General features: G+C 37.4%; 7 protein-coding genes and 1 pseudogene across 9 annotated transcripts in view; 6 read left to right on the top strand and 2 right to left on the bottom strand.

The window, feature by feature from the left end:
* LOC145640233 (cysteine synthase 1-like) overlaps positions 1-502 on the top strand; it is an 11547-nt gene extending 11045 nt beyond the window's left edge. For both annotated transcript variants that reach the window (XM_081691540.1, XM_081691536.1), the window contains one exon: positions 267-502. In XM_081691540.1, the coding sequence (XP_081547666.1) occupies positions 267-356 (90 nt within the window). In that variant the 3' untranslated portion in view covers positions 357-502. The remainder of the gene's footprint in view (positions 1-266) is intronic.
* A 17200-nt stretch (positions 503-17702) lies between these two features.
* On the bottom strand, positions 17703-17888 carry LOC145566729 (small nucleolar RNA U3; annotated as a pseudogene).
* Positions 17889-21345: 3457 nt separating this feature from the next.
* Positions 21346-23981, top strand: LOC145640181 (flavonoid 3',5'-methyltransferase-like). The gene is made up of 5 exons (XM_081691484.1): positions 21346-21531; positions 21668-21753; positions 22340-22484; positions 22779-22910; positions 23528-23981. Exons 1-5 carry the CDS (start codon positions 21475-21477, stop codon positions 23837-23839), a joined length of 732 nt encoding a protein of 243 aa, XP_081547610.1. The 5' UTR covers positions 21346-21474; the 3' UTR covers positions 23840-23981.
* An 807-nt stretch (positions 23982-24788) lies between these two features.
* Positions 24789-27974, top strand: LOC145632794 (flavonoid 3',5'-methyltransferase-like). The gene is made up of 6 exons (XM_081685146.1): positions 24789-24921; positions 25008-25093; positions 26327-26471; positions 26554-26685; positions 26777-27105; positions 27462-27974. Exons 1-5 carry the CDS (start codon positions 24859-24861, stop codon positions 27089-27091), a joined length of 741 nt encoding a protein of 246 aa, XP_081541272.1. The 5' UTR covers positions 24789-24858; the 3' UTR covers positions 27092-27105; positions 27462-27974.
* A 979-nt stretch (positions 27975-28953) lies between these two features.
* On the top strand, positions 28954-33249 carry LOC145632742 (uncharacterized). Its single transcript, XM_081685098.1, has 9 exons — positions 28954-29095; positions 30737-30846; positions 31287-31355; positions 31520-31635; positions 31728-31782; positions 32012-32132; positions 32293-32340; positions 32689-32783; positions 32871-33249. The coding sequence occupies exons 1-9, from the start codon at positions 29047-29049 to the stop codon at positions 32967-32969; spliced, it is 762 nt and encodes a 253-aa protein (XP_081541224.1). The 5' UTR covers positions 28954-29046; the 3' UTR covers positions 32970-33249.
* Positions 33250-34359: 1110 nt separating this feature from the next.
* LOC145632647 (uncharacterized) lies at positions 34360-40643 on the top strand. Of its 2 annotated transcripts, none has more exons than XM_081685048.1 (4): positions 34360-34542; positions 35433-35586; positions 38725-38960; positions 40091-40643. In XM_081685048.1, the coding sequence occupies exons 2-4, from the start codon at positions 35436-35438 to the stop codon at positions 40460-40462; spliced, it is 759 nt and encodes a 252-aa protein (XP_081541174.1). In that variant the 5' UTR covers positions 34360-34542; positions 35433-35435; the 3' UTR covers positions 40463-40643. The 2 variants fall into 2 exon arrangements, with proteins under 2 accessions (XP_081541174.1, XP_081541138.1); XM_081685012.1 differs by having other exon boundaries at positions 34361-34547.
* Positions 40644-44217: 3574 nt separating this feature from the next.
* Positions 44218-48915, top strand: LOC145640174 (65-kDa microtubule-associated protein 8-like). The gene is made up of 11 exons (XM_081691479.1): positions 44218-44920; positions 45053-45256; positions 45788-46045; positions 46301-46513; positions 46622-46777; positions 46875-47034; positions 47149-47300; positions 47399-47486; positions 47765-47838; positions 47993-48067; positions 48362-48915. The coding sequence occupies exons 1-11, from the start codon at positions 44837-44839 to the stop codon at positions 48710-48712; spliced, it is 1815 nt and encodes a 604-aa protein (XP_081547605.1). The 5' UTR covers positions 44218-44836; the 3' UTR covers positions 48713-48915.
* Positions 48916-49634: 719 nt separating this feature from the next.
* LOC145632587 (DNA polymerase II subunit B3-1-like) lies at positions 49635-50331 on the bottom strand. Its single transcript, XM_081684964.1, has one exon. It carries the CDS (start codon positions 50220-50222, stop codon positions 49764-49766), a length of 459 nt encoding a protein of 152 aa, XP_081541090.1. The 5' UTR covers positions 50223-50331; the 3' UTR covers positions 49635-49763.
* Between the last annotated feature and the right edge of the window lie 254 nt (positions 50332-50585).

Raw genomic sequence — 50585 nt, 5'->3', positions numbered from 1 at the left:
TAAAACATACGAGTAATAAATTACAACTCCGAGAAGGTTCCGCTTCAAAATCAAAAGACAATTAAACTATTAATTTCTTAGTCTTATAAAGTGGAAAAGTATATTATTTTGCTCAATGTGTGATTTACACCACAATACTTCCCCTTAAATATTTTTTCAATGTGGGATAATACTTACATTCACATGTGGGTTGTTTATGAGTTCAATAATACTATATATCAGCCTATCAAGCCACTTAACTTATATACGAAGTATTTATTTTGCAGGTACTTCTCCCTAGCTTCGGCGAACGTTATTTATCTACTGAATTATTTGATATGGAAAGACGTGAAGTGGAGGCTATGACTTATGAATAAGCAGCGGATGTTGAAATTATTTGATGATTAATCTACGTAGTACTTGTATTATTCTACTATATGACATTAATCTTGACAATAAATCTTTTTGTTAAATGATTCTTCTATAGGTGATAATAACGTTGGCATGATCCCATTTTTGACAACTTTTGTGAGTTTTGAATCTTGAATATGAACCACAAAAATAAAGAAATTCCTTTTTTTTTTTTTGAATTGATTCTTCAATATAATGCATTATTGCATTTTTATATGGAAAAATTGTCAAAAATAAAAGGTAAATTTGTAAAAAAAAAAAAAAAAAAAAAAAAAAAACCCTTTTAAAAACACCAAAAAAAACCTTTTAAAAGCTTTTTGGTTAAAAAAAAAAAATCCCTAATTACCCTTTAGTTAACTTAATTAAACTCTAAATTCTTCTAATTAACCTCTAACCCACCTTGCCTCAAAAAAAAAAAAAAAAAAAAACTCTCTAACCCACCAAATTACTCCTCCTATATATATATATATATATCAACCACCATCCCCTCCTTCCTTAGCTTCTCCCTTCCTCCCTCCCCTTACTCCTCCTTCCTCCTCCCATAGAATCAACCCCTCCTCCACCAGACCCGCTATCCAGATTCCCCCACCTCCGGCGACCTCCTCCACTGCCAGACAACCCTCCCTTTCCCTCTAATCACATCCCAACAACCATCTCCTTGATTGTGAAAAACCCTAGAAAATTGATTTGGCGTTTTTTTATTTTGTGGATCTTTCTTGCAATTGATGCTTGTTTTGGCTTTGATTATGTATGTATGTGATGTTAGAGTGATTTAGAAACAAATTGAAATTGATTTGGACTTGATTTAATTAAGCACGTTTGAGTACATAAGATCCAAAATTTCAAAGGGAAGTGGTGGTCGCCAACGAGGATAAGAGGGAAAGGGATCGATGGTCCACCTGCGGTGGAGGTAGGTCGCCGGAGGTGGGGGGATCTGGGGGGGCGAGTCCGGTGGGTGAGGGGGTTGCTTCAAAGGGAAGGGGAAAGGTGGTTGGTTGGTGGATTTTTTTTTTCTCATGTATAAATTAAATATAATTATTAAGTAATTGGGTGGGTTAGTGGTTAATTAGAAGAAAATGGAAGGAAATTAGAGTCTAATTATGTTAATTAGAGGATAATTAAAGAAATAGGTTTCCTCTGGCAAAAAACATAAACGTAGTAGTTTTTTTTAACCAAAAAGCTTTTAAAAGGTTTTTTTTCGCAAAATGATGCTTTCAAAAGGTTTTTTTTTTTGTACAAATTTGCCGAAATAAAACGACCTTTCAGCTGTATTCTAAAAATCAAACGACCTTTTGATTATTTTGGGATAAAACGACCTTTGGCATAAGTCTGCTCAAAATAGGACGTAACCGATTGGTAACTTGTTTGGTAGGTATATTGACACACGTGTTGTCATGTGATTGGTCAATTTTTTTTATATTATATTTTTTTATAAAAAATCATTTTATAAAAAAAAATAAAAAAAAAAAAATCATCACCTCCACCTATCACTACCCCTCAGCCACCACTAACTGTCACCTCTACCCTTCACCCACAAGCCCGACCTGCCAAAACTCCAGCCCTCAACTACCAGTCTACCACCCAATCACTGAATCACCCCCACCGGCACCAAAATCTACCAGCAACATCCACACCCCACACCCCTGACAGCCCTAACGAATCCTACCCTACCATCCTAGTCGAAACCCTCACCTCAACCTTCCACCACGAGCTCTAAGCCTCTAACTTCCCAGAACACCGCCCTACATCTCCATCCTTTCATGACCAACAACACAAAACCATTCAATGTTGCGGGGAAACGTGAGGGCTAGGGGCATTGCGGGAAGGGGAGGAGGATGCGTGGCGTTGCGGAAAGGGAGGAAGGGAATCAGTGCCGGTGTTGGTGGCATTGCACCTTGCACGAAGGAGCAAGAGATGTGGTTAATATGAGGAAGGGGTTGAGCGAGGAATTGACGAAAGGGATGGTTTTTTTTTTTCAGTTCGTTTTTGGTGCGGCCGCACCATGCGGCAGGGTGCCAAATCAGCAAATGACAAAGTAACCCCCAGACAAAGTAACCCCAAGACAAAAGTAACCCCTGACTGACTTAGTAACCCTGACCAAGTAACCCCTGACCTAGTAATCCCTAGTACCTCCAAGTAACCCCTAACCGACCTAGTAACCCCTAACCGACCTAGTAACCCCTGACTAGACAATCTAGTAACCCCTGACCGAATCTAATAAACCCTTACCCACGCACCACCAACAAAAAAACTACCACCAACAACCACCACCAACGAACCACTACCAACCTAAACCACCAACGAAACTATATCTAGAACCCAGAAACACCAAACCACCACTACCCATCCACGAAACCACCACTACCCACCCACGAAACCACTACTATCCACGAAAACAATTTGCTCTTCGTTCGTCAATTAAACAAAAAATTAAGTAATAAAATTGAACAACTTACAAGTTATATAATCAAAATCTTCAGCAAATAAGCTTGAATTTAACATAAATTTCGTAGAACATAAATTTCTGATAAGTGACTTTTATGTCACTTTTAGGGTGTTTATTGAGTCGCTTTCCGGCTTATTTTCCAATAATTTAACTCTTTTTATCCTTTATTTCTATTATTTTCTTATTCTTATCTTTTGTCTTTTATTTGAGTGTTTTGGTAATTTTTAGTGTTTTTGTGTTTAGTATCTTTATTTGATTAGTTTTAGTTTATTTTCTTATTTTTATTTTATTTGATTTTATTGTTTATCTTTATTTTTTTTTAGTCTTTAGTTTTATTCTTTTGTCGTAATTTTATTTTAGTTTATTTAGTTTCTTTTTATTATTTTTTTTTTTATTTGTCTCGGTTTCATCCTCGGGTTTGTTTATGTGTAGGTTCGAGTTCGAGGTCCAAGCCAATTTCCCAAGCCTTTTTCATCCTCCTAGCTGCTCCCTCAATTCACCAAAACACCACGCACACCAGCCAAGAACCACCTCCAGCCACCAATCCGCCAGCAACAACAACCAGCAACCCCTGCTCACCTCACACCAAGAACCACCTCCAGCCGCAAAAACCGCCAGCAATCACCACCACACTCCCCTGATTTCCCTCTCCTCTTCTCACTGACCCGCAACTCCAATCAACCACCACGCAGCCACAACATCCACCCAAACCACCTGAACCACCAATCACCCTCGTAACAACCACCAGCTCCACCTACAACCTCCACCATCAACCACGCAATTCCCCTGTTCCATTCGAACAGCAGCAACCTCACCATTTCCCCTGCTCCATCTCCACCACAATCAACCACGCACGTCAACAACAACCAGCCACACCGTCCACCTGCAACAATCAGTCATGAAACCACCAATTCGCATAAGTAACGGCAAAAATCAGAGCAATCGCAAATTAATTGGGTTCGGGCAAACCAATAAGAGTTCGGTCGAGGTACGAGTCAGAAACTTTCAAAGTTCTGTAAATTGAAAAGGTGTGGTCGAACACACCCATGTTTCGACCGAACCAACCCCTTAGTTCGGCTGCACCAACCCATGGTTCGACCGAACCATTTCACGAGCTTCGCGCGTGACTCTTAATGAAAATCGGACGGCCACGATTCCTTCAATTAATCCAAAGGCCGAGAATTTGGTGATGCTAGATGATAATAATGTTGATGAACGGTGATGATGGTTGTTTGGATGATGGTTGATGATAGAAGGAGAGCAGCCATTTTCGAGGAAGGAGGAAAGTGGGGGAATTCGTGGGTCTGACGGGTTTAGGGGGTTTCTTTTTCCATTTCATTTTCTTTTATTTTATTTTATTTTAGTTTTTTTTTTTAATTTAGTTTTAATTAGTTTTATTTATTTTTATTTTTATTTTGTTTAACTTGTATTATAAATACCCCCTTTGGGGTTATTTTCTCTTAACTTTTAATCAACATTTTATTTTAGATAGATTAGATTAGTTTAGCCTCTTTTATTTTCTCTCTTAGGGTTAGATTAGGATTTTCTCTCTCTAGTTTAGGAGTAGTGTAGAGAGAGAAAGCTTGGATTTCCATGGAGTTTTTGAGAGGTTGAAGAAGCAACTTTGTGGAACTTCTTCTCATTTATTCAATGAGCATTTTATAACTTTCTCTCATCTTTATTTCTTTGCTTAATTCTTAGTTTTTTTGCTTTTTGTTTGTTGATTTGAGTAGATTAATTAGTTTGTTTGTTTAATCTTGTTTTTATTCTTATTTTACCTTGTTTTCCATGTACGTCTTTCTTCATTTTGTTAGCTTAGGTTTTGTTCTAGGGAATTGGATGAAGGTTATATTAATGAATTGAATGATTGATTGTGATTAGTATGAAATTGTTTCTTGATTATTGTGTATGGGTGATGCTTCTATGGATTAGAATCTTTCTAGCTAATCGATTCTATGCTCTTAATTGTGCTTTCAATCAATTGTGCGAGAGTGAGTTGGTTGAGAGCCCTAAATTCTTCCATACCTTTGCTAGGCTAGTTGCACAAGAGTGAATTAGTTTAGTAGGATAATTAACATGCTTAATTGTGCGAGAGTGAGTTAAATGTGTTGATGTTCCTAATCGAGGTCATTTTCATCTATTTGTATGATGTTGTTTAATACATTGATGTGATTGGATTCCACTTTCCCTAGTTTTAGTTGTTTGTTCTTAGTCGTGTTTAGTTTAACCTCTCTCGGTCTCACGACCTTTCCTAGTAGTCTAGTTGGCACAAATTAATACACTTAGTCCTTTTGGGTTCGACCCTTTACTTGCCACTAACTAGTTTAGTGTAAGTTTAGGTATTATAAATTTCTAATTTGGTTAGGGTTAGTAGTCCCAACGACCTACTTTCACCCGCGATCAATTTCCAATAGTAAACCATTGATGAAGTTTGAAGAAATTTGGGCTAAGAAGACGACACCATTAATGAAGTTTGAAGAAAAAAGAGAGAGAAATAAAATTGGGGGAAAAAGGAAAATGTCGTAGAACTTAAATTTCCAATAGTAAACCAGATTTAGAAATTGGGGTACGAAAACGACAACGGAAGTCGGTCTACAAAGACGACGGCGAAAGTTTGTGTAGGCGACAAGGTTTGAGTAGATCGAGATGTTGCTACCGGAGTCTGGAGAGTTGCGACGAAGAGGTTGAGACTCCTTGAGAATCGCCGGAAAGTATGAACGTCGGCAAGGTATTGCTGTAGAAAATGGTGATGGAAGAAGAAAAGAGGAGAGAGAAGAAGAATTTTTTTAAAAAAAATATGGTTGGCCGCACCGTACGGCCAACCGTATATGAAACTTTGTGGTTTTTTTTTTCAAAAAAAAAGTTTTAATTAAAATTAAGATCACTATGCTCAATACGGAGTATGATTTTAAGAAAAACTTTTGTATACACTCGGTTTACACTAATATTAGTGTACATCTAATCACTAATAATTGAATTTTAGTCATTTAAAATTTGATTTTTTTACTAATAAATTGTAGATAATTTTTATTTGTATTGGGTTATTTTTATGCGTATTGGGATAACTTTTAATCACTATCTTTATAATGGATGTACAATAATTATTATATACCCGATTTTTTAAAAATTTGTGTAATGTTAATAGCATGCGTAATAAGACTGAGGACCACTTGTTTAGGGTAATTTTACCCCGCCACGTGGTCCAATCAGAGGATGACACGTGTCAGCCTCAGGATGGCCCAAAGTGGACCAATCCCTGCTTGACACGTGTCACACCAGAAATTAAGGGAAAAAGGCGGCCTTCAGGCCCAAATCCCGAGAAAGCCGCAAAGCGGCGCGGCCCACCAATGATTAGGGTTCAGTGACCTAATCAGGGGCACAATCCCCAAAGACCCTATAAATAGGGAGATGTCCCTCTTTTTGAGGGCACGTTTTACCATTTATTACATTTTTACTCTTCGATAGAGACATCCTGAGCTTGGAATCCGAGCAGATACCTACCTAAATTTCCGCACCTTTTTTCTCCCTTCAAGTTTCTAACTTGTGCGTCGGAGGCGGAGCACCACCCAACTGGTGTCTCCGTTTGTTTTGCAGGTACAGCTCACCCCGGATCAGTCTTCGTGTTGTAACTCTCCTGAGGGACAAAAACACCCAAAACATTTGGCGCCGTCTGTGGGGAGAGTACCTCGAAGATGGTTCAAGAGTCTGTACCACCCCCTAACCGTCTGGGCGAAGACCTAGAAGTTTTTACAGACCATGAGGATGAAGATCCTCAAGTCGAAAACTTTACAGCCGAAGACGGCTCTCTCAGAATCAAGCGCATCAGGCCCAGAGAGACTCTGAAGCGGGGTGCCTCCCAGGCAGGTGCAAGTAGACCCCCTGGGCAGCCGAAAGGGGAAACCCATGCGGCAGCTGGATCAGCGCCTGTCACCCGAGACGAGCTCATGAGATTCATGACAAGTTTCAAGGGTGAAATTAAAGAGCTGATCACCCAGAGCCGGGCTGGCCTAAGTAGAGGTCAGTCGGCCAAGAAGACTCCTTTGGAAAAGGGGAAGTCAGTCAAAGATCGGCAGCCCACTCCTCATCCAAAGGAGAAGGCAGCCGGGACCATTGATTGGTCCAAAATTCTTCTTCCCAAGGGGAATAACAATAACTCCCGCCGGACTCAACATCCGGTGAGAAGTAAGAAGTCATCTCTTGATGCCCGGGAGATCATCAACCGGAAGAGAAATCAGCAGCTGTCTGAGTCGGCTTCCACGTCGAACTTTCCTGACAGCTTTAACAATACCTCTACCGGGAATGTATCTTCCTTGCATGAGAGTCAGACAGGCGGTAATACCGTCCATTCTGGCCCTCATATGATTGAAACTGTACCGTATGTGCCTACTCAGGTCTACGGCCAGTATCCTCCTCATTTCATGAAGCCAACCCTCTTTGGAGGTCAGGCGACATATCCAAATGTCCAGCCATTGGACTGGCAGCTTCGTCTGCTGCGCCTGGGTGAACAACCTTCTGTGTTTACCCGGGAGATAACCGAGGCGGCCCAGCCGGCCAAGGTTAAGAATGTGTTGGTTGGTACCTATGATGGTACCACCAATCCGGAAGACCACCTCATGGCTTACACCAACCTCATGTATCTGCAGGGGTTGGATGATGCCACTTAGTGTTGGTGCTTCCCGGCTACATTGAAGGGCATTGCCCAACAATGGTTTGGCAACTTGCCGGCCGGGTCCATCGATAGTTTCAGGAAGCTCGCCTTCCTGTTTGCTTCCAACTTCTCAATGAACATCCCTGCTAAGAAAACAAGCCTTGATTTGAGCACTGTTAAGCAGGGAAAGAGAGAAGGGCTGCGCTCTTATGTCAGGCGGTTCAATCTGATCAGAATTCAGATTCAAGGACTGTCTGACGAGGTAGCTTCTACAGACTTCTTCAAGGGTCTGAGAGACAGGTCGACCTTTAAGTTCGACCTAGTCAGAAAAGAGGCTTTCACCTTACAGGCGGCCCTGAGGGAGGCGGAAAGTTATATTCAAGCTACCGACCTCTGCTCGCCTGGTAACCAGTCGGACTCCAAGAAGTCCGACAAACCGAAAGACAGCCGGTCTGCTCAACCGGCCAAAAATAAAGAAGAGAGCAAGAAAAGAAAAGAAATCTGGGCGGTTAATGATTCTAAACAGCCGTCTCAGAAGAAAAAGAAAGAGTTTAAACCGTACGTCCCCAAGTACGAGTTTAATAAAGACTGCAAATCCATCCTCATGGAGGTAAAGGACTGGCTGTCCATTGAGAAGCCGAATCCTATGAAGAGTTCTGTCCAGTCACGGAACAAAAATAAATTCTGTCAGTTCCATGAGGAGGTCGGCCGTGATACCAACGACTGCTTCAGTCTTCAGCGAGCGTTGGACCGTCTAGCTGACAAAGGGCTGTTGAAATCCTACATTTCTAAGTCCCCAGCCGGGGCAAAAAAGAAAAACAAGGGTCAGTCCTCCAAGACTACCCCCCAGTCTGCTAGTAGCTCAGATACCGACAAGGAGCCGGTCTACACAATAGCAGGCGGGTTCTCCTGTGGTGGCCCTACCATCCGGGGCACCAAAAGCCATCTTCGAAAGATGGACAAGGATGATGATGAGCAGGCGTCTGCAAGCACCTCCTTCCCAGACGTCTTGATCACTGAGAAGGACAGGGGCAGCGTCCGCCGTCCGCATGATGACCCGGTTGTCATTGAATGTAAGGTTGCCAACCAACTGGTTGGAATAATCCTTATTGACACCGGCAGCTCATCAGACATCATCAGCCTCCGGTGCCTGCAAAAACTGAAATACAATGTCAGCAGCATGCATCCGGTCACCCACCCCTTGGTTGGTTTTGGGGGTGGGATGGTCTACCCCGCCGGAAGAATTGACTTACCCATCCGGCTGGGGGAGAAAGGCCAGGGACGACATATAGTCGTCAGATTCTTGGTCGTTGAGGAGTTGACCGCCTATAACATTATCCTTGGCCGGCCAACCCTCAACGTAGCCAAGGCAGTAATCATCCCGTCTTTGATGCTTATCAAATATGAGAGGGATGACGGCTCTGTTGGTTCCTTGAATGGGGATCAGAAGACGGCCTGGGAGTGCTATCTCTCAGCCGTCAGAGACACTGTGGCCCCAGGCGGTCAGGAACCAATTGACCTTGACAATGTCAAGGATGTCGATCCAGCACCTGCCCCACCAGCAGCCGGAAAGAAAAGAAAGGCACCTCTGCTGGTGGAGGTGAAGAAAGAGAAAAAATAGCAATCACTGACCGGTGAACGGTCAGATGAGCTCCGTCCCCAACCGGCTGGTGAAAGCATTGATCTCGTTCTGGATGACAGCCGTCCGGAACGTACTGTAAAGGTTGGGACGGTTGCTCATGCTACTTTGGGTGCAGACTTGCACCTTCTGCTGAAGGAATTCAAAGACATTTTTGTCTTTGAAGTGAAAGAGATGCCAGGCGTCAGCCCGGATCTTGCTGTCCACAAGCTCGCCGTGGATCCTAAAAAGAAGCTCATTCGGCAAAAGAATAAGGTTATGTTAAATCCTAAGAAATGCGTCTTTGGTGTTGAGTCTGGGAAGTTTCTCGGATTCTTGATTGATCAAAGGGGGATAGAGGCTAACCCTGAAAAGATACTGGCGGTGATAGACATGAAGTCACCCCGTTCTGTCAAGGAAGTGCAGAGACTCACCGGCTGTCTGCCCGCCTTGGGGAGGTTCCTCTGCCGGTCAGGAGACAAGTGCCTCTACTTCTTCCAAGCAATCAAGAAGAAGACCAGATTTGAATGGGGGGATGATGCCGAGGCGACATTCCAGAGGTTGAAAGAGCATTTACATTCTCTACCTAGGTTGGTCAGTCCTTTACCTAGGGAGACGTTGTACATGTACTTAGCCGTCTCAGATCATGCCCTCAGTGTCGTTCTCCTTGCTGAGCGAGACGGCGTGCAGCTCCCGGTTTACTTCATTAGCCATGTTCTTAAAAATGCTGAACTCCGGTATCCCATGGTTGAAAATTTTGGCCTTGCTCTGTATATGGATTTCAAAAAATTGAAGCCCTACTTTCTGGCACATCCGGTAGTGATTTACACCGACCAGCCACTCAAGCGGCCAATGTCTACCTTGGACTCATCTGGGAGAATGTTGAAATGGGTTATTGAAATGCAAAGTCTTGAAATCACTTACGAACCAAGAAAGGCGGTGAAAGGTCAGGCGTTTGCCGACTTCATTGTTGAAATGACCCGTCCGGTGGCTCCGGATAATCTCGATCAGGTTTGGAAAGTGTATGTAGACGGGAGCTCTACAAAAAACGGCTGTGGTGCAGGCGTAATTTACGAGTCTCCTGAAGGGGACAGATTTGAGTATGCACTACGCTTCAAATTTCAAGCCTCTAACAATGAGGCGGAATATGAAGCCCTGCTAGCCGGCATTCTCATGTGTAAGGCGGCAGGGGCCATGAAAATTGACGCCTACTCTGATTCTCAATTGGTTGTTAGCCAGTATGAGGGAAGCTACGAGGCTACTCATCCGGCTATGATTAAATATCTTCAGGCAGTCAAAGAGGAGACCAATGCACTTGAGGAATTCCGGCTGAGTCAAGTGCCTAGGTCGGAAAACAACCAGGCGGATGCATTGTCAAAGCTGGCGTCTTCCGCCTGCCATGATACGCCTCGGTCAGTCTTTTGGAAAGTTCTTGAAAAGAGAAGCATCTATGAGGATCCCATTGGAATTCTGGACCGAAGCTCTACCTGGATGGATGGCATCCGGGCCTACCTCTCAGACGGTACACTTCCCGATTCGCCACAGGAAGCAGCCGTCCTGAAAAAGCGAGCTGCAAGATTCGAGTTGAAAAATGGAGAACTCTTCAAGGCGGGTTTTCTTAAACCTCTGTTGAAGTGTGTCACCCCTGAAAAGGGGAAGGAAGTTCTCGAAGACCTGCACTCGGGATTCTGCGCCTCCCACATAGGCGGCAAGTCCCTAGCTGTCAGAGCCAGACGACATTATTTTTGGCCCACTCTTGAGGCAGACGCCAAGGAGTTGGTTAAGAAATGTGACAAGTGCCAAAAATTTGGCAAACTCATTCACCGTCCGGCTACTGATCTGACGGCCATCCACAGCCCAATCCCGTTTGCAAAATGGGGCATGGACATTCTAGGTCCTTACACGCCTGCTCCAGGCGGAAAGCGCTACATCTTGGTGGCTGTGGATTATTTCACCAAGTGGGTAGAAGCTGAGGCGGTTAAAAACATCAAAACCTCAGACGTGATTTCCTTCATCTGGAAAAACATTATCACCCGGTATGGGGTACCTATGTCTATGGTATTTGATAATGGTCCTCAGTTTGAGACGCCTCAGCTAAAAACTTGGTTGGGAGATCAGGGGATCTCAAGCTATTTTGCATCTGTTGGCCGGCCCCAAGCAAACGGCCAAGTTGAAGCCTTCAATAAACTCATCTCAGACGGCATTAAGAAGAAAATAGAAAGAGCCGGTGGCTTATGGGCAGAAGAGTTAATCCATGTCCTATGGGCCATCCGGACAACAGCAAAGGGGGCAACCGGTGAAACCCCATTTCTCATGGTTTACGGTGCTGAAGCCGTCTTGCCCATCGAACATTACGAGCCGACTCTCAGAGTCATGCTATATGATGAAGAGGCAAACTGGGAAGCAATGCGACTGGCATTAGACTCACTCCCGGAGCGCAGGGGCAATGCCGCCTTGCGTCATGAGATTTACCGTCTGAGAATGACGAGAGCCTACAACAAAAAAAGTACACAAGCGTCCTTTGAAAGTTGACGACTTAGTGTTACGAAAAATGGAGGCAACCGGTAGGGCCAATGAGCTGGGGAAGCTAACCCCAAATTGGGAAGGCCCCTACCGGATCTATGAAGAAGTAAGAGATGGCACCTACCGCCTGGAAACTCCAGACGGCAGGCGTCTGCCTAGAACTTGGAATGTAGACAATCTAAAAAAGTACTACTTCTGAGAATGTAAACTTTTTGTAAACAGTGACTCAATTAATGAAGATTCAGACTTTGTTTGCAAAATTGAGTTATTGTTTGATTATCCATCCGGGTAATATCCAGACGGATTCTTCATTTACCTACCTAAGTTCGATACTTAGTAAAGGTTACATTTGTTTGACCGCCTGGGTAATACTCGAATACTCGGATCTCTTGTTTATTTAAGTTTGATACTTTGTTCATTTAACTAAGTTTGATTATCCGCCTGGGTAATACTCAGACGGATTTTTCATTTACCTAACTAAGTTTGATACCTGGTAAGATTAAATAATTGCCTGTCCGTCTGGGTAATACCCAGACAGACTCGTTTGTTTAAACAACTAAGTTCGATACTTAGTGTAAATTCAATACTCCGACTAAAAACTAAGCACAAAAACGTTTAGTGGCTATACGACCGGTCTCAAACAAGACCAGAGGCTAAAATGGCCGGATGGTTGCTCATTTTATAAAATCGCCTGTCCCAACATGGACAAAGGCGTCCGGCGACACCCCTCCGGGTGCAATCGTCGGAGAGAACAGACTATTTGTCGGTTCTATGTACCCATGCAGACGGCAAAAATTGAACGACCAAATTGGTCAACTCATAGCCGTCTGACCAAAATGACCTGTGAAGAATGATCAAGTTGCCGAATACCGGATGCCCTGGGGCATCAGTCGGTAACCGGCTGAAGGTCTCACTTGGTTATTTATTCCAAAATTGCAATTCCTACCTCAATTGGGGCAAAGGAGTCGTTCAATGGCTATGAAATCTCTACCAAGACGGATAAACACCGTCTGGGTAGTGACTGGAACGCCTGTTGGTGTACGGCTGTGCACTTGGTTTGGGGCAATCACTACTGTGATTGATTGACTTGCAAACATATCATGCTCTTTACAGCATCAGACGTTTTCAAGTCAATCAACCAACTCCATTTGAAACCAATCACACTGCCGTCTAGGGCAAGGACAGCCCGACTATTGATTAGTTAGGCAAAAATCGCCGCATGCTTTTGATAAGTTAGGCAAAAATGAAAAATTAAAATTTACGAAATTAAAATTCAAATGCAAAATGATCAAAACCGACTCAGTCGGTGCATTTCATAAAGTCCAGCCAACCAAACGGTTGAAGTGGATTAAAAGTGTTAACCGGACCCCGTCCGGGAGAAAGAGAAATTGTTAATTAACCCGGCTCCTCAGCCGGTAAATACAAATATACTCGGCACGCAGGCCGGAAAAACAAGTTTTGGCATACTGCCGCTGAATAAAAGAAAAAGACAAAAAACAGAGATTGGCATACTGCCGCTGAAAAGTCACTTCTGGCCTGCAGGCGGCTCCTCCTGGTCCTCTTCCTCACCGTCTGAGGGAATCTCTTGCGCTTCACCCGGACCAGGTAGCTTAGGCACGAGGGGCACATTGTTGGCATTAACCCAGGTGTCGAAGGACTCAGGCTCTGGATCACCCTTCTCTCTCGGGTACACCACGTCCTCGGCGTACCTGTGAGCCAGTGCCCAGATGCCATAATCCGCGTCCGGGTACAAGGCAGCCCAGGCGATCTTCATCCGGGCGTCATTATCAGCGTCACTCTCAGCAACAAGGCAGTTTTGCTCCGCCTGCAGGGTTGCTGCAAATTTCTTCTGAGCCTGAGCAGCCTCCTTCTCCAGTTTTTGAACCTTGGTCTTCAGGTTGGTGTTCTCTTCAGAAACACCCTGAAGATTGCCAAGGTCCGTCTGGGCCTTCTTGAGCGCCTCATCAGCCTTTTGGCACTCTCAGCATACTTCTTTTGGGCCTCCTCCGCCTCCTTCCGGGCCGTCTCAACATCAGTCGCCCGCTGTTTGGCCGTCTCCAGATCCGCCTCCAGCTGCTGGATTCTAGACGCCTGTGTCATTATGATTGCTTTAGTTTCAAGTTCATTTACGATAGTGGAGTGTAAAGCAATATTGTCAGCATCTAGGGCTGATTTCTTGGCCCTTTTTACCTCTTCCCGTTTGCGGGAATAAGGACGTTTGAGCCCGTCCACCCGCAGCATGGCCAGCAAAAAAGTAGGCGGTATAAGTATTGCAGGCGGGATAAAACACTTGGAAAAAATAAAATTGAATTGGCAAGTTTCTTACCTCGGCCAGAAGGGATAGAATGCGTTCAAGATTGAACGTCTCTATCCCAGGGATACTGTCTTTATCCCTCTTCCGGACGGCTTCCAGCATGGCCTTGGCATGCTTCTGGACGTCTGGCCAGCGGGGAGATTGATCTGCACCACAATCAATACGTGATGAGTGCGAAACAAAGGCAACACCTATTTGTTGCCGGCCGTCTGAAGATGACGTCTGTTGAGAGTGGGATTTCACCCGCAAAGGCCACCCCAGCTCAAGCGGGGATTCAAAAGGGTTCTTACCTTCAGAGCCGGCCAAGCGGGAACCGCTTGCAGGCGTGGTGAATCCCGCGGCTGCTGATAAGGGGTTGACGAGATCAAGGCACACGCTGCCGCCTATCTTCTCGATTCGCCCCGCTATCCGCATCTGCTGATGCCCGGCTGAGGCGCCAGGAGTAGACGCAGAGGTGGATTTTTTTATTTTGTTGAGAACGGCGGGGGTCTCCTCCCTAGCCCGTTTGAGTTGTTTCTCAAACGACTTTCCAACCTCTCCTCCCTGCAAAAATAACCAAAGTTAAGGTTAGCATCCGGGAAAAACAATTTTAAAAGATCAACTTATGAACGGGTCAGGCGTTTGCTACCTTGGCTTTGACCTCAGCCGCAGCCTTTTCCGCAAGCGCCTTGCGGATGGCTGCAGAGGACCGCTTGGGGGTTTTCTCCGTCTGCAACATGTTTAATGCTTCTTCTGCAAAAAGAAGGAAATTGGTCAATATAATAAATCAATTCTAGTAAAAAGCTACTACAGACGGATATAAACTCAGGCGCATACGTTTGGTAAACATGTGTCCTAGCCCGCAGGCGGCTAGGAAACACTCGTCCCTGAACCAGGCGCTCTTGGGGATCCAGTTCTTGGGGACTTTTATTGTTTCCCCGGTTGACAAGGTCGCGTCTGTGAGGCCAAAAAAGTCTGCCTTAATGATCTTGTCAAAGTCTTCTTCTGGGATCCGGGGAAGAGCACACTTCCGGCCCAACAAGTCGGGCTTCTTATTGTACAGACGGAATTCATAATTCTCCCGTCTGATTGGAGCTGACATCAGGTAGAACCTGTGCTTCCAGCCGTCGAATTTCGAGATCTTGTCCAAGGTCATCATATATTGGGGCTGCGTGGTTAGAGTGTACCACGCCCTCCAGCCGCCTGGGCTTCTGCTAAGATAATGCATACTAGCAAAAGCCTCCCAGCCGGGGTTAAGCCCCTGGAACTCGCAGGCGGCAACATACCCCAGAATGTTTGTTCAAGAATTGGGGGTAAGTTGCCAGACTCCGAGACCGTAGCCTCTCAAAATTGCCTTCACCGCCTGGTGAAAGGGAAAGCGGAGACCAGCCTTGAACGCCGCCTCATAACAGCCAAAATAGTTGTTGGCGTTCTCTTGATCGTCCTCCCAGGCGACGGTGCCATTCTCAGGCGGCACCCGGATCCTATACCCGTCTCCTAGCGGGTGCATTTTAGTGAAATTCTTCAAGTTTTCCTCCATTTGGATCCGGTCCTTGGAGGAGACGTGGATGTTGAAGGGATCATCCTTCTCGTTCCACTTTTTCCTTTCTTCCTCCTCGCTATCCGGAAGCGGGGGTAAATCGTCACTGTTCTCAGAGGTAGAGGCGGAGCTGTCGCTCTCCGTCTCCCCCTCACTTTGACTCAAGGGGGCAGAGGCGGCCTCGTCGCCGCCTTGGTCGCATTCCTCCAAGAAGGAATCAGCAGGAGTTGAAGGGGCACGCGGAGGGGATCTCTCCAGAGCCGTCTGGTCTCCCTGACCAGACGTTTCTCCCTCAGGCGTTTGGTCGCCTGAGCCTTCGCTCTTGTAATTTGGATCAGTTGCCGTCTACATTGTCCGAGCCATGGTGTCCTGCACAGACACATAACTGGTCGGAATCCAAGGCAAAGGGTGGTCCCAACACCCCCAGACGACACTCCCAGTCCTAGACTCAGCCGTCCCTGGTGACCGGCTGGACTCTAACCTAGGCTGTGCCGTGTGTGTTGGTGATGCATCCATTTATTGCAAGAAATATGTACAAGCGGTGAAAAAAGAAAAAGAGCTGAGAGAGGCAGAGACGGTACCTTTTGAAGAGATATCTGAAACTAGGCGGGTCCGGCTGGGTCTCTGGAAGACGAGCTTTCTTGCTTGCGCCTGACTCAAACGGATGAATTCTGCTCTCTCAAAGTTTTCTCTCTAGAAGATTTTTGTAAACGTACAAAATTATGAGGGTAAAACGGCTATATATAGAGGGTAAATACGGGGGCATTTCCGTAATTTACTCGGAAGGTGAACGGTTACTCTTTAATGGTAAAATTACCACCAACCGGAGCGTGACATGTGTCACAGATGCCACGTGGCGTGCCACGTCAAATCTTTGAGGGGCAAATGTTTAGGGTAATTTTACCCCGCCACGTGGTCCAATCAGAGGATGACACGTGTCAGCCTCAGGATGGCCCAAAGTGGACCAATCCCTGCTTGACACGTGTCACACCAGAAATTAAGGGAAAAAGGCGGCCTTCAGGCCCAAATCCCGAGAAAGCCGCAAAGCGGCGCGGCCCACCAATGATTAGGGTTCAGTGACCTAATCAGGGGCACAATTCCCAAAGACCCTATAAATAGGGAGATGTCCCTCTTTTTGAGGGCACGTTTTACCATTTATTACATTTTTACTCTTCGATAGAGACATCCTGAGCTTGGAATCCGAGCAGATACCTACCTAAATTTCCGCACCTTTTTTCTCCCTTCAAGTTTCTAACTTGTGCGTCGGAGGCGGAGCACCACCCAACTGGTGTCTCCGTTTGTTTTGCAAGTACAGCTCACCCCGGATCAGTCTTCGTGTTGTAACTCTCCCGAGGGACAAAAACACCGAAAACACTACTCTTTTTCATACTATTCCTAGTAGGGGTATGTGTGAAGTACTATTATCCCACATCGAAAAAGTGGTAGAAAGATGACAAGTTTATTAAATTATTGGTTACTTTCTACCAAAGTTTTTTGTTAAAAATATGATTTTAAGATGGAACATCATTTGACTTATCCAGGTTCTTTCCTTTTTTTTTTTGCAACTCAATGCACATAGTGTCATATTACGGGTTAGAAATAACTTAGCAATGCTTTTGTTCTCTGCTTTCCAGGAGCATATTGAATACAAAATTAAGCTGATGAAGCACAATTCATTTCAATGCTATTAAAACTAATGAATGCCAAAAACACCATAGAAATTGGAACTTTCACTGGCTATTCACTTCTTACTACTGCCTTGAATTTGCCCGTTGATGGCAAGGTAATAAACTTTCCATACATTCTCTCTGTTAATGCAAGCTAAGTTTAAATGTAGAAGTAATAATGTTGTAACATATGATTGTAGATTCTAGCTATCGACTTCGATAGAGAAGCATATGAGATCGGACTACCATTGATTAAAAAAGCAGGAGTTGAGCATAAAATCGACTTTATTCATGGAACTGCCCTGCCAGTATTACATGACCTAATAACCAAGGTAACTTTTGTTTATAAGATCAATTTGTTTAATTTTTTTTCAGAAACATATACTTCTTTTACAATGGTACGTATCAGAGTCTAGGTAATGTATATGCCTTTTAATTCCGAACAAAGGTAGTACTCATGTTTAACCCGAGATGTAACAATGTGAATAGCGCAAAGAAGGGAGCTTTGATTTTGCCTACGTTGATGCGGGCAAAGAAAACTACATCAACTACCATGAGCACAATCAAAAAAGGTTTGAGCCTGTCAGAACACCGTGTTACATAGCGAACGATCCTCAACGGCACACCAAGATCAATGGTAGGCCATTACTCACGCTCTGGTACACGGTCATAGTTCATCCACCAAGCTTTGATTTTTGTATAATTTGTACTCAAGGATACAAAGGTACGAGCCTATAGAAGAGATCCTATCTAGTAAGGTCGTGCCTCAAACATTGAATAATAGAGTTAATAAAGATGTATTTCGTTATGTGCGTTATCAATATGGGAATGGACAATATGAGAATGGACAATATGGGAATGTATTACATGACCTAAAAAATGTTTAATTGTTAATATCTTCTTGTTATCAATATGACAATATGAGAATGAATAATCCCCAGGGCCAAAAGTCAAAAAATGAGATAAGAGTCACTTTCACAATAGATTTCACTCGATCTTTAGACATGATATCCACAATGTATTTCACTACTCATATAGTCATACTTGAATATAGAGCTCACAAACGTATCATGTTTCTGTCATTGTCGTGTTTGAAGATACACGTATTGAAGGACCTCAACACTAACCTGACCCATTTAGTATACGTGTCATGTCTTGTTGACTCATTTAATTAACCGTGTTGCAAACTCGATCTTAACATTAACTTGTTTTATTCGTATCCGATTTGTGTAACTGTGTTAAGTAAAAATGTTAGCCTCACTCAAAATATAAGGTTAGTGTCAAGGGTTTACAACACGGTTAATTAAATAACCAAACGCGTTATAAGTAAAAATGTTAGCCTCACTCAAATTATTTATCATAAATTTCATTTATTTGGTTGTTTAATTAAACGTGTCGTAAAGTAACTCGTGACACTAACCTTTTATTTTCGTGTCTGCTTTTCTCATCCCATTTAAAAAAAAAAAAAAAAAAAAAAAAAAAAAAAAAAAAAAAAATTAAAAATTAAAAAGAAAAAAAAAAGTTCTATCAGAAAGGGAAAAAAAAGTGATGGTCCAATTAGGATCTAAGCCAATTGGATACTAATGGATCCGGGAGGCACCGGCCCGTTATCCGTCCACTGACAAGAGCGGGAGGTTTTCGTTGCTCTGTGAAACCAGCCTCACGCGGTCCCCTCCGCTTTAGGATCCATGAAGCTCCGACTTTCGTCAAAGCCCCATGGATCAGCTCTCAACTTGGACTGGGCAGACCAGCAAATTGCCAGCCCAAGACCCGACCCAATTAGCTTGGCCCATGTTCCATCACGTTGTTACCCCCACTTGGGTTACAAGCTCACGTTACTAAGCTCGGTGAACAGTAATTCGCTTTTGTCAATATATAAAGAACGTGCAAATGTTATATTTTTTCGATGTGGGATTATGTAGTACAAGCTTTATGTGAGGTTGAACATTTTGGCTCTATTTTGTGCATTGTTATTTCTTGATTTTCTTCCATTTCTATTGAATTGTTGACAATATATTACCTACAGGCGTTTCCTAACTCTATCCTAAATAATGTTGAGGATGTTGATTTTTTTTATTTAATTAAATACTTCTCTTATTTAGTGTTGTTTAAGTATAATTACTAAACTATTGGAGATATATCTCTAGCTTATAGATTGGATATTACCTAGACAACCTAGTTATTCACAATCCAATGTAGTAAAAATTGGCGACCATTTTACGATGTGTTTGGATAGCCAAGGGAAGAGAAAGGGAAGGAAGGGAATAAGAAGGACGGAAGGGAGGAATGGAAGGGGAGGGAGAAGGCCACCTGGTAAGATTACATTTTTCCCTCTAAATCTTTTCAGCATTGGAAGGATTTGGTTTATTAAAGAGGGAGGAAAAACAAATCCTTCCCTTTCCCTCCTACGGAAAGGTATTCAAAGAAGGAAGGATGATTCCCTTCTTTTCTATTCTCTTCCTCTCCCTCCAGTTCTCTTAATCCAAACAATGTATGTGTTAAAGTTATCAAGCATATAGTTTAGGATAAATAATCAACCTAAGAAAACTATATTCACCTACTAATAATTGGTGCAAATGTAAAATACATCCCTTAAATACATTTCACTTAGTACAAACATTTACAATTTACTATCTTATCCCGAACATCTTCATTTTTTTTTCTTACTTACTTTATTTACCTTTTTTCTTATACTTACTCATATTTTTATCATTTTTTAAACTACGTATCTACATACAATGAATGACTAGGAAAAAAACCGTAGTATGTATAGATTGAATATACGTATACTCGTATAATGTTCTAATTAGATCCATCAATTACTTTTACTTCTATTTTTGTCATATATTTTAATTAATTGCCAGTTACTTACACAGTACACCATTTGGAATTAGTAGTCAAATTGCAAATTGCAATATTAAGTTTCATTAAAGTTGTTTGGTGTTGTTCAAATAATCAAGTCAAGTCTCTAAGAGTCAAACAATTACAACTACTTCTAAAGCTGTCAAGAAAGAAATTTTAATCATAAATATCGTACTCGCAAGTTTAAGTCCAGATACTAAGCGTCGTCTTTTTGGACTTTCCAAATTTTTATTGTTAAAACTCTTTTTCATTTTATTTTTCAGTCACAACTATTGGAAATAAATTACATGGGTAAATAATAGTCAACAATAAAGTTGATGTAAATTACCAAAGACTTTGTATATTTTTAAAAAATGAAATTACTAGAATAATTTTGGAATTATGTATCTTTGTTGTTGTGCTTTAATTTGTATGGGCTGATCTAATAAGAGGCATGAGCAACATGTGCTACTCCACCAAATTATTGAAACTTTGGAACAAAAAACTGAAGATAAAAAACAAAAAAAAAAAAAAAAAAAAAAAAAAAAAAAAAAACTGAAGATATAATGAGACATGTAATATACAAAGTATTTCATTCAATTCCTAACATAATTTAATAATGAATTCAAATTGGGATTCGAATCGTGATTCAAATGTTGTTGATTGTGGTTGTTTTGCTCATTGCTATATATTTTAAACTGCTACCGAGTATAAGCAGCGACTGGAAAATAAAATTGAGCAATACCCAGTCAATTCCTCAGATAAACAAAGGGGTATAATTGTCTTTTCAAGTACCAGTGGAGGGGTATATGCGTCTTTTCATATACTAGTTGAGGGGTACATGTGTAATTTTCTCACCAAACAGTAAAAGCAAAAAAACAAACAGTAATTGGACAACTCACCAAAAATACTGAATAAATGACCCTGCTTTTTATAATATATTTACAAAAATGTCATCAGATTAACAAAAATTAATTTATATGGCAGATTAACTTGTATTTTCCCAATAATTATTGTCTGTGTCATGTTCAATAATTATTAATGGACTTATAATGTACACCATAATTTTCAACCTATTATATCGTACAGAGTATTATTTAAAATAGTCATTTCAACCGCTTTGACCATGTATGGACATAATAATAACATAGCACAAATTTGAAATTCGTTTGTTATTATAAATAAAGATATATAAAAGTCCAATTTCAAAAAAACATGAATGTATGGCATATTATATGGTTGGTGTTTAGAATTGTCAAACTTTTACTACTACTCATCCAATTAAGCAATGGTCTTTGATGGTGGCTTGTATTATATTCGAAAACATTATATACTATCATAAATCATTGTCAAAATTTCTTGGAATATAAATATCTATTGGGCTGTTTATATAAATATAGCTTCATGCCTCAAAGAAAATCAAACCATTGTTAAAACATATCCTTTGCTTCCCTTTAATCCTTAATTAATTAAGAAAAATACACATAATTAAACCAACCAATTAAGCAATGGATTTGAAGAAAATCAAGGAGTTCACCATTCTTAACAGCCCAGCTCTTGAAAAGGTTAGTTACTACAAGTAAATGAGATATTTCTGTTATTATATCGTTTATTATTTGCATTTTAATTTGCAGCTTGAAAAACAAAAAAGAAATTATGAAAATTTGATATTATTTTGGGGTTTGATTTTTTTTTTTACAGTACATATTGGAAACAAGCGCGTACCCTAATGAACATGAACAACTGAAGGAAATTAGAGATGCCACTTTGGAGAAATACAAACACATGTAATCTTTCTCTATATCTCCAAATTAACTTGTAAACTTTTTCATTAAACGAGGGAAAAAACTGTAACTCAATTATTGAGTCATATAGGCATCGTGCACAAAGATAAGTAAAAACATTAGAAAGGTGTTAAATACGAGTAGAGTAGCCCCTTAGCCTTATAAAGTGATTAACTCTCTCTTCTTCAACCAATGTGGGACACTTACATGTGGTAATACTTGGTAAGTTTATTCTCTTACAAAAGGGGACGACCCTCCTTGCAATGAAAACTTCTAATGCATCAGAAATAATAAATCGAAATAAGCAATTAGTTTTTGCTAACTAATTAAGGATCTTCTAATGTACACCATCACTACCATTTTGCATGAGTTGTATGTTAAAAACTTAAAATTAATGTTTCGTTCACTTATACTAGTATTTAATACCATACAAAATTGCAATTTTCAAGCTTTCACACTTTTTTTTTTTTTTTTTTTTTTTTGAAACCACAAGCTTTCACACTAGTAAAATGTGATATTCATAAAACAAATAAAAAATAAATTGAAGGACTAGCTAATAGTTGTTACATTGGGTATGGTACGTTTTCAGGAGCATTATGAATGCATCGGCAGATGAAGCACAATTCCTATCAATGTTATTGAAGCTCATGAATGCCAAAAATACCTTAGAAATTGGTGTTTTTACTGGCTATTCACTTCTTACTACTGCACTCGCTCTTCCTGAAGATGGCAAAGTAAGTTTTTAATCATCTAATAGACTAATATTATGTTAAATGTTACAAGAAAATTGTAATCAAACATGTTAGTTTCATTTTCATTCCTTATCATATTAGTGGTTAGAGTTTCCCTCTCGGTTCCAGTTAATCCTGGAATCGATTTTCATTACTGATCGCTCTCTTAAAAAAAATGTTAAGAAAAAAAGTACTTTTTTCCTTATATTAATATCACCTACTCCATAATTGAATACTATATATAATAAATTTTATTATTTTAGTTCAAAATAGTTGATTTTGTAATTTTAATTACAGGTTATAGCAGTTGACCCGGACATGGAAGCATACAAGGTTGGATTACCAGCCATTAAAAAGGCAGGAGTTGAGCATAAAATTGAGTTTGTTGAAGGAAATGCCATGCCATTTTTAAATGATTTAATAAGCAAGGTACGCTATAATATTATTTTACTCTATTTATATAATACACTTTGACCATTTTATTGTATAATTGTAAGTATATAATACAAACTGGAGGTAGTAATAATACAAGTAATAGTTAAGTATTGTACTACTTCCGTTTCATGTTTTTTTGCAACTTTGGGCATTATTTGTGAGATACAACCTCCGTTTCTTTTTAGTTGACACGTAAACCTTTTTAGGAAATTTTTTGTTGACACGTTTTCTTTTTGGGTAACTTTTTTACCTTGCATTTACATGCTACCCCACCTTCTTTTTCATTCTCTCTTCTCCCCTTAATATATGTGCCTAAATCAAACGCATCAACTAAATAGAAATGGAAGAAGTATAAAATATTCAAAATTGCAAAAACAGAGGGGCTAACCGGCCAATGTATCAATTTCTAGCCTAAAATCTAGTGAAAGGGTCATAAGAAAAAACAATTAGGCCCAATTGATTTTGCTAAAAACACAAATGTCAAACGGCCCAAATTAACTTTTAACAAACATTTTGTGATACAGGCCTAATCTAACTTGATTTTTTATATTACGTGACAAATAATACTATTGTTAATAAATTTATAACAATGTTGAGTATGAAAAATGCAGGGCAAGGAAGGGACCTTTGATTTTGCATTTGTTGATGCGGATAAGGAAAACTACATCAACTACCATGAGCCATTGCTTAAGCTTGTTAAGGTCGGAGGAGTGATCGCCTTCGACAACACTCTTTGGTTTGGCTCGGTCGCCTTGGCCGACGATGATGAAAAATTCAAGAGTGACCCTATTATGGGATACATCAAAAAACATGGACATGAAGCCATCAAAAAATTGAATAGCTTTCTTGCAAGTGACCCTCGAATTGAGTCGTCCCTTCTTTCGATTGGTGATGGTGTTACGCTTTGCAGGCGCAAGTACTAATATTGAAACATACTTTACTTTCTATTGCAATGTTGTGTTCATTGATCTAAGTTATTGTACTAATAAAGGACTGAATATCCCCATGTTACTATGTACGTTACAAATGTACAATCAGTAAAATTGTTTTTTTTTTTTTTTCGTATTTCAACTATCTCCTTTTTCATTGTTTCGAATTGAGTCAAATCATTTCGAGTAGAATTAAGAACAAATATTTTGGTTTATGTAATCAGAAATGGATCAATTTTATCAAATCTAATAACATGTCAAAGTAGTACTATAAAATTTGGACTTTTCTATTTGGCTAACAAAATACGGATTACTATTTACTAATAACTCATTATTTTGGGCTTGTCATGGCTCATGAGTCATGAGTCACCCATAACACCATCCCGATATCTCCCACCTGTAAATAATTTAAAATTTGCAAGTCAACAACCATGCCAATTGCCAACTTTTATCTCCCCCAATTTTTCTTAGACTTCTCATACTCTCAATCCAAATGCCAAGAATAGTATAATTTGCATCGATCTTGCTAACGAGCGCTCCGGGGCGTTAGATAAGGATAAATTATATTGGTTGAAATGGTATTAAGTTAGGAATTCATGACAAAATCACGCGTCGTTCGGTATAATTAATGTTAATTTTACTCTAATATTTGCACTTTAATTCTCTTATCTAACGCCCCGGGGGCGCTCATTAACTTTTGCCAATTTGCATATTTACTTGCTTATTATCTTATCCTTAATTTTCTCGTATGATGATCAATATTTTATGTATCACAAAAAATAATGCGACTTGCGAGTAATATGAGATAGGTGTTATATAGCACGAAAACAACTCGGGTTTCATATACTAGAAAACCTCAAGTCCGAGTCATTTCTAAGCTTCATTAACACGAAAACAATTGGGTTTTCATCGCAGAAGTTTCCGTGTTAGCTAATTAACCCAATATCAATATTTTGAGTAATTGCCAAAAAAAAACCAGAAATAATCTAAGTTGCAAGAGCAGCAAGGTTTTCATGGATTCAAATCACTCAATCGATAAGCCTAAAAACATCCTCAATAGCCCAGAACTTCTTCAGGTTTGCAAATCCTTATTTTTTCTTTTCAATTAATTCATGGGGTATTATAATTTTTTAAGTGTTTTTTTTTTTTTTTTTTTTTGCAGTATATATTGAAAACCAATGCATACCCAAATGAGCATGAACAACTCAAGGAAATTCGACTTGCTACTGTTGAAAAATATCCCCATTTGTATGTACTGCATTTTCTTTTGCCTCTCCTCAAAAGTCAAAATTCAATATGATATACTCTCTCCGTTTTTTTTTTGTTCGTATTTGGAATTTTTTGTACAACTATAGGAACAACAGAACAGAAATGAGTAGTAACGCTTATATAGTGTCAAGTAGTTGTGGATGAATCTGAAATTTAATTTTGCTTCAAGTAAAAAAGAATGTTTTTTAATTGATGAATTTAATTCAATTTGTCAAGGTTTTAATTTTGCTGCCACGTCTAGTCTGATCATATTTCATATGTTATATTATGCTCCTTTGTGTAAAGGCCTTGGTTAGTTGGTTGGTGTATATTTTGTTGACTTTAGTCGACAAATATGATTGGTTTGGGAGTAAACTGAAGTTTAGAAAATACAAGTTTATCATCATGATAAACGAACAAACAAAAAAAAAACGCTTATCTAATGTGAGTCTACAAATGTTGATTTATTTACGAAAATGTCATGCTGATTGGAATTTGTTACTGTCAAATTTACAAAAATAATGCCATTAATAAACGATCATAATGACAAAATGGGGTTTCCTCATCTAAGACCATAGGTTAAATCGAAAGAAGTAGATATACATGGTTCCTAAGTTTCATGATGAGTTTAAGAGAGTTTATAAAGGGAAAGAATTGAGGATACTTGCATTGTTGTAATGAAGCAAATAGGTTCATGTAACCCTTGTGAAATTATCAACAATGGTTAGAATTCTTAGAAATTCCTTATGATCGAGTAGTTAAGTTCGCAACAATCATATGAATTAGATCAAATGGCTTATGAATGTGAAAAGTACTTGAAGAGAAAAAGGATTGGAATTGGATATAATAAGAGCAAATTAAATTCGTATATCATTTTGAGTCTTGTTGATATACACTTATTGCTGACATTTTCCATCATTTTGAGTCTTGTTGATTGATGCTTAGGGATTGCTTACTTGCTTAGTATATCAATTTGAACCTTATTATGTTTTAGAAGTTCTCTTTGTGATTCTTCTTGTTGTAACATCGAGTGTGGTTCCTCAATTGTATGAAATGGTTACATCAACAACATATACCAACTTCATGCTATTCGAGATGCATGCTTCTCTTAGCTGACTCGCTCTTTCACCTAGCTTTTATCATCTTTAATCTAACATGTATAAGCACAACTTCTATCAATCATGTTAAAATTTATGTTAAAATTTAAGGGTGCATAATTTCTCTGTTTTCTAGGTACACAATGAACGTTCCTGCTGATGAAGCACAACTTCTATCAATCATGTTAAAGCTCATGAATGCCAAAAGGACATTGGAGATCGGTGTTTTTACTGGCTACTCGCTTCTTTCCACTGCCCTTGCTCTCCCTGATGATGGCAAGGTATATCATTTTGGTGATATCGATATAATTTCCTTCCAGCTAAGAGCTAATTGATGTAAATATATAAGCATCAATGTTGCAGATTATAGCCATTGACGTAAACAGGGAAGCATATGAGGTTGGATTACCTTTTATTAAGAAGGCAGGAGTTGAGCATAAGATTGATTTTGTTGAAGGAACTGCTGTGCAAATCTTGAATGATCTCCTAAACAATGTACGATCTTATTTTTAGAATTGGAAACATTTCATCTTATTTTAAATGATTAAGAATGTGAACAAATTTAAAGATGGATCTAAATATGCAGGGTGAAAAAGGGACATTTGATTTTGCGTTTGTGGATGCTGATAAGAAAAACTACAAGAACTACCATGAAGTGTTGTTGAAACTCGTCAAAGTTGGAGGAGCCATTGCCTATGACAACACCCTTTGGTTTGGTTCCGTTGCATATTCTGAGGATGTTGAGTTTTTCGAAGATGGTGATCAGGAAAACAAGTCTTTTAGACAAAGTGTTCGCAGGGATACAAAGGAATTGAATTGCTTCCTTGCAAGTGATCCTCGAGTTGAATCTGCCCTCATATCAATTGGAGACGGCGTTACTCTCTGCAGGAGAAAGAATTAGCTAGGAGTGATTTGGTAAACACTTTCCTACTGTGTTGATTATATAAATCAGATTTTCTGATATCTGAGTGTTATAGAACGTGATGAGTTTATTTTCTACAAGTCTGTAAAAGTACATTGAGTCTGTATGTACTTATGTGTTAGGATGAACACAAAATGTGATCAAAGAGAATAAGTTTCTTGCAGACATTAGAAAAGCATTTAAGGTTCAATTCTAAAAGTCTGAAACCAACAGTTAGAATTTGTTTGCACAAAGATTTTGAGTGTTGTTTCAGAGCCATCAACTGACTGTGCCTTGTGATGTTGAACTAATACTATTGATTTCATCCGATAATTTGCTCAACATGTATATACAGTTATGCGGTTTGCAGGTAGGTGAAGGGGGCCAATATATGACCTGATCCACTAGGTCTGATGCTTAAGTACGAGTTAAACAACACCCTCTGATGCCTATATGCGTGTCTGTAAGAGCAGATATCAGCTGTAATAAACTTAGTATACGCGAGTAACTAATCTATGGCATGAGGCTGTACTAGCCTTATAACTATGCCACCTAACCTGTGAGGCCTCCGAATGTTTCGAATATAGGGACTAATTAAGGCCAACATGGATGGGTTGATCATGAGGAGCGGCAATTGCTGCTCTAACTCTCTAAGTACACAAATATAGCATCTTGTATCTAGTTATCCCAGTAAAGTTTGACCATGTTCATGAAGAAGAAAGGGTAAATAATAAGGACCGAGTAGTCTAAGTAATAAGATTAAAGGAGTATTTTCACTACAAGAACTGTCATGAAGTGTTGCTGAAACTCCTCAAAGTTGGAGAAGCAATAAGCAGTTGATATTCTTTTATACGTGTGGTACATTTATCAAGATAAATCTAACAACTTAATTATTAATATTTTATTAATAGCAAAATAAAAAAAATAATAAAAAAATAAAAAAAAAGAGGTCAAAATTATTTAAAAAAAAAAAAAAAAAAAAAAAAAGAAGAAGCCAAATGTGTTAATTATTATGAAGCGGATGGAGTATTTAACTTTTTTTTTTCTCTATCTACTATGACATCTACGAGTAATTAATTAATATCTACTATGACATCTACGAGTAATTAATTAATTAACTAAGACGGTTAATTTAAAAATATACAAATTGGTAATATGGGGCATAATAAGAATCCAATGGTTAAGATGTCACCCTAACTGTGTTGTTAGACTTTTTGTCTGATTTGGAGGGACACTGATTCCTGCTAAAAATTTATCTTGCACATTGTTGTCTTTTTAGTTGACTTCAAATCTTGAATGGATTAGCTCAAGTTTCAATTAAATAATAAGTCTTGCATACTCGTATTGTTTTTGGCATACCATACTTTTTGGGTGGGTGGTGGTTGTTTTGGACCAACTTGCTTACTTGCTCAAATCATTATTCAATACCAAGTACTATCTACAATAGTAAGTCACTAGTACCTAACATGCCCAAGTCATCTACAAAATAAGTGATTAAATATTTATGATCCTCATACTTACAACTCTTTAGTAATATATATTAAGTAGTTCGTATTATAATGAATTGATATATGTTTAAGAATTAATGACAGAAGCACTTTTAAAAATATGATCAAATCTAGTGAAGATAATAAAAATGTAAACGAAAACTAACGCATAAATCACACATCAAGTGTTTCTTATAGTTAATACTTTCTTACAACATAATTGAATGATTATGATTTTTTACAAATCTATATTACTCATACTCATAAAATATTATTGTAGGCGATTTGCTAACACTAAAATCCCGTACAATTTAGTACTCGTATTAATGAAACAAAACCATCAAGAAGTTAGACCGGTTAATAAAACGACGACCAAAATTATTGAACCAATTTATTCATTGAACACTCAAGAGAGTGACGAGTGACGACTGAAGAGTGAAGAGTTTCAGTTACTTGGAATTACAATCAATGGGCGCTCAAAGAAACAATCATGGAAATCCCTGCAATGTCAATTCTCGTACTATTCTCACTCTCTCTTAAAATTTCATTGTTTTCTTTCTTGCTCTTCTATGTTTGACTCTATAATGTAAATGCATTTAAAAAATGACTCTTTTTTCTGGGGTATTTCTTGGAAATTTCTCATCTTTCAATTTTAATCATCCTGTAATTGATGGGTTTTTTTTTTTTTTTTTTTTTTTTTTTGTTGGGTGTGAAATGAGGCAGTTTTTATTGAATTTGAGGATCAATGGTTGATTTGATGGTGTTTGTATTCCGTTATTATAATTATATTTTAATGGAATTTGGTATTACATTGTAAAGACAATAAAATGTTGTTTAAAGTATGAAATTTGAGGAATCTGATGCAGATAAGAAGTTGAATTTTGCAAGAAATGATAGTTTTTTAATGCTTGGTTGGCAATCTTGGCATTGGCATTGTGTATTATGGAGTACAGTGGATTGTATTTTTACAAGAATTCATTCAATATCAATATATCATATTGTGAGATTAATCAATCTAGTTCATGTAGGTGTTATGCATTTTTATTGCATTTTAATCCTGATTTTGCATAATTGCTATTGGATTTGTACCACATTTGTTGCTATTAACCAAATGAGATATGTAAATTCAATTAAATTGGTAGTCACCTTAGGAATGCATACGTGGTTGAATTTGAGTGGGTGGTTGTTAAATCGGTAAATCCGTATTAGGTGCCGTGGTAGTAACTTTGGGAGATTAAGTCCACTTATATCAAATTTGGTGTTTGAAGTTGTAGGAGCTGATTAAGATTTTGAAACATGTTTTGAGTACTCATGAATGTCATGATTAATACCTTAATCATTTGTGAGTTCAATAAGGCGGACTTGGTGATGATGGCATGACTTTGGCGTGGCTTGTTGATTTTCTGATTTCGCCTTCACTACCACTATAACTAAAGCATGATTTAGGAACTCGATCTAGTTATGAACTAGTGCTCTTATGTAGTTTTCCTGACAACATGTCACTATATATGCGCATTTATCTTTGTGGTTTTGCTCATCTTCACCCTAAACCATACTACCATAGGAATCATGATTTGAAAGAAGGATTTCACAATTTTCCCTTTTGTATCAACCGTGAATGTGGAGATCATTTGTTATATAAATCAGAAGTATGCTGTTATTTGGATGGACTACGGAATCACATGAGTTTTATTTGTTTCTCTCTGTGATAAAGCAAAAGTTGCATGAAAAAACAATGGTTTAATAGAGATGGCATTTTATTGGTTTGGTAGCTTCACAATAGCAATATATGTGATGATGAACATCCGGTTTTTTGTGGTTAGCACTGCATTTTTATTTGCTTGTAAGGTTTCTCTATGCTATTTCAATCCTAGGATTTGAGGCATAATAAAACATAATATCTGTGTATACTTTGTGTGATATTCTGAAATCCACCACACTCAACTTCAAGTATGTATATGTGCTACTTTTCTTTTCAATGTTGGTTTAAGAAACTATTTGGTAAAAAACTTAAGTTTGACCCTTTAAATTACATGACATTTTGAACAGTGTTTTTGAAATTTAAAAGTTCGTTAAATTATTAGCTCTGCATATTAATCAGAGGTGTTTATTCTGCTGTAAACAATTCAAGATGTAAAGTTGTACTTCTCTTGGGCAGATGATGTAACTTGCGGAACAACAACATGGATAGGTAAAGGCCTTACCTGTTACTGCTTCAAGAGGAAGGGGGTCTATGAACGTATTTGCATTACCTTGACACCCTTGCAGGTAAAATCTGTACTGCATAGAGGAATACGGCAGATTGGGCAGGATTTTCTTAAATAAAATGAAAATTGGGCTGAGGCAGGGAAGATATTTCATACATTATTAGGTTGATATCAGCTCCTTTCATCCATTCTGTTATATGTTTGACAAAATGACAAGCATACCTTGCATATTATGGAGTATTTAGGCTTGTACATGGCAGATTTTCCAAGATTTTTCTAATAAGTTTGTTGTTTCCAAGTATGAAGATTGTTTCTGTTATCCTATATTTATTGTTTTTTCGGTCCGAGGGAGGTGGAAGGGGGGTTGGCAGTACCTTGCATATTATGATAGTCTTCGTTATTTTTGCAAGATGCTAGACATGGATATACCAACTGCTCACTAAGGCTCGATCTGCTTTAAATTGGTGTTGACTGTTGAGAGTATGCTCTTTCTTGGAACAGGAACAAAGACTTAATAGGTTAAAGCATCGCATGAAGATTTACTTTGATCCCGCAAGGTCAGACCACCAGGTACACACCTATTGATAGAGTATACTTATGTGGTAAGAAATATTGTGTCTTATGAGAGAGCTCACAATTTATGACCCTATGGGGTTGTGAAATGTGAGACTTGCTGCTAAATCCTCGTAATATGTTCTTCTTTTTATGCTGTATAAATGATATTGTATTGACAGGAAGCTCTTAAGGCTTTGTGGTATGCTACATATCCTGATCAACAGCTCCATGGTTTAATATCAGAGCAATGGAAAGAAATGGGATGGCAGGGAAGGGATCCCTCAACAGATTTCAGGTTTCTCACTTGCCAGCCTTATTCTGGCCCTTTCATATGTATCCCTTTCGTCTTTTTTGTGATTTGATCTTGTCTATCTTACTATTGAGCAGAGGAGCTGGCTTTATATCTTTGGAGAACTTGCTGTTCTTTGCCAAAACATTTTCTGTAAGATCCTTGTCTGATATCTATTAAATGTTCAGATCGAATATATCATTTCACATTTTGATGATTTAGAAAAATGAGAGTAATTTTTTGGAACACGGAATTTGGATTTTTAATAAGTTATAGAAATGTTAATAGGAGATGTATATGCTTTGTTTTGCCACTTTGCCGACTGCTCATCTCCTTATTTTGATTCTATATAATTTCAGCATCATCTATATTGTTGTTGCAGACATCTTTCCAGCATTTAGTGAAGAAACAAGATGGAAAACGTGCAACATGGGAATATCCCTTTGCTGTTGCTGGAGTAAATATAACATTTATGCTCATACAAATGCTTGATCTAGATGCTCGTAAGTAGAAATTAATGTTACCTCGTATTTGGGTTTGATGTTTTAGAAATTAATGTTGCCTTAACCAAGCTGGTGTGCTTTACTTGCTCCTGAGTTTGATAAAATCTCATTTTTCGTTCATCTTACGTTTTTAACTACTTACATCATTCTCTTAATACAGTGAAAGGGAGATCTTTTGTTAGAGCTGTTTTCTTGCAGATGTTATCAGGTAACTGATTTTTTTCACCTCAGACAACTCTATTAATTCTCTTCTTTAGTTATTCCGTGACTCTTGTGTTGACCGGTGATCTGATTAAGCAGCAGGTCATCCCAACAACTTGGTTCATAGCGGATAGCACGTCTCAATTTAGATATTTTATATTCTAATGAATCTGTTCTACCTAAATTGGATCAGAGAGGCTGCTTTGTTGATCAGTCACAGTTCAACACCCACTAGCTGATCACTGGCCAACTCTATGCATAGCATTTCCATTTAGAGTCGTGTCTCATTGAGTTTGTAGAATTGATTACAATGGCATGGTTTATCCTAATTAGAAATTTCTGCTGTAATATCCAGAAAATGAATGGGCCTTTGATTTGCTTTATAGCGTAGCCTTTGTGGTTATGGATAAGCAATGGCTAGAGAAGAATGCTACGTACATGGAGTTCAACGTAAGGAGACATGCCATCTTTTTTTCCACGTTGCTACCCCTCTCAATCTCTCACACTACATACTGATTTTCTTTTGATGTGTTGCAGGATGTCCTTAAGTTAACAAGAGCACAATTAGAGAAGGAACTTCTGATGGATGAAGTACTAGGCATTGAAGACATGCCTTCATTTAACCTTCTTTGTTAACCCTTGGAAAATATTAGCAATGGCTCGACGTTTGATGATTTGCTGATTTCTTTTTCCCTTGGAAGACCATTAGACCAAGTTAGTTGCTAGAATGATGTTTCTAGCCTCACCATTTCTCCTGGAATCTTTGGTTGGAAGATAAACTCTCATACAGATAAATATACTTGTGCTTGTTGTTCTGTCAATGGGTATGCCCTTTTGCTGTTTTGTTGACACCAAAAAACATTTTAGTGAAAATTTTGTGTAGAGTAGAAGTTTGACATGCTTTTTATTTTTTTATTTTTTTTTTTCAAAAAATGAATCAAATCTGATGTGTAATTGTCTTAATACAGAAGCAAAACTAGTCATGATTCATGAGTGATAATCGGTTTAAATTAGATCTCCTTCCATCTCAAATTAGTTTTTACACTTATTATGACACATAGTTTTAGCTTTTTAGGTGATATTGAAAAAACAAAATTACGTCCAATAACAGTAATTTTGGTGTGTTGCATTTATTGGCATCAACTACAACACCCGTGGACTATGGGTGTGTTATGTTCACTTGGTTTTTTTTTAACTCCGTATATATTTGAATTTATTCATACTAGTGAGGTTCATTTACTGAGAAATTATTATTTTAAGTTATAGTAATTCAATATTAAAATGTATAAGGTGTGTTCCATTCACTTTTTTTTGAACAAAAGTGTGTTCCATTCACTTGATTTTCACTTAACTTATTAGACCTCATTAAAACTTTTTTTTTTCAAATTTGAACTTGGATAACCCTTATCATAACTTATTTATCTTGGACTAAATTTATTTGAGCTTATTATGCCTGAAATAAGGTGAATAAACCCGTAGTATCTAACCCTTCTTTAATCTCGATTTTCAAGTTATTTGTGCTCGGTAACTAGCTTATTTGAGCAACATTAGCTTATTTGACCAACATTAGCTTATTGACTATTAAATAAGTTAATTCAAGGTGCTTGTTGGGAAGCTTATTTAAAGAGTTTATTCTACTAAATTAGTTTTTTTTTTTTCAAAAAGCTCCTTCTAGGAGCTTTTTCAATTACATTATTCAATTCTTATGGTGAAATGACACTTATAACCCTATTTAATTAAAAATCTTATATGAATTACCTACCTTACAATTAGCTTATTAGTCATTTCATATAATCAACCAGCTTTAATCAATCAGCTATTTACCAAACACTTTTCTACAATAAACTAATAAAAAAAGTTAGTGAAATAAGTTAATACAATCAACTTTTCTCCAAACACGACCAAATGATAAAGTTACTCATTTATCTATTCTGATTAACTCTTTCAAAAAAAAAAAATTGTTGTGTTGCATTTAAAAGAAAACGGAAGAAGTACATTGCAACATGCCACGAGTTTTCACAATAACTAAAAAATGACAGGAAAGAGATATTACAAGATTATCAAACTTGGGAAAATCAATTGGGTTTCATAAAACCCCTTTTGAATGGGAGATAATTGCAAATTGCAGTAATTTCAGAGCAAATACTGAACTCAGAAGGTGGACGACGAATTTAGCAACAGCAACACAGATTATAGCGCCAATATATCTGTTGGGTATCTTCTCTTCTTGCAAAATTTCATTTTTTTTTCCCAATGTTACCCACATGTTTCTGAAATTTGTTAACTTCTTTGTTGGTATTATGAGTTTGAGCTCTGAAATTGTTGAGGAATTAAGGGCCGGGTGGATAAGATTGTTGATTATTTAGCTTAATTTGTTCAATTTTTGAGTTGGGTTTTGTAATTGTTAAGTAGGATCTTTGAATTTTAAGTTTATTAGATTGAATTTGGTTTGATCTTTTGCAGTAATCAGAAAGACAGCAACCTTAAATTTTTAGTGGGCTGTGATGATTGGTTGGATTTTAAGCGAATTAGACGAATTGATGACTTGGTTAGCTCAGGAGTGAAATGGTTGTTGATTGAATTGGTTAATGGTGATGATTTTAAAAATGTTTTTGTGCTAGTGTGAATTTGTGAAAATCGTGGGTTTATTATTGTAATTGTGAATTTCGTGTGGAATTGTAGTTATGAACTTATGATTGTTGGTATGGCGGAGTGTGTGCTAGATTTATATGGTCGATTTATAAAGAGTTTATTCTTGTGTTCCTGTGCTCGAACACATGTTATTTTCCTGTTTTATGATCACTTTATGAATGATAATAAATGTTCCATCCATTGAATTAGGAAATGATGAATGATGCACCTAAATTAAAGAAACCAAAGTCAATGACAAACAACACAATCTTTGTAAATATTGTAGTTATAGGTTGAAGAAGATTATAGTACTAAAACATTTCTCTCTTTGCACATGTTTAAGCTATATAATTGAAATATTAGACAATATGTTACTCATTTCATTTTGAAGTTTCTAACTTATTACCAATTCAAAAATCTTGTATCTCTCCTTGATGTTCATCTCAAATGCATAACTTGTCTCACCAGAGGATGCATCAAAATTCAATGGTAAATAATTATTCCGGGAGACCTGATTCGTTTCCAACTGAGGATGAGCGTCAATATACTTCAAAGAAAGAAGAAGGTCAGTGGCGGTGGGAAAGAGATGCACAGCAAATGTCACCTCAACTCTACAGTGCTGGTGGGTCCTTTTTTCGTCTAATTTATTGCAAGTTTTAATTTTATGTGTAAGGCTTTAACACTTAGTTTGGATACAAGGAAATGATAGGACAGAAGTGAAGAAAAAGGGAGGGTAACAATTTCTCTTGTTTGGGTAAAGGATTGGGGGAAGGAAGGAGAATAAGAGGGAAGGGTCCATTATCTCTCTCTTTAATAAGCATAATCCCCCCAAAATTGGAGAGATTTGAAGGGAAAATGGAGCTCACTTATACCCTCCCTTTCTCTTCCTTCCCTTGCTTGTATATGTTTGAATAGTAACTTGGAAGAGAAAGGAAGGGGATGGAAAGAGGAGAAAAGGGAGGAAGGACATGGAGCTCCATTTCCCTCCAAATCTCTCCATTTTTGGAGAGATAATATTAGTTGGAGAGGGAGGGAAAGTGGAATAGTGGATCTTTCCCTCCCCCTTTCCTTCCTACAACTCTTTATCCAAACTAAGGGATTTGCTCCCCTTCTTTTCCCTTCCCTCCCTTTCTCTCCATTTGCTTATATCCAAACAATATGTAAATCTTTCTATTTTCCAGTACCAAATTCTGATTTAAGTTTTCTTTTCAATTAGACATCTGTAAATGTAACAACCTCAGCTGTTTTTTTTTTTAAAAAAAAATAAAATAAAATTTGGCTTGCGTAAGACTTCTTACTAAGAATCATTTTGGATCTTAAAAATGTTAAGCATAGACCTCCTATTCTGTCTCTAATAAAGTTATGGATACATAATTTTGAGATGAGATGATTATACAGTATGTATTTTCATTGATGATGAGATATTGGTAATATCACTCTTTCAATAATCTTGGATTTGCAAGATCGACAATTCATCATTGGGTGAATTGCCACCTTGTGTGACTTCATCCATAGAAAATTTAAACACATACTCCCTTGTGAGACCAGTATGAATTGCCACTCATTGGGCCAATTTTGAACACTTCACACATATGAGACTAGTAGTTTGCTCATGGGTATAGCCGTATAGGAGATAAATGAATATTTGACCAGCCAATACTTGGACTAACTACGAAGTCGATAGTTTGTGCTCAAGATAGTGATTTTGGAGATTGGTGGAAAGTGGAAAGTTGTAAGGAAGCCGTTTGGTTAGTTGAGTGAAGCTGTAGTTCATGCCATTAACATCCTACGACTGATAGAATCTCTACATGAGTGAGTTGAAATTATTGTTGGCTTGCATAATTTCCGGCGGGATTCAAGATTGATTGCCCTAGTTAAGGCTAGTTGTGTTGAGAGGACTAGTCTCAAACCCTTGGAATACATTGTGTGATAATTTTCTAGACTTCCTAGACTTTCCACTGTGGTTCCTTTGACATAGATGTTTAGTATCAGACTCATATAGTCATATCACCCCATGAGTCTGCAGGAATTGGCTTCGATCTAGACTTATCATATGTTATACGAAAATGAGTCAATGACAGCAATTAGCAGAAATCTCACTCACTAGCATAAATTTAGCTCATATCAAAAGTTGTATAGCTAACATCCATGAGAATTTATTTGGGGAGCAATGAAAGATTACAGTAAAAATTGGAGGAAGTACTGTTGGTTTGCTCAAGTACCCACAGGGTTGGGTTGTAATTAACGCCTAATATAGATTGGTTTTTCCGGTAATATGGTACAAGTCATGCATAGGAGATCCTCCTTACACTAGTGTACAGCTCAAATAGTAATCCAATAGAAGTCTCCTTGACCCTTAAGTAGCTTCCCATGGTTATTTGGGTCCATTTTGTTCATCTTGGCTATTTAGACGGTGGATCCAATTTAAAATTTTCCCTGTTTTGAAGTATATTTGGTAAGAGCTCTCCAAAGGTGTCTCAAAAATTTTGCACATAATTATTATTCCCTCTAGCAAGCCTTGTAATTACTTTGTGATTATCTGGAGTCACCACATTCTATTATGTATGATTAAGTCATTACCTATATTCTTAGTTTTCTTACTATCTATACCCCTCATACCAAATTGTGTACCTGCTGTACGTGGGCCCAGCTCTAAACAAAAATTTTCTTGGGTTTAATACTCTCTAAATGTGATCATGTTGTATTTTGCAAATGCATAAAGCTTAGTGCACAATGCTATTTTGTTCCCATCTACAAGACACTTGAAACAAAATTGGACTTCCCATTAGGCATTCCAAACATGATATCCACATGCTCACAGGATGGCACTAATATCAACCACCTTACCACCGTACTTAATTACTTAAATATATACTCCTCAGCCTTGTATTCTGTTTAGGAGTCTTGTCAGAAATTCAGAATAAATCCACTGAGCTCATGTTAGACAGCTAGATTGATGGGCATCTGGAATTATTGTTGAAGATAGTTATAAGTATTAAAAAATAAGTTGTACTAAAGGTAGCCTTTCAAGCTGCCACTGCATCCTTGCAATTGTGTCAGCCATTTTTGAGAATTAAAAGACTGCACAAAGCTGTGAATTCCTGTATCTGATACAGTTTCTGGTTGTTTGGCAATATTGCATTGCCTGCTCTTTCTTGAAGCTCATTGCATGACTAAGTTACTGACAGTCCTCAATAACATGAATTTAGTTAAAAGGTAGGTTAAGGCATTAAGTTCTCAATTGAATATGGTATTTGCCAGGTGCTTAGGAAAGGAAAACCATATAATTGGAAGCTTGTTACTTTTTTTACATGTATTTTTTGTGTAATAAATCACAAAATTCAAGTATCTGACTATTTTCCTTTCATGCTAGGTAAGTTTGGGAGGTTGATACTGAGAATGGAGAGAATTATTGCCTAAGTAAAAATCTCTTAACCTACACAGCTTCATTAAATTTTCAGGCCTGCTTGATTTGCTTTCACATATTGAGTACCAAGTTAGGCATTAAACCCGTGTTTTGTAATAGGTGATTGAGAGAAGTTAATACTCGATATCAAATGCTTGGTTGGCCAAGTAGATTCCCTTTACTGCCTTTCATATTTCTTTTCCCCTATTATTCCCTTCCCTTTTCTCTTCTAATATCTCTTAATTGACCTCGCTAGCTGTATTTCTAATGTTCATCCTTGTTATGATCAGTTGCCTTTGTGGTTCAAGTTCAAGTTGTTTAAATCTGATACTATATTATACTTTTCATTTCCAGGACAAGGGGGAAATGCAGGCAGATCATTCTATCCTAATCAGATGCCAGACACAAAAATGAGCTCAAATCAAGAGCAAAGAGTCCACCCCCAGGAACAAGATATGGAAGTTGGATATGAAGACAATCCAGTTCCACAGAATTTGGAAAGGCTTGACCAAAAGTTCCATAGCGATATTATGAAATTTATAAAAGAACAGAATGACGCAGAGGATGCTGAAACTGCTAGACACAGAGAGGTGAGTTTACTTTTGCTATTTTGAATCTTTCTGTACACTAGCAGAGTAGCAGGTGAATCAATATGGAATATGAATAATACACAGGAATCCTATTATTGGAACCCTTTTAATTTTTGGTTGAAGAAGTCTTGGAATATTTCCAAATAATTATTGGACGTGCTCGGAAATTATGGACTCTGCTGCTATGCTAAATGCTGAGAAAATATGTCAATTCATGTAACCGCTTGCTGTCATTGTCTGTTGGATGTTCTTTAGTAGAAAGTAACTGTGTCACTGTGTGTTGCCAATCTTTTTTGGTTATCATGGAGACCACCACATACTTACAACTGTTTTTTTTTTTTTTTAAATGCCCAAATAGAAGTTTAATCTGTTTATCTTCCGTACTCCAAAAATATTTTATTTCTCTTTTATCAGAAGTTCGGAACACCTAAGAGAGCATTGGGCATAAACTTATCATAACATGAATTCTTCACATGCTAACATATTTTCTGGAAGCTCATCTTAGGTCTTCATTCTGTTTATCTCTCCTACTAAATGCAAAATTCTCTGCCCTGAATTCATTTGCTCAACTTTGGACAATAATTGTTTTGTGTTACTTTTGACCTGCTTTGTGACAACTAAGCTTTTCATAAAATTCTGATCGTCCTTGTGCAATTTGAGTTAGCATCCACTGGAGCTATTTGATGTCACTATGAAGTAGCATACTGCTGCATTGGTATATTAGTATATTAATGACTTCTTCTGTAGCTGACAAAAAAACTTGGCGGGGATTAAGAAACCTCTAGCGTACCCCAAGGACATACTTTTTAGTTTCCATTCCTTTGCGGCTTTGCGGTTACTTTAGTACTTTGGAAACATCATTATCAGAGTTTCCAAACCTTTACTTAAATATTATCCATGCCAGTGAGTTCACTTTGATGATATTATCTGCTTTCCTTTTCTTATTTTGCAAATGAGAATTACTGTTTTTGTTCAAACAAGGCATGCTGTAAGTCGCTAAGTCTGTTAATTGAACTTTTTTTTGGGGGGGGGGGGGGGGGGAAAGGTTCATATAATATGGCAAATTTTGCTTTGTTTTACTATTATTGCTATCGTTATGTCATGCACTGCTGGATTTGTGGATGTTTCAGAAAATCATTGAGATCAATAATCAATATCAAGAAAAGTTATCTGCACTTCGAGCTAAGCATGCCACTCTGAGAGAAGAACTTCTCCAAAGAGAGTCCCAGGCACGCTTACAGACATACCAGCTTGCTGGCATGACCCCCTACCAGAACAACAGTGGGCCCGTTGACATGAATCAGGGTCATCATGGTCCTCATGGATATGGAGCACCAGATATGGCCCCTGGTGAACCTCGTCGGCAGTTTGGTGGCAGGGTAGAGTTTGATTCATACAGAGAGCGTCATGAATCATTTGGACGTGGGAGAATCCAAGGAACTGATACTAGAGTTCCAACCCCTGGTGGTCGAGTTTACGATACAGGTCCACGTTATTACTAATAGCTTCTTGACCTTCCTTTGTGAAATAGATTAGATTATTAGGTGGAGTTTAGGCTTGTCTGCTGCTTGGGTGGCTCTTTGTATCTCAGGAAATCAACTTCTTCTACAGACAATGTACGAAGTACTAGAATATTATCGCTGATTTGAGCTTATAATGATGGTGCATTTTTTGTGTTGCTTACTTGTTTTTGGCGTGACCATCTCACACAATAGGCCATACCTTGTCTTACAAAACACAACAGCACAACCCTTCCAAGGGACTCCAGTGAAAAATGTGCTGGTGAACTGATCATTTCTAAATACAGTAGCAGATCAAATTTGAAAATATTTGCATTTAACATTTTGCAGAACCAAAGAAAACAACTTAGTACCCTACAATCTTGTACACATCACAGCTTCTGTGGAATTTGAAATGTAGTTCATAAAACAAGCGGCGTCTTGCACTTTTGTCCTTTTTAAAAAAGATACTGAATAAATACTTCATTCGTTCCATTAAGTTTAATGAAAGCGAGCATGAATAGTTTTCTTAAAAGTAAAACGCATACACTACTAGTATTCATAATTTTTCTTTCTTTCATTGTTGCAAGAATTTAGGAGTATGAATTTAAGAATACTTGATGAATCTCACAAGAACCTTAATTTTTGGATTATGTGTTCTAAAAGTGTGTGCAATGAGTTTGTTTGCCTGTAAATATGGATCTTGACTCCTTTTAACAAGTTTTAATAATCAAGATAATCTTCATAGTTTCAATTTTCAAATTTAACTGAAACTCATAAATACACCCTCAAACCAAGAATAATAAAGCATAGTTCCTTGAGAAAATGAGTGGTGCACTTACTAGTTTACTTTGCTTCAGTTGCTTCAGTTGCTTGGATTTGGATCCTTATATGATAAACATATACTATATGCTATTGCATTTTTATATTTAGGATATTGAGGGTGTAACACATAGAGATGTGATGAAGGTCCTGTTGTTTAGAATTAATTGTCATGTTAAGTTTTTACTTTAATTTGATTATATTTGTACGACTAAATGTGATGGATGTAGTGTATAAGTATATTGCATTAAAGGTATCGTTTTTTTCAACTTAAAATATCCATTTTACTTCATGTAATACAATTTCAATCAGTAATAATTAACTTTATACTCCGTAGGGAAAAACTTATGCAACAATAAATTAATAAATTTTAAAAAAAAAAAAAATTAACAAGTAAAAGTAACTATTTCAAATAAAAATTGAGGTGTGACAAATACTAAGGGTTAACATTATTATTTACAATAATTGTATTTAGCCGAACAGAGTAGCTATTGCCTACCATCTAGAGTGTGTTATATTCATCGAATTATAACTATGTAAACGAAATGTAATTTTTAATTGAACCTTGATGAGTAACCATTTATGTTCTAATTTACTTATCCGAACTTATTAACCCTTATATGAACGTAACTTATCTAGAAACCTTTTTGCTTGAAGAACAGAACAACTCATTAATGCTTATTTTAGGATTTCCATAGAAAACAGCAAAATGTAACGGCTACATTATTCCTTCCTCTACTGAAGCAAGATAGACCAAAATATATGATTCACTCTTTGCAATTGGCATAAATTAATCATTGTACCAAACACTGCCTTCAATGATATGCTAATTAAAGTACAATAACCTTCTGTTTAAAATACATTTAATCATAACTGAAAGCTGACTAATATGATATTATTATTTATTATTATTGATTTATTTCTATAATAAGGTAGAATGGACTTATCATGTATTAATCATCGAAGCACTAGTTTTGCATTAAAGTAATTTGGTGGGAGCCGTAGGGGTCCAGAAAAAGAAAGTTTATCATAACCCACTTTCATTAGCTAATCAAATCAAATTACACAATAATTAAGTTTTGGTTCATCAAGTGGAGTAGATGGGTTGGGATTATTGTTACAAATTACCTACTAATTACTCTATTTTTAAGTGGTATCATATCGACTTTCCACCATGTTTAAATGTTCAATTTTAATTATGCAAGATACTCGGTTCATACGTTGGTCTCATTACATATTTATATAATATCAAATATTTATATCATACTAGTAACACAACTTTATGAACAATTTAACTTTTCAAGTCAATAGCAAGTTGAAAACAAACTTGCTAGGCATAATAGTTTATTAATCTTTTACTGTAAAATTTTGTTTAACATTTTTATTTGTAACTAATTCATAGCCTAAAATAAATACGAAGTATGGCTTAGATGACCTTTCTAACTCTACATTACTCTGTTTTATTTGTGAATTCAATTAACAATTTATGGTAACGTAGATGACAAATCACAACTCAAGTAGCGATTTACTCTTAAGAGAATTGCACATAAATCTTACATAGATGGGTTATTCCGAAATCATGTTTTATTCTTACATACAAAGAAGAAAAGGTTAATTCCAAAGCAAAAGTTAATTAATATCGTTATTGACAAAAACGTTCATATATCTTTCTATTACTACCTCCGTTTACATTTACTTGCAACTTTGGAATATTTTATATCTCTCAAATAATACCCTAAAATTGCAAGTAAATATTAACGGAGGTAGTATATTATTTGTAGTTTGTACCCTATCTCGACAGCATAAAAAAATGTTGACAATGTAGCCTAGTAACTTTAATTTGTAAGGTCTTGCATGGTTGACGATCTTGTTATAAAATGCCAATAAAATCTTTGTCAAGTACGAGTAGTTAAGATATAGTCGACATTGTTTGATACAATGATGTCAATTTTTCAATTTAAAATTTTCATATTAGTTCTAAGAATTTGGACAATACTTTGGAAGTTAATCATATTAGCTAGTACGGAATATTAATTCGAGAGAGAGATAACTCAAGTAGTTAGAGCTTCCTTTCCGATTTCAGGAATCTTAGATCGATTCTCACCCCATTCTTGTAGCTCTCTAAACACTAAAAAATAATAACTATTATTTGCCAATTATGGCAAAATGATTAATTTAAACTTAAAGTCTAAACCACATTTTTATTTCATTCTTTGCCTTTTGCAATAGAAACGAATAAATTATCGATATTTACACCGATAATTTATTTTTAATTTCATATTTTAGTACAAAGAATACGGATATTACCCACTTAATGAGAATCGAACTCAAACTTCCCGTCTAGAATTCAAAAGATTGACCAACTTATTTAAACCCCTTGGCTCCTTCTCTATTTAAGTCAAGAGCTAACAAGTGGTAACCAGCCCACAATAATGGAATTGGCAAATAGGTACAAATGTACAATACTCCGTATAATATTTCCTTCTTTTTTGTAACTGTGTTTCTTTTGAAGAAAAATACTTACATAAATGAAATGACAAAAAAAAAATATACCTCTCAACAATAAAAACACAATAATTATTTATGACCCACCAATTAAGAAAATTCAAATCATATGCTTTTATCCCAAAATATGGATCCCACCCACCACGCAGGATCCTTATCCACACTAATCTTATATTAGCCCTTAAATATAATAATGCAGTACGAATTTAGACCTTCCCTTTAATATCATAATCAACTAAATAACAATCATTATTTACCAAATTCTTCTGGTATAACCTGCTGCCATAATTCAATATTCTTCATCTCTGGATTGTACAACTACATCGAAGCCTTAATCATAATAATGGGGTCGACTATATAAGCCAAAATTTCATAACCCGTATTCACATTATAAGTGTTACCATCCTCACGAGGGGACTACCTAATAACAATGAGGCCGACGTAAGAATCATAGAAAGTTGTGATAGTAAGAGCAGTTTGATGACAGAACTGATGACTTGTCAAGCTTGTACCTCAAGCAGATCCCTCTTTTTTATGTGTTGTTGCTCATTGCTTAGTTAAGTACTCCAACCTGCATAAAAGCATAGCAACCAGCATAATAACATACATATAATAATAATAATTATTATAATATCATGTAATATGAAAAAAGAAGGAAGCTGTTGAGGGAAAGAGACACTAAACTTTATAATATATACCAAATTTCAATGTACAAAAAATTTTAATTATAAACTGAAAGAGACAACCTGGAAGATCACCCAACACCTCCTCCCTAGAAGGTAAAAAAGGGAAGATTAAAAAAAAAATATAGGAGAGAGAAAGGGAAAGAAGAAGAGGAAGAAAAGAACATAAAACTATGAACTAACCTTAAGCACAAAGCTATAGTTACACCTACTTCTGTTCAATCTTTTCTTTTAAGCAAAAATCTCAAACACTACAATCAGAGAATCACACAATCTTTTCAGAGAAGCATAATTTCTACCTTTTTTGGTATCTATTTTGAGTGCCTAAACAAAAGGTAAACACCCTGGTGTTAGCTGTGTAACTCTGATGGGGTCGATTCAGACTCCGATACCAGTTCGTAGTTCGGGTTTACTCGAAAATTCATGCGGGTATCTACTTCAGGAATTGCAGGCAAGTTTCTTTTGCTGTTACATTTGCTTGAGTTACACTTTTACTTACTCTGACTAGTAACTGTATGTCATGTTATGTTATGTTATGTTATGTTATGTTATGTTATGTTATGTTATGAATTAATTGGAGCAGATGATATGGGATGAAGTCGGAGAAGATGAATTCGAAAGGGAGAAGGTCTTACTTGACATTGAGCAGGAGTGTCTTGGGGTTTACAGAAAGAAGGTTGATTATGCTAACATGGCGAGATCACGACTGCATCAGGAACTGGCTGAATCTGAGTCTGAGTTTACGCAGCTTCTTCTGTCACTTGGCGAACGCTCTCTCCCTGAAAGGGTACATTCATTTCTTCCTTAGCCGTCTTTGTGACTGTTATTAGCTCCTGAAATAAATGAATCAGATCAGTTAATTACAATTTATGCAATGATAAGAAAGCTATCATTTGGGCAGGATATTCAACAATCAAATAAATAGGGAATTTATACTGAATGTTAAGTGGAAATTTTCTTTGCTCACTAAAAATAGCTGAATTCATGCAATTGCTTACTAAAAATGATATTCTTGTATGTTGTAACAGACTGACTCACAAGTGAAGTGAATATTAGTAAATATAAACAACAGAAGAATATAATAGTACACCAAAATTGACAGTGTTTTTAATTTTACTATAAATGAGATAATACAAGTGATTAGACACATCGTGAGCTTAGCTAGCAGGATTATATTATCGGAATAAGCTTTTTTCCTGTGTTAACTCTAATCGTGTAGAAACAGAACTATAATCTTGGATGAAATGGCCGACCCAAGTTTGGGAATAAGGCTTCGTTTGTTATTCTTTTATGAAAGGCTGACTGTATTTCACAACAGCCAGAGAAGAAGGCAGGGACTCTAAGACAACAGATAGATTCAATCACCCCAGCCTTAAGTGAGATGCGGCAAAGAAAAAGAGAAAGGATGAACCAGTTCCAAGCAGTTCAAGGACAGATACAAAAAATTAAAGCAGAGATATCAGGTCTTTCAGAATATGATGAATCTGCATCAGTTATGAAGGTCAATGAGAATGATCTTTCATTGAAGAGACTTGAGGAATACCAAGCCGAGCTAAAAAAACTCCAAAACGAGAAGGTATTACATATATGGTGATATAAATTAGAACCCCTCTACCCCTAAATAATAGGCCACATCAAGGGTAAGTTAGTATTTCAAAAAAATTCTTTCATCAAGGGTAAAATGAAAAAAATTTAGAGCTTTACCTTAATTTTGGGATGCTTAAATCAGAAATGTGACCTATCATATAGGCTCAGAGGAGATAGCATGTAATAGATAAACCCAGAATGTACTAAAATCTCAGTTCTAATTTCTTCATCATTCAATTTAAAGAGTACCAGACTCCAAAAGGTGGAAAGGTATACAAACCAAATCCATGATCTGGCTGCATTATTGGGAATGGATTCCTCGATGACTATTACAAAGATTCACCCAAGCTTAAACGAGTTGTGTGGCATAGCCAAAAATATAAGTGACAACATTTTGGCTAAGCTCGAGGATACTGTGAAGTCTCTAGAAGAAGAAAAGCAGAAACGCATTGAGATGGTTGGTTTTCCTCCTGCAAAAAAACCATGCTAGCTTACTTGATTTATTCAGATAATACCACCAAATTATCTCTGGTAATAACGAAATGCAGCATCTTTGTCATTGCAGCTTCATCATTTAGGGGAAGCGTTGTTAGATATGTGGAAGCTTATTGATACACCAGAAAAAGAGCGCCAACCATTTTTCCATGTTGTTAACTTATTGGTAGTCCCATTTGAAAAAATAACAAAACCTGGAACCCTCACCACCAGCATCATACAACAGGTTAGTCGATGATTAAATTGCTTATTCTTCTAGAAAAATTAATAAAATTTCTCCTATACCTCAGAAGGTTGTCTAACGTCACTCTTACTGTATTAAGGCTGAGACTGAAGTACAGAGACTAGATGAACTAAAGACAAGCAAGATGAAAGAGCTATTCCACAGAAAACAGTTTGAGCTTCAAGAAATATGCAGTAGATCACACATGGAAATCCCTTCGCCGTCTGAAATAGAAAACATTACACATCTTGTAGACTCAGGTATGAGATGACTCGCAAATTTCTATCCTAATAAGGCACAAACTTGATACTTTCCATAATTTTTCTGATGTTTACTGAAATACTGAACACGAATATAATAATTGTGGATAATAGGGACAATCGACCTTGTCCATCTCCTAAAAAGCATGGATGAACAGATTGCTAAAGCACAAGAAGAAGCTTCAAGCAGGAAAGCTATAATGGAACGGGTAGATAAGTGGATATTAGCACGTGATGAAGAACGGTGGTTGGAAGAATATAACAGGGTAACCATTGTTAATATAATCCAACTAGTCTAATGGATTTATGATGTATGAACACCTATCCCTAAATTTAACTGTTTGTTATGATGCTTTGCCTACAGGATGAAAACCGATATTCTGTCAGCAGAGGTGCTCACAAGAATTTAAAACGAGCAGAACGAGCCAGGATTACAGTCATCAAGATCCCAGGTAAAATTTAGGAATCAAGTTCATCATCTCTTTAACAGGATAATCCCCAAAAAGTTCTATAACAATGACCATCATGGTGATTTATGGAGTTTACTGCCGCAAAAGTCTCAATCAAACGCAATGAATCACTATATCTTTTACTTATTATTACTATGGTAGATCTTTAATAGGATTTCGATCGTGAATCAGAATCAATTTATGTTAGTTTTAAACATTTTCTTAAGCTTTGAAACATTGCCAGTCAGATCACATGTTCTCACACAAAAACTTGCTTGCAGCTTTAATAGATATGTTGATATCATTGACCAGAGAATGGGAAGCAGAAAGAAATAAAGTGTTTTTATATGATGAGGTAAGAGCTTCACTTATAATAATTTTCATTTACCTTTTGATTTGGAGAACTTCAAATTAGTATCCAGATACTAGAAAGTAATACAATATAACAAAGTAAGCTTTATTCAGTTATTAACTTCAAGCATGCTATGGCTTTTGTGTTGTGGTATCAGGCACCTCTTCTAGCTATGTTGGAAGAATATATTGCATTGCGACAGGAAAAAGAAGAAGAGAAGCAAAGACAAAGGGTAAGTTAAATCAACACAAAATGCAAAAACATAAGTATAGAGCTATAAGGCTATAGATTATGATTGAAATACAAGGCACTAACTATTTTAACATATATATCAACTCCCCAAATAATGAAATAACCACATATATGCACACATACACACGAAAAGAGAAGAGGGAGTAATAGAGAACATGAATTATGATGCAATCAGTAGACTAAACTGTACAAGTAGTATGATATAGAAGAGATATAATAGCAACATTTGATGCTCACCTGGATATTAACATGGAGCCTTCTTTGAAATTTTCAGTTAGAAAAGAAAAAGGTAGCAACTGTACACAATAATCTCTCATTGAGCCCCAGACCAGGCACCAGTGCTCGACGTATCCCAAACAGGAATTTAAATGGTAGTTTCAGCAATGGATCCCCTACAAAAAGGAACTTGAACGGAAGTCCTTCAAACAGGAGATTATCATTGGGTGCACAACAAGCAGGATCAAACAGCTTCAACCCGCGGAGTCTGGGCACATCATTCATGCAGGAAGGACTCAAACCACCAAGACAGCAGATGTATGCCCAATCTGAATATGCTTCTCACCTAAGAGATGAAACAGCTTCAGTTGTGTCCACCTTTTCCGGACCCTTATCTCCTGAAATCTGAGAGCCCTTACAGCAAATACATAAGTGTGTAATATAGCATAGATCTGAGAGTTTTGTGAAAAAATAACGTCGGAAATTCTGACTACATCCCCCCCACCACCCCTCTTGCTTGCCCATATATAGTATATACTTTGTAAAGTGCCCTGCATTCAGTCAGGAGGTAATGTATGTAGTGTTTATATAGAGCTTTCTCTTAATCTGTTATCAATCAACCAATACAAATATATAATCTCACTACAAATTTGCTGCCGACACAACATGCTATGTTACTAAGCTTCTACACTGTACTTAAGTACTTAATTCCATGGATAATTGCAAACGGTGTGACACTTGGACAAGCCACATAATACCCACAATTATATGTATGTCTCTGAAATTTAACAAACTCTTACCCTACAAACATTTCACTATATGTATCAAACAAATAACATTCCCAATAAACTCGAATTAGCATATACACAATGTATGCATATATGAGAAATTAACAGGAAATTTAACGCGCAGCTTTAATCATATACCAGAGGTTATACCTTTATAAACAGAGGAAATATGATTTTACTCACAGAAAATTACTACAACATGATGAAAATTATTTAACATCAATATGCATTACAGAGTTAGTTCAAATCATTTTGCAATTTTCATCTTGGATGAATTCAGTAACCAGCAAAAATGTCAAACTAGAAATTCTCAGGCATCACAGTACAAATCGACATAATTACAGTATCAAATAACAAAATTAGGAAGCCTATCATACCACAAATCATCACCTAGTTTCTAATGATTAATCACTCCACCTTTCCAGATTTTCGAGCTTACGAGTAATAATTACCAATTCGATTCCGATGAAATTGTTCCATAAAAAATCTTGATCAAAATCACCATTAATTATAAGAAGAGAAAAACTTTGGCAATCCACTCAATTAAACATAATTTAAAACGATATCATCATTGAATTGAAAGTCTCAACAATCTACAAACACATAATCACCAACATTTTATCAATCTAACACTATCAAATTACATAAATTACCATAATTAACACCAAAACCCTAGGTCTCCTCCTCATCATCAACATCAACAGGATCTTCACCTTCAATTCTCAAATCATCATTCTGAGGAGGCTTACGGAAGAAGCTATCAATACGACGAGTATTAGGCGGAAGAACAGACTTCCTCTTAACCGTCCGATCAGCAGGAGGCTCATCCAACGGCTGAGAAGACGGCATCGGAAGTGAATCAAGCAGAAAATCGCGAGTCGGCTGGTGTCGCTTGACGGCGAGTCTGAGGTAGTCGAGCTTGATGTTTTTACGCTTCTTTTCGACGGCGATTTCGGCGGATTTCTCGGCGAGTAAATGGAGGAATAACTCGGTTGCGCCGGAGACGAGGAAGAGAGCTTCGGAGGTGATTCTGGTGATGTCTTTGTCGAATTTCACGATTTTCTTCACTCTTCCTGTTGGAAATGAGGGTTTTAGGGTTTCTGATGAGTGGATTTCTACTTCATCCGCCATTTTTGTTGTGTACTTGTGTGAGAAGGAGAGAGGTAATAGGAGAGGGAGAGAGAGAGAGAGTAGGGTTTGAGGTTTTTGGAGGGATGTGAAGGATGAAGTTGGCGGGAGTTTTGAGTTTAGGAAAATTAGGATTGTTAGATAAGGAAGGCAAAATTAGCTTCAATAGCACCTAATTATGGATTCATTTCTCACATCTTGTTTGGTAATCTGCTCATTTGGTAATCTGCTTATAGTAAGGTTTTTAAAAAATAATATTCGGAATGTGTTAATCTTTTTTTTTAAGAAAAAAAGAAGAATAATATTACTTAATAAACCGTCCACAAATAGCTCAAAAGAGTGAGTGTTGCAACTCCAAACTCTAAA

The sequence above is a fragment of the Chenopodium album genome, chromosome 1 (genome assembly GCF_948465745.1).
Source record: "Chenopodium album chromosome 1, dcCheAlbu1.1, whole genome shotgun sequence".
Taxonomy (NCBI): Eukaryota; Viridiplantae; Streptophyta; class Magnoliopsida; order Caryophyllales; family Amaranthaceae; genus Chenopodium; species Chenopodium album.
The sequence above is the reverse complement of the archived record's forward strand: the minus strand, read 5'-3'. Positions and strand labels throughout refer to the sequence as shown.

What these genes read in the sequence shown, in the direction of transcription:
- LOC145632587 (XM_081684964.1), bottom strand. Translation starts at nt 50,222, where the DNA reads ATGGCGGATGAAGTAGAAATCCACTCATCAGAAACCCTAAAACCCTCA.
- LOC145640181 (XM_081691484.1), top strand. Translation starts at nt 21,475, where the DNA reads ATGGATTTGAAGAAAATCAAGGAGTTCACCATTCTTAACAGCCCAGCT. An exon ending in CTCTTCCTGAAGATGGCAAA is followed by an intron (nt 22,485 to 22,778) that starts GTAAGTTTTTAA and finishes TTTTAATTACAG; the next exon opens with GTTATAGCAGTTGACCCGGA. An exon ending in TAAATGATTTAATAAGCAAG is followed by an intron (nt 22,911 to 23,527) that starts GTACGCTATAAT and finishes TGAAAAATGCAG; the next exon opens with GGCAAGGAAGGGACCTTTGA.
- LOC145632794 (XM_081685146.1), top strand. Translation starts at nt 24,859, where the DNA reads ATGGATTCAAATCACTCAATCGATAAGCCTAAAAACATCCTCAATAGC. An exon ending in ATAGCCCAGAACTTCTTCAG is followed by an intron (nt 24,922 to 25,007) that starts GTTTGCAAATCC and finishes TTTTTTTTGCAG; the next exon opens with TATATATTGAAAACCAATGC. An exon ending in CTCTCCCTGATGATGGCAAG is followed by an intron (nt 26,472 to 26,553) that starts GTATATCATTTT and finishes TCAATGTTGCAG; the next exon opens with ATTATAGCCATTGACGTAAA.
- LOC145640174 (XM_081691479.1), top strand. Translation starts at nt 44,837, where the DNA reads ATGGGGTCGATTCAGACTCCGATACCAGTTCGTAGTTCGGGTTTACTC. An exon ending in AAAAACTCCAAAACGAGAAG is followed by an intron (nt 46,046 to 46,300) that starts GTATTACATATA and finishes TTCAATTTAAAG; the next exon opens with AGTACCAGACTCCAAAAGGT. An exon ending in AAGTGTTTTTATATGATGAG is followed by an intron (nt 47,839 to 47,992) that starts GTAAGAGCTTCA and finishes TTGTGGTATCAG; the next exon opens with GCACCTCTTCTAGCTATGTT.
- LOC145632647 (XM_081685048.1), top strand. Translation starts at nt 35,436, where the DNA reads ATGCATCAAAATTCAATGGTAAATAATTATTCCGGGAGACCTGATTCG. An exon ending in ACCTCAACTCTACAGTGCTG is followed by an intron (nt 35,587 to 38,724) that starts GTGGGTCCTTTT and finishes TTTCATTTCCAG; the next exon opens with GACAAGGGGGAAATGCAGGC. An exon ending in AAACTGCTAGACACAGAGAG is followed by an intron (nt 38,961 to 40,090) that starts GTGAGTTTACTT and finishes TGGATGTTTCAG; the next exon opens with AAAATCATTGAGATCAATAA.
- LOC145632742 (XM_081685098.1), top strand. Translation starts at nt 29,047, where the DNA reads ATGGGCGCTCAAAGAAACAATCATGGAAATCCCTGCAATGTCAATTCT. An exon ending in TCTTTGCCAAAACATTTTCT is followed by an intron (nt 31,783 to 32,011) that starts GTAAGATCCTTG and finishes TTGTTGTTGCAG; the next exon opens with ACATCTTTCCAGCATTTAGT. An exon ending in AATGCTTGATCTAGATGCTC is followed by an intron (nt 32,133 to 32,292) that starts GTAAGTAGAAAT and finishes CTCTTAATACAG; the next exon opens with TGAAAGGGAGATCTTTTGTT.